Consider the following 59,735-nt stretch of genomic DNA (forward strand, 5'->3'; position numbering starts at 1 on the left):
TTAGTGTCATGTTGGAGCACCATATTACATTCATGATACTAGCACTTAGCACTTTGAGATTTTGTTTAATATAAAGTGCATTACTAATAAAATGTATTATTATTATTACTATCAGATTGTCTGCTTGCTGCTGCAATTTCAGTCAAATGAAGGCTATCTTCGCTGTGTATAAATTACATTACTTCAAATGATTATTCATATGTAAATATGCACTATACATTAATGACAAGACAAGACGATCAATTGTGGGGAAAAACCTAATAAGTCATACCTGACCCAGCAGTAGTTTTATGGCATGCCCATTGCCCATCTTAGGAATTTGGGTTTCAAAATTATTTCCGAACTTCCCAGTGGTAAGCACGATATCAGGGGGCATCCATTTGTCATTTTTAACAAGGAAACTTGTATTTACGATCATTTTGATACGCGTGAAAGCAGCATTAAACACCAGGTGTAAAAGGGTATGCGTTTGCCTTGTCTTCTTACTGATTGAGATCTTAATAGCTTAATAATTATACCTTAATACCAGGTATAAACAGGGCCTTACACGTGTAAAATCTACTGAAGATAAAGCATTTGAAAGTGAGAGGATGTTTCTTTTTTTGCTGAGTTTATATAATATACTACATTATACAATAAAATTTGTTGTTATCAAGAGTTATTAGAAATAACATTTTTTTTAATATTATTAACACAGTTTACTATTAGAGAATAACACAGAAGCTTGCCTAGCACTGAGATTTTAGAGAAACACAGGTGTCACAGAATCCATTGCAACTTGCAGTAGCAATTTGTTGGCAATGTTAAGGCAGGCCTGAGGTGAGAATATTCAGATTCAAATTTCCCACTTCTGATTTCAAAGTGTTCCAGGCAACTTGAAACTCTAATCTCCAATTGAAAATAATCAATGTAGCTTTAGTCACTGTCAGTCAAATAACAACGCAGCATAATTAAACTTTCAGGTTGGCCTACAAACTGACGTTGTGACTAAACAGAACATTAACATTGCATTTAATAACTGGCTAATCAAATGATTATATGGAATCTAAATTTGGTTGGCCACACCACACAGGAGGTTTAAATGGAATTAGAATATGAATTGGAATGACAGGAAGAAGAATTTACTGAAGGAACTTCTGAAGTTTAAAGGGGTGGTAAAACACGATTTTACTTTTCTAACGTTGTAATGTGTAATGTTGCTGTTTGAGCATAAACAACATCTGCAAAGTTACAATGCTCAAAGTTTAAAGCAAAGGGAGATATTTGCTTTTAAAGAAATCACTTTCAAAGGACTACAGCAAACGGCCAGTAGGGAACTACAGCCTTTTCCTCCAGACTCGCTGACATCAGCAGGTACTATATTTACATAAACTCCTCCTTCAAGAATATTAAATAAGGGGGGCGAGGCCATTTTTTATATCTGTGAAGAGTAGGCTGGTGTGTGCTAGACAGTTAGCCAATCACAGCACACATGGGCCAGCTAACCAATCAGAGCCCATTGCGTATTTTTGAGGGACTGACTTCATAGAACCAGGAAACCATCAGACCGTTTTTAAAAGGAGAGACAAAGCAGTGTAGAATAAAGGTAAAATGTATGAAAAATGATGAAAAAAAACAAAAAAACAAGCATGAACATGTTACAGTGCACCCCACAAACACAATCAGGGCTTAGAAAGAATGTGTTTTACCACCTCTTTAAAGAAATTCCAATCACAATTTAGGGTCCAGTTCTCACTATTAGCTATGACAATGACTTGTCTCAATGAACCCCTAATTACTCCTTATTAATAATTATTATGGTAGTTGTTTAGGTATGGGGTATTAGGGGTGTAGAATAGTCATACAGATGCAGAATAAGGCATTAATATGTGCTTTATAAGTACTGATAAACAGCCAATATCTTTTTAGTATGCGTGCTAATAAGCTACTAGTTCATATAGTGAGAATTTGACCCTAACCTAAATGTTAACTGAAATTTCAATACAAGTTCTGTAAATTATTCTACAAATATTGCATTAAAATTAGTATATAATGATAATCATAAAAAATACATTATCTGAATAAAAAAAAAAATTCTTTATTTGAAATAGAAAATAACTGATGTTATATATGCCAACATAGCTGTAAAAGGGGCCATGGAGGATGGTAGCAGGATTTATATTTTTTTACTCACTTCACTTGTCACGACTTTTTTGAGCAAAATATCTTATGATATATTTTAATAAACCTTTGAGAAATCGAGCTTCGAGTGTGAGGGTAAGATGCGGCACTCGGAGTTTGGAGAATTGCATTGGTAAATGAAAAACTCTCATCTTTGAAGGGAAGGCAAAATTATATTAAAAAAGGTACTTGTAATCTTTGAAATGCCACCCACTTGTACAGTAACCAGTTTCAAGGTAGTTTTAACATTTCCCTCCACGATGCAATGACAACACAACTGAGGCTAAATCAAAAGAAACACTCCGCTTCCAAAAAGTGGCTATCATAGAAAAAGACTCATTCACTGAACAGAACAGTGTGAAAATTGAATCACCAGTGGGATGTAAAAAAAAAAAAAAAAAAAAGCTTTTGTGAGTGTGGATATAAGCTGTAGACTGGCAAAACCCAATGCTGCAGTTTCACACTAGTATATATGTTATTATCTGCTTGGTATGGTAGTGGATTTAGCTTTACATATATACATAGAAGACCTATGCTTTACACTGGGTTTTCTCCTTCAATGTTTTCCACCCAAGTAGAGTAAAAGCAGCATGAATACTATCCTTGGATGATCTCTTAAAGTCAATGGACTGAAATATTATCCATTCTGCCATAAAGAACAAAGCCTTTGTCTTCGGCATCACTGTAATAACCACATTCTTTGTCATTTGTCTTTTGTTTACGCCTGGATAAGACTAATTGAAATTGGATGGTTGTGAAGATGTTCATATTCTGTAAACATATTTCATTAGTGTGTGTGTTTGTCTGAGTAATTTCATGTTACATACATTCAAGCCTCATGCGGTGATTCATCATTTGTGTTAGTTCTCCCTGAATGAGCTGTCCTCTGATTCATGCCTGGAAAAAAATAGTACAGATGTAACAAAGTTCACTAAACAGACAAAAAGATAAAAAAGGATTTGTCATTTTTAATAAGTTAAAAAAAAATACAGAAATGTCTTGTCTTTTTATATCTACCACTGACTGCACACTGACACCTGAATTCTTCAAGAGTTTTTGCAGACTATTTGTGGCAGTTTTTTTACGCACCTACCAGCAGATGGCAGTCTAACACATGCTTAGCCTGAAGACATGAAGAGCCTGAAACTAAACTCGAAATGAAACCCCTCAACTCAGAACAAGAAAGTTGTGATGTCCCTGACATTCAGCATACTCAGCACCTGTGCTGTCTGCCATTCTAATCAGCAAGCATGAATTTATCTCTCGTGGTCCTGAGGGATCGCCTGGTGTTTGTCTCTCATTAAAGCCTCCCTAGCGATTGGAAATGAGAGGCCATACTCTCTGCCAACCTCTTCTTCCTTGCGTAGAGAGGGGGTCCCAGGGGCGATTGCGTTTTTCAAATATCACTTCATCAGTATTCATCTGCCAGCCCGCCATACTGGTCAATCAACTCAGTGTATGTGGCTTCAATGACAACCTGAATCTCTTGACGCAGTCTATACGTATAGCCTAAGTGAATAATAATTTCTTTCATTAGTTTGGTACATGTTACCCTGACAACACCTCAACCTGAAAATGTAATTTGTCTTAAAATTTAATACATTTAAATATATTATTTATTATTACAAAGAAATATACCATTCAAAAAGTTTGCAAGGCCACATTTATTGGATCAAAAATACAGTAAGAAGAGTAATACTTTGAACATTATTACATTTTAAAAGAATGTAATTTTTGTTCTTTGACATTCCTTTGGCAATATTTTCTGACCGTAAATCAGAATTTTCAGCATCATTACCATTGTCTTCAGTGTCACATGATGCTTCAGAAATCATTCTAATATGCTGATTTTGTGCTGAAGAAACAAGAGCTCAAGTATTGAAATAATTTGAGCTTAATATTTTTGTGGAAATCATGATAATGTTAAGGATTCAAGGATAAACAAAAATTTCATTTGATTCGTTTTAAATACATTTTTTTGTAACAATGTTAAAGAGACAGTTCACCCAAAAATGAAAATTCAGTCATTAATAACACTTTGTTCATCTTTGGAACACAAAAAAAAAAATCTCTGAGAGCTTCCTGTTCTTCTTCGACAGCTACACAACTAACACTTTGATGCTTCAAATAGGTCATAAGGAGATCATAAAAGTTATATGAATTTAAATTTTCTGAAGCGACATGTTTATGTTGACATCTATCACATATCATTGAGTCCTTTTTGAATGGAAGGCTCGATGGCTTACATTATGCAGTCAAATTATTAATTTACACCATAACAAAAGATAATACATGCATTGCCTTCATCTTCAAAAATATTAATTTGTCTTACATTTCATAATGTATACGAACAAGCTTGTGCCAGCTCATTTTTCTCCAGTTCTTTTTTTTTTTTTTTGTGAACTGAAATGTGTGCAAAGGATTGTGGGTGATTTAAAGGTGAGAAGGATACACTTGATGATACATCCTTCAAAATGAGCTGAATGAAGGATGCAAAATGAAGGCAGCCTTTCAAGGATCCTTTAAGCAATTTTGAACAAGGACAGCCTTTAGTGGTGCTTGATGACGTGGCAGTCGAGACCTTTCTAGGATATGTGTTTGACAATCGTGTATTGAGTTGGCTCACATCATTTATGTTTCATGCTTTAGAACTTAAATTAAGGACAGTGAACATTAATTCTACCTGATTCTAATTTTTTTATTGTGCAGTGTGGGGAGTTTTTAGGGAGCAAATTAAGGATTTTGTGATTGAAACAGCCCTTAAAATGGCCAACTCCCTGATCAGTGCCCTGACTACTGAACTAGAGAGCTGATTGAGACATGTCTAGCAACGCAATGGATGCTGGTAGGTCACATGATAATAACATGTTGAATGCAGTATATCTGGATTACATTTAATCATTTAGCAGATGCTTTTATCCCAAGTGACTTACAAGTTAAGAGAACAATATAAGCAATCAAAACAACAATAGGGCAACAATATTTTGAAGTATATAAATACATAAACAAATCTAATTAGTTCATGTGGGAAGCTCAAACGTGCTGAGTAACACACAAGAGAGAACCTCATTGGTTCTCACACATCCGTTTATCATAACACTCATGCCACTTAAAGCCCAAATAAAATCTGTTCATCAAAGTGATCATGTCTCTTTAGAAAATCTGGAATAAACCACTCAATTCATTTAGATTAATTTTATGATCTTTTTATGAACTTTTTGTAGCATCAAATTGGTATTTCCATATTTTTCAATTGAGGGACAGAAATCGCTCAGATTTGAGTAAAATCTTTTAGTTTATCTTAATTTGTGTTCAACTTCTGAAGATGAATAAAAGTCTTAAAGATTTGGAACAGCATGAGGGTGAGTAAATGATGTTCATTTTTAGGTAAAATTTGCTTTCAAACCTTTGAAATTACAATCAACAGGAATATTTAAGCCTGCTTTTGTGCTGCCGTGGCGCTGACCCAGAGAGAGCGGCGATCATGTAAGCTTATCCACCTCCAGCCAGCTTGAACCGTTTTTTTTTTTTCAACTACACAGTATTGCTATTTCTGTGATGCGAACATCAAATAATAACGAACGTATTGGGATACGTTAGCCCAGTGGCTCTCACGTCTTTAGTCATGAAGGTCTTTGAGAGACTCATCAAAAACAACATCTGCTCCTCCATCCCTGACACCTTGGACCCTCTTCAGTTTGCCTATCGTCCCAATAGATCGACTGAAGATGCCATCTCTCATGTCCTCCACTCCTCCCTCACACACATCGACAGCAAGAATGGGAACTACGTAAGACTGCTATTTATTGACTATAGTTCAGCCTTTAACACCATAGTTCCCATTAAGCTAACTAACAAACTCCTGGATCTCGGACTGAACTCTTCTCTCTGTCACTGAATTGAAGATTTCCTCACTGGCAGACCTCAGGTGGTGAGAGTAGGACAGTTCACCTCCACCTCCATCACCGTGAGTGTGGGAGCTCCACAGGGCTGTGTCCTCAGTCCCCTGCTCTACTCTCTCTACACGCATGACTGTTTGTCCACACACAGCTCAACCTCTGTCATCAAGTTTGCAGATGATACTGTTGTCCTGGGCCTCATTTCCAACAACAATGAGGCCGCATACTTGGACGAGGTGGAGCAACTGACATCATGGTGCCAAGACAACTGTCTCCTTCTGAATGTTAACAAAACCAAAGAACTGATTGTGGACTTCAGGAAGAGACAGCAACGGTCATATAACGGTCATACAACCCTCTCATGATCAGCGGGACACCAGTAGAGAGAGTGAGCAGCTTCAAATACCTGGGTGTGAACATCTCTGAGGACCTGACCTGGACTGCACATATCCAGTCACAGATGAAAAAGGCCAGGCAAAGACTGTACCACCTGCACCAGCTGAGGAAATTCCGGATCTCACCAGCTATCCTGAAAACTTTCTATTCAGGGACGATAGAAAGTTTACTGACTCAGTGCATCACAGCGTGGTATGGTAACAGCACCAGTCACGACTGCAAAGCCCTGCAAAGAGTGGTGCGCTTGTCCGAGCGCATCTCATGGTCAGCTCTCCCGTTTCTGCAGGACATCTACATCAAACGATGCAGAGGCAGAGCTACAAAAATCATCAAGGACATTAATCACCCGGCCAACCCACACTTCACCCGGCTGCCTTCTGGTAAGCGCTTCCGTAGCCTGATGGCCAAAACAGAGACTCAGGAGGAGTTTCTTCCCACAGGCCATCAGACTCCTGAACGCTGTCACTTAACAACATGTGACTTCACCTCACTTCAGTACTAACAAACTCACATACTGATATTGCACTGCACTTTATTCTTGTGTTCCATGTAACTACTCATTATAATGCTGTTTGCACATTACACTCCTGCACTTGTTATCTACGTAATTATTTTTATAGTCTCCAGTTTACTTTATCTCACTTATTTTATTCCACATCTCTTATTTCTTTTACTTGATTTATTCATAATTCTACATATGTATATATAGCACCTTTATCCTATTCCTATTTTTAATTTATTGTGCTTTTTTTGTTAATTGTTATTTGCTGTCCATGGAGCGGACCTGTTTACATTTCACTGCCGGTTGTATTCTGTATAACTGGTTGTGACAAATAAAACTCTTGAACTCTTGAACTTGGATAAAAGTTTAGGCTATAGTCTGGATGATGTTGTGGACAACAAGTGATCATAGGCCTATTTGATTTATCATCGAATCATTCATTCAAGAGATTTGTTCAAAAACTCTGGACGAATTCATTCATTCATTCATTCATTCAAGAAATGTTTTTTTAACATTATGAATTATTTTAAATTGATATGTACAATGATCAGGCATAACATTATGACTATGCAGGTCAAATGAATAACTGCATTTTTTTTTCCCTCGAAGTTGATGTGTTAGAAGAAGGAAAAATGGGCAAGTGAAAGGATTTGAGCTAGCCTGGGAAAACCCAGACAAAAGTTTAGATTTGCTCTGCAAGTAGTCTGGCAAATAGCCCATTCAAACCCATTTCCAATCAGTCGAAATAACGGCACCAATCAGAAACGTTGGGGCGGGCTTTACACGATGACGACAGCAGCGCAGCGATGGTGAAGCAGATTTTGTACATTACTAAGATGGATGCCGCTGTGGAATATCACTCGTGGAACACATGGCACCAGGGTGCACTATAGGAAGAAGACAAGCCGGGTGGAGACAGTGTGATGCTTTGAGCAATGCTCTGCTGAGAAACATTGGGTCTTGCCAAGTTGCCATCCATATGGAGGTTACTTTCACACGTGTCACCTGCATTGTTGCAAACCATGTACACCCTTTCATATTCCCTGGTGGCTGTGACCTCTTTCAGCAGGATAATGCGCCCTGCCACAAATCAAAAATAGTGGGTGGTTTGAGGGGCACAACAATGTGTGAGGTGTTAACTTCCAAATTCCCCAAATCTCAATCCAATCGAGCATCTGTGGGATGCAAACAAACAAGTCCGATCCATGGAGGCCCCACCTTGCAACTTACAGGAATTAAAGGATCTACTGGTATCTTGGTGACAGATACCACTCCACACCTTCAAGGGGCTAGTGGAGAGTCCATGCCTCAGCAGGTCATGGCAGCAAAAGGAGGACCAACAAAATATTAGGAAGGTGGTCATAATGTTACACCTGATCAGTGTATATTTTAATAGACTAATTTATAACATTTTAGACATACATAAATGACACTCATAATATTAAATAGAACATTTTGTCAGAACCTCAAGATATTTTTTTGTTTAAAAAACCTTTGAGGCATCTTTACGCAATTGAGTTAACGCTACTCTGTGCCTGCTGCATAAAAGCCAGACTAAATTATTGACCTGACCCACATTAGCCCTTATAAATGTATACTATCAAAATTGCTGTTTAAATGTAAATCTGAGCAGCATTAAACAGTCGGTGTAAAGACAACTAATAGCCAATCAGAAGTGATTCTTTGCCATTTTTACAGTGTAAATTTGGCATAATGTTTTGTTTTCAGAATTGTGGGAGAAGCAGATCTCCAGAATTAACAACAATTTGAGACAATTATAATGCATTATAGGGCAGGATTCTAAAATGTTTTTTATTTATTGTAAAGACGTGGAGCATCTCATCCAGTGTGAGAAGTTCTGCAAATTTATGTACCACAAATGACATGATCAACAGGCAACAACCCATCTTCTCTATCTGTCATCGTGTAAAATCCGCAAATAGTAGTGTGCCAGGTGGATAAGCCAGTCTGTGATTGGTTCCCGCAAAAGTGTAACATACGCAGTAAAAAATGAATGTACGGATTTCCAGACCGAGTTGCCGGGCGAAATCAAATCTCTGGCAGATCAGGCTGGGTTTACCCAGTCTACTAGTCTGACAAGCCAGACCAACATCAAGATGTTTGGTCTGGAAACTCACCATTGACGGCTCAATCAGAGGGCCGGGATAAACGGTTGTCTTTTAAACTCCCTCTGCATGCAATAGGATAGCGCCACAACCAACCAGAGCAATGTGAAGCGGAGCTTGTTGATAGATTAAATATTCGCTGTATGTATCCAGTTGGCAAAACTCCTAACACATCATACCTTTTTAAGAATGACTTCAGTGCCGTTCTTTGTTCTTTTCTCAGAGAAAAGCTTAACCAAGTCTTCCAGAGTCGTGGTCAAAGCTGATTAGCAGCACGCAAGCGCAACTCACAAGCCTTCATTATGTTAAGCCCCGCCCACCGATTCTATACACGATGTGATTGGCCTGACCAGAGTTTGGCATTTACAGCTCAGAACTGTATTGAGAGTTGCTAGAAGATACTCACGGCAGATTAGATTTGCGTTTTCTAATCTGAATCTAATCTGCCGCTAGGATGCGTCTAGATTTCTAGGCTACCAGTCTACACCACTGATGCACAGACTGACACAAGTTATACACAGAAAAAAGGGCTTTTGGAACGCCGCTCACCTTAAAACTGAGGCTGGGATTTAACTTTTGTGTAATGCTTGACTACAATGCAATAATAGCCTACTCCAGAGGCTTTAATTCCAGCTGCCCAACATTTTAATTCTTTGTATACAGGAACTTGAACATTCCACACATTCCAGGAAGCCTTTCAAGCCTATAGTATTTACTCAACTTCCTAAATGATAGCTCTTTTTTACTAATGATTAACCATTTACTGATGCAAGGTGTTTGCCATTTTTAGAGAGAAATGGAGCATTAAGTAAATGATTTTTGCCTGATATTTGTTAATGTTTAATCCACAAGAACAGACTTATTTTACTCTCTGAACTGACCAATACATCTGCAATTTACCTGTAGATGACTCAGCATTCCCCCTCCCAAAAATCCTCCACAGCCCACAACCAATTAACATGGGCCGGCCAGTCCAAGAGTGACTAAACACTCAGCAGGCCATTTCATCTAAATATCCTGGATGTTTACGTAGGTTCCATAATGAACCAAATCAATTTAAGAACAGTGAGACAGGGGAGTCAGAGTGCACGCTATTCACATAATTGCTCCTGCTCGAAATAGCTTATGAATCTCCCTGCAGAGATATACATGTTGAACTTGGTTGATTTAATGGGTATTGCACACTGAGTCATTGAATTGTCTGCCGTCTGTATTTCAAAGCTTTGTCTTCCTGATCCTTGGATCGGGTTTAACAGCTTTGGCTCGTAGGCTTAAACAGCATTACAAAGTAAGGAAAAAGATTTAGTAGGTGCCACATAACCACCCAGCCATCAGACTGAGAGCAATAAAATATGAAAAGCAATGTATGAATATGATTGACCTTTTGAGAAGATTCATGACTCTAGTCTGCCCCTATTCACTGTCACAACATTAACCTTATCCATGATGCTGATAATAGACTCCTGACTACTGCATCAGTCACCGCTTCATGCTTTTCTATCACTCTGTTGTATACTGGACACAATTTTTCCCCCCTCATCAGCCTCATAGAAGGCGGCAAGCCAGGCTTACGTTTTCATTCTGTAAGGATTCAAGTACTTCAGCAGAGCTTTCTCGTTTTCCTCTGCATTTAAATATTTACCTTTAGGGAAGCAGGGAGGGCCCACCGAATATTCTTTTGTTTGTTCCCAAATCGTTCTGTGAACCTAAAAGAAAAACGAAAACCTAATAAGAATGCTCTTAGAATATTAGAAATTGGCTGCCAAAAGCAGTGAGCAGCCTAAATGGAGCATCTATATGCGCTCTGTTACATGTCTGCTATTTTGTTTTTTCATGCTTTCCTATGATGGAGAGAGCTGTAAGTGTTTCCCGTGGGTAATGAAGGAACTGATCATCCCATTGTTGCCCTGGGCACACCCTGCCTCATATACCAATGAGAGTGGCTTTAATTATTGCTACCAATTACTGGCAGCTGAATTAGAAGACAAGGTCATAAAAGCCACTTGAACTTGTGGTGTGAGGGGAGGGAATGCAGAATCAAGGCTGGTGAATTGAGTTGCTGGTGCAATTCCATGCTCTTTTATTATGTCCCATGAGTTACTTTTTTTTCATTCTGTCTACTTTTTTCCAAGCTCTGTAGCTTATGATATGTTTATTTTAACCACGCACAGACATTTAAACACAACACTCACAGAACAGATTCAGCATATTTAAATTTACAAAGAACATAATTTAGTATGATTTATAATTAATATGTTTTTCCTCATGGGGACCAAAAATGTCCCCACAATGTCAAAGATTTCTGGTATTGGCCTCCTTGGCATTTTGTTCAATGTAGACCAGCAGCATACACAGAGAGAGGCACACAAATATATAATTATTTAGTAGAGATGTAGGCTACTAACAGTTATTATAATCATTGATTTATATGTTATTTTTCACATTTATTATACATTAAAAAAATATTTTGAAACCATTATGGTCTGAACATAGGCCTATTACATTAATGGGCTATTTTATATATTGTGAATTTACTGATACTGTTCTCATAAATATGATGAATTGTGTTACATGTAGCATTTTAAACCTAAAATAAATTTCTAACAAAAAATATTTTAGCAAAATGTGTATTTTAGTCATGTGGTCCGTATGTTTGACGCGCATGCGCACAACTGCGCTCGCTCATCGAAGTCAGTCAAGTTTAACAAGACTCGCTTGTTGTCAGAATATGCCAAATAAAATTTCTCGCGGGACTTACTAACATAATTTACAGATAAGGATATAACCGTAAAGGTATGCGCTGAAGAAAACACATGCCCGAGGAATTAAACAGCACACACATCTGTCACACAACAGGGAAAGACGTGGTAAACGATTTTGTTTGAAGCGCTTATAAATATAAAGCATTTTAATGTTTCGGGACAAATGGAAAATGTACCTTTACCGGAGCAGCTCACTCGGTGTCCTCCGCTATATGTTTTGTCCGTAGAAATCGCTCAGTTATTCAACAACGTAAATACGTTGACGCATAGCGTTGACGTGACAGGCTCGTTTCCGAAAACAGCGCGCAGACGCGACTAATCGAGACTAATTTTCGATCATTAATATAGTTTTCGATTATTTTCATTATTGACATTAATCAATGTGTAGCTGTTGCAGCTCTAATAATTAGATTAAAATTATATATAATATTTATATCTTTTTTCTGAGACCACAGTAAAAAATAAATAAAAAAATGCTAGGCTACAACTAGCCTATTTTAATCTGGAAATTAGGTTAGGCTAACATTACATAAAAATAAATAGAGACATTATTATGTTCAACGAATAAATATATTTTAGATTATGTCTAGGTTACTAATCACAAAAGGTCAGATAGGCCTACTCGTTTCCAGTGTTATTTTGGAATGCTCTTTGGAACATCATAGTTTTCACTTGAATTATGCTGACATATAATTTCACTACTGGTCTATGATTTTTGGACCCCATACTTTTGCAAGGTGAAAGTTACTGTAATACAGTTTCATTATAGGCTACCTAAAAACTTGAAACTGTGAGGCCAAAAATATTTATTTTCACACATCTTTATGACCTTTTTCAAAACACTGCTTTATTCATTGATACAGAACATATCTGCCTGCAACAGCTTTAATGCCAAGCAATAAACAGAGGTCGATGCGAGTGATCTGAATCGGCACATCAAAGAGAAATGCATTGCTTATGCTCTCCCTGGAATGACAGAGGGAAACGGCTGAAGGTAAAGTTGGACAGATTTATAGTGTTTTATTGGCCTGTTAGAAATCACTCAGGTCTTATTGAGGCTGATAATGAAGGGAAATATAAAACCGGCCGGCACTGTTTGTTGGCACTGCTTCTAGCCTTACACATTACTGAGGTATTGTGATGGCATTTTGGAATCTCACAAACACACTTTCATACACTGATGTTTCCTTCCAAAACCTGCAGAAATAAAGGCATTAAGATCCAAAAACTAGAAGACACACATGTAAACCAACCGCCCAAACAAAACAAATAGTCCAAGAATACATATGCTAAACAATTGATGGGACTAGTGTTGCTTCTAGCAAAATACAGCAAACAATTCTCCCCTTCAGATATACACAGATTCCCTGATTCTATACTGGAAAGGAAAGTCAACAGATGGCAATAATAAGTGGTCACTTTCTTTAGTTTACTCTAGCAATAAAAAGACTCTTTTGTGCATTTGCAAAATTGCTATTCAAAACCATTTTCTTCTTCACTATACCAGAAAATTACAGTGAACATGCTGTGTGCTTCACTCCGCACGCTTTTGTATGCTGACAATATTAGCGTTAGTTAGTTAAAATGTCCCTCATAGCGCACAGCTGCGCTGTTTAATTAACATAATTTCCTCAGCCACACACTCACTAATTGCTATTAAAATCCTAACACCGCTCTGATGCTTAAAATGGACAATGTCTTGCAAGTAAACGTTTTTATTGCCAGGTTTCAGGCTGGAAATACTTACTGGAGTATCTGAAAAAAAGAAACAAACAGGTGTTGAAATTGCTTTAGCTTTGGTGTATATGCCAGAGCCTCATGGTGAACTGTAGTCTGAATACTGTACTTGTCCAGAGATGTACACCATTTCATAAAGGACAACTCCTATTCGTTGGTAGGAAACTAAGAATAAACGTCCACCATCTTTGCTGCAGGGAGCCCTCAGACTAAATGCTGATTAGAAATCACATGATGTCCTTTAGGTTTTATATTTGATTAATGTTTGGCAATTTGCTAATAAGAAATGATTCTGAACTGTCTGTGCCCTTTAAGGAATCTAAAACATACTCAACAGTTATCCTATATTATATTAAAGAAACAGGCATTTGGTTTAGCTCATCGACCTCTGTAAATAACAGAGCAACATTACAATAATTAATGGAAATATTCTCTAATGGCACATCATCTTGTCTGGACCATTAATATGTCTGAGCCACAAAAACACAGGCCTGTCTTCAAATATGACTGGTCCGTCTTTTCATATTGCTCATTATTGGAATCAGCAGAAAAAAACCTAACATTGCTACTGTATACTGTATATAATATATAGCACAAGGACTGAAACTAAATATCCCTTATGGAACAAAATATATGGAAATATACAGCACAATATAATGCGATATATCACATTATACATTTCCATATGGAAATGAGTGCTTGTAGTTATGCATTGACCATGTATGACTATATATTAATACACACACACACACACACACAGTGGGGCAAAAAACTATTTAGTCAGCCGTCAATGTGCAAGTTCTCCCACTTAAAAAGATGAGGCCTGTAATTTTTACTCCATACTTCAACTATGAGAGACATATTGTCTGATTTTTAATTTATTTGCAAATTATGGTGGAAAATAAGTATTTGGTCCCCTACAAAAAAGACAGATTTCTGGCTCTCACAGACCTGCAAATTCTTCTTTATGAGGCTCCTCTGTCCTCCACTCGTTACCTGTGTTAATGACACCTGTTTGAACTCATTATCAGTATAAAAGACACCTGTCCAAACCTCAAACAGTCAGGCTGCATCCCAATTCGCCTACTTATACTACGCCCTTAAAAGTATGTACTCTTTTTGTGAAGAAAAAGTATATACTTTTGAGTGTGTAGCAGAAAAGTATGCAAGCTTCGGGACATACTACTTCGCCATCTTTAGCGCGGAAGCTTAGTTACGTGCATCCCGTCACCGTTTAACTACCCTGTCAATCATCATCAGATTCGTCACAGTTCAAATAGCCGCAAGTTGATCTGCCATTTGTTGGTCTTTAATGCAAAGGCTCTCCTCATGTGTTTGATGTTTAAATATAATGATGCATTTAAAAGTTAATGGCCAAATGTGTCATTACAAAAGTTCAAAATGCTGCTGCAGGTGAAATATAATGTGGACAACACTGAATATTTTTGTCAGGTTAAATATTGATAGTTGGTCACTCAATCCAATTTATCTAAACATCTCTACCGTCGGACTTGCACATCCGCCATGTTTGTAGTTTTTTAACGCTTTTAGCCACATTTGTAGTTCGAATCGAAACCCGTCCACCTCGCAGTGGGTTGTGGGCAATATCAGCCGTTGGAGTGCCCATCGATCCATACTTCGAATTCTGACCGGAAATAGTAAACCATCCGGGTATCTTTGGAATACTCTTTTCAACATACTACGATTTGGGACATACTAATTCTATTTTCGAATACTATTTAGTATGCGAATTGGGACGCAGGGTCAGACTCCAAACTCCACTTTGGCCAAGACCAAAGAGCTGTCAAAGGACACCAAAATTGTAGTGTATTTTTTTTTTTTTTTTTTTGACAAAATAGTATAATATTCTGAGTTTTGTATAGGCTGACGATTAGGGGGCGGGGTTGCAAAAGATGCTGCATCTTCTGAAATCAGAAAGACAGTGATGCTGTCACAGAGTTTTCAACCAGCATCTTCAGCATTTAGGTCATAACAGAAGTGGATGCATGCATTTTCCAAAACAACAACAGACTATACAAAAGATTGCAATGCAAGCACATGCCTAATATTCAACGATTGCTCATAGTCAAAAGATTCATCACAAAAATAAAGACAGACAGATATATTTCTCATAACCTTTCTGTTTATGTAATCCATCAAATGGTCCTTAATCTCTTTCTGTGTGGATGAAATCTGTAGCTTAAGAACATCATGATGTATGTTTTTTTCTTTTCTTTATAAAGACAGAGAAAACATTTTTTTGGCTGCTTATAATGCAGCCAGCTTGATCCTTCCGCTCAAGATCACTTTACCCATTGAAAACTTCAATGCTTTTTTTCCTAATAAGGTGTAAGTAATAAGCCCCTGGAACCATTTCAGTACTCCAGTCAAGCATTTAAACACAATTTCGTATCAGGTTTGTGCACTTTACAGCCGGGCATGTTATATTTGTTAACAAATGATCTTGGGGAGCCAAGGTAATTAGGAAATGCACCCCAAGGGAAGTCGTGGCGCACCTTTCTGTTTAATGTGAAGAAATTGGTGCACATTGTAAATGTTCAGGAAAAATTTGATCACGTGATGCTCAGTATATGAAAAACATCCATGTCAGTGAAAGCTTGTGGGTGTCTTTGTGCCATATTACTGATGTTATAGGGTGGAGAGGAACCAAGTTAAGTACCAAATCCAAGAGGTTTGCAAAACTCATTGACCTAAAATGGATATGACCAGCTGTTTTTAACCTATTCTTTGTATAGCCTTGAGCTTTTACTGGCCTCTTTTTACCCTCCCTTCGTGTTTCACACCTCTCTCAGAAATCTGATAGGATTAGATGAAAACCGGTCTGGGTTACTTGTCACAACGGTCCCTATAGAGTCATTACTCTCCTGCTATGTGACGCTGTATATTTCGCCTCAGGGCCGAGCACAATATGTGTTTATGCAAATGGTAAAATGCATGGAAAAACACCATTGAAGAAATTACTAACTGTGATATATTTTGCATAAATATAAATATTTAACATCAAAATGTTAACAATACTAAACAAAAAAAAGTTTTTAAAGTGCCCCTATTATGCTATTTTAAAGGCTCCTGATTTTGTTTTGGATGTCTCCAGGTTTACTTGCATCACAGGTCAAAATAATTTTTCATAATATACATTGCACATCACCATATTTTTCAATGATTCTCAAATGACTTAATGGATTAATCAGTCTCTCTAAATCCCTCCTTTCTACAAGCTATACTCTGCTCTGATTGGTCAGATGGCCCAGTCTGTTGTGATTGGTCTACCACATACAGCATGCAGGAAGTTAACGGCCATTACCATATCTGTTCTTCAGCTCCCTGTCAGTAGGCTTCCTAAAACTCAGCGATTGTACACACTGTACGATGACAAAAAATTTACGCTATCAATCCGAGCCGAGTCTGATGATGATGAAATATTGGAAGAACTAGTTATTCAACCCAAACCTCCGTCGCAAGGACAACTTGAGCGATAAGCTATGGATTTTGAGGTACATTATGAGATGTTGCAACTGTAATTCCTCACCATCAGCATTAACTAGTGTACGTCCATCGCAGTGCACTTGCGGGGACTGTATCAATAACAGCTCATACGTTAGCCGAGCACTACGTGAATGACTGATGTAATATAAACGTTTGTAAAAGAAACTTTAGTCCATCCTTTATTTTTACTCAAAATTGTAAGATTGACAGACCATCAGCATTAATAGACACAGTTTTAGGTAACTATGGCACACGTACAGCTGATTAGTAAAAGTATTGCAGTAACATAGTTAGTCAGAAACTTAATACAAAACGATGTGTTTTGAACATCCAATAGAAAATAATACATCAATAATTATTCATACTTACAGGTTGTGATTCTGAGGAGCAAGCTGGTCCAAATATACTGGGTACTGACCAAGCGGCAACCTCCCGCGATCTCTCTTGAAGCCAATACAGAAGTAATGTAAACTGCAATTTCTCGACTGGCCACTAGAGGCAGGCTCCAGAAGGGAGCAGAATTTTATTGAATTTTATTAATATTTTATTTTAAGTTAAAATTCCCAACTTCACAGCAGTTTTTTTACAACTCATTCGTTTACATTATATAAAGCCTTAAAGTTCTGCATAATTAAGGGAGTGGTTACATGTGGATAGCCATTTATCTGCCATCTATAGTCATTGCGTCACCTAAGCTCCGCCCACATAACGCCTTTTGCCCATTTTCTGTTATACAGGAGGGACACGTGATGACTTGCTCGCAAGATGGTAACGCCCAGCTCGTCTCTACTTTAAGCTTTAGAACGGCTTATCGGAATCCTATGGGTGACGTCATGGACACTACGTCCATATTTTTCTACAGTCTGTGGTACTGACCCATCTTTCAAGAGCAAGTGTTTTACGAATTCTGCGTTGCATTCTGAGATTTGAGAAGCAGTCATTAGTAAAATGACCTTTGAGGGCTGGTCAACATACAGCATGTATTTTCTATGGATATATAACTGCCACAGTGGTATTCGAAATGCAAGTGACTCAGTATAGGCGTTTCAGAGTCCATTCTTTATTTTGGGAGACAATAACTCATTCACAAAGTATAACTTATTACAAACTGCATGAAAGGGAATATTTAAAAAAAAAAAACATTATAGGGGCAATTAGGCAATAACATGCAAAATTGAAATGGCTTATTTATAGAATTGATCAATTACAATATATCTTGGTCAATAATTTATATATATATATATATATATATATATATATATATATATATATATATATATATATATATATATATATATATATATATATATATATATAAATAAATTGTTTTACAATTAAAAATGTTAATTTATGTATGCTCTTTTCAGCTAAAATTAAATTCGAATTTAGTAAATTTTATTTCCAAATTTGTGCATTTCTCAAAATAGAATAAAAAGGTCAGTTTGTTTAATGACATTTTAGCCTAAATACAGTAAAAAAAAATAAAAAAAATAATAAATGTCTGAGAAACCCACTGGAGTAAAATGTGACAACTATAGCCCTGGTGTCCTCACAAAAAAAAAAAAAACACCTGTTTTTGCTTTAGCATGTAAAGGGCTCTCTATTCTTCTTGGAGCTTATCATTAAACATTCACACAGGTATTTTTATACCATATAGTATGTGGGTCCGTCTTAATATGCTACATGAAAATACCCGTTATCCAACACTTTCCTAACTTATACTAAAACAAAAGCCAGACACTATTTTGAAAAAGCCTCCATTAGTACAAGTCTTCGCTGGATATGGGGGGTCTGTGCAGATTCAGCCACATGAAAGCTTCCACTTCTGAGTGCATGTCTGCAGCTTTGCGCTCAGGGTGGTGAGAGAGAGAGCACAGTGGAACTCTGAGGAATAAGATAAGGAAGAACAAAGCTTGCTTTTCCACAGTGTCAAAACAAAGTCTTCCCACTTCACCCTCAGGCTCGGTCGCCTTGAATGCTACAAGGGAGACTATACAGTCTAAAGGAGGCTGAGGAATAAGATCGCACTCTAGTCATAACTATTCGTTGGATTGTTTAGTTTTGCTCTCGTGTTATGGATTTTTGGTGTGCACCAAACACATTTGGGATCAGTTTGGGCAGGGTGATGGCGATGGTAGTGCTAGCCAAGGAGTAAATTCAGGCAGTAAATTACTCTTGAAAACCTGGGGGAACCTCAATATAAAGTATTTACACAAAATTGCTGTAGTGTCTCAGTTAAAGCAGCTCGTGAGCGATCATCTCTTCCTTCTAGTTAATTCATAGAATCAAAAAACATGAATGAACTTTAGAAGAAATGTTGTTTCAACCACGGAAAGGCGCCAGTACATACCGTTTTTAAAGTTCTAATCCACCAAAGTTAATCTACGAACTCTCTTGAGTGCTTTATCGGACAAAAATGGCGAATTCGCTGGATGGCGGATTATGATTGATCAGATCGCCTGTCAATCAAACTCCCGGTGAAGGGAATATCCTGACCACTCTAGGCCTGCCAAGCTGTCAAATGTCCAAAAATCACTATTAGTTTTATAAAAGTACTATAGGCCATGAAACTGAATGGGGATTCAAAAGGCTTTAAGTTCCACATTCAAAGATATTCTATGACTTCAGAAGAAATGGACTATAAGAAAAGGTTGTATGCTTTTTATTCTTGTTATGGTGTTTTTGTTATAGTGGAGCTCTACAGCCTAGATTCATATTTACTTTCACATAAGTAGCCTGTACATTTATCAACATTTATCCTTTTGTGTTCCTAGAAAGAAATTCATGAAGGAAAAACATTATATTTTTTTGGAGGGCCGGACTATTTCTTTTAAGTCTAAGACTGATCACCCTGTGAGTATTTGGTTTTATAAAAATGCCCGGCCATAAAGTGCACAATGGAGGGTGTTGTCCTCATAAAATAAGGCTTTCACTCGCTGGGTCAAACCCTCTGATTAGAGGCAATCATTTTTTTTTTTTTTTAAATAGGCTAATTTTCCAAGTTCCTAGAGTTAAACAGTTGAGTTTTACCATTTTCGATTCCATTCTTCTCTGGATCTGGCGGTAAAACTTTTAGCATTGCTTTAGCATATCATTGAATCTGATAAGACCATTAGCATCTTGCTAAAAAATGACCAAAGATTGCAATTGAAAGTTTTTGAAAGTTGCGATTTTCTAGACCGACATAGAAACTGTACTTTCATCCTTAATAATCAAGGAACTTTGCTGCCATACCATGGGTGCAGTGGCGGAATGATATAAATTATATTTAACATTTTTTTAAAGTGAAGTTTTCCTTTAAAGGTGATGGAAGAGACATGAGGTACAAGGATGGTTCAGAAAGCAGAGGAAACACTGACACTTTGACAGTAAGCTGGAACCCATGCCGGTGTCACTCTGTTTCCGGGGTTGCACACGTGTGCACATGAACACACACAATGGTACTTGGATGCACTCACAGAAGGGATAGGTCTCAACCCTTTTCCCCTCTTGTGGCAGCATTGTGCGTAATTCAGCAGGTGTTCCCAATAACCCAGCTGACATCATCCTACAACACAAAGGCACATCAAACCTATCGCCTGCCAAAGAAAGCAAAACTAGAGGCAGCAAAGAAAGAAAGGTCAGAATACAAAAATACTTTTTACAGGACATACTATTCAACTAACACAATCCTCCTTGGGCAACCAATTTTACTAGGTGCACAAAGTCTGCTTTTACCATTCTCTAAGAGAATGGTATAGCTTAACATGCAGAGCTTAATACATAATACATGTGCGCTTATTCATGGAAGTAGGTTTGTTTTTTGTATTTAAATATAATCAAATGAAATATGTTTTGTTTTTAGAAATTATATATACATAAATAGTTTCTGTTTTGATTCAGCAAGTGTGCTTATACAATACACATTCCACTCCCAGTGATATCCTATCTTTACAGTCCCTCAGGGTTACATCAATTCACTTTTTTTACAGGGGGAATCTGGGCCACTGCTCCAGGGGCCGGCCTTGCTCTACTCTAGAGACAGTCAAACTCCTGTGACCTGCTCACAATAACCAAGGAAATGAATATTGTCATTAGACTTCCATGATAGTGGTCCAGTTGATTAAACGGAATTATGGATCATATCTTGTTTAGTCCTATAATGATCCGGTCGCCTCCAGGAACATTTCTATTCTGTGGCGTTTAGGGGTGGGTAAGTATGAATCTATGGTTACGAAATTGGATTACATTTTTAAACTGTATTGTCTTTAGAGCATTTTTCCACTTATCTACTTTGGTGTTTTGTAAAAAGTGAAAATTACTGTAATATCCGAAGATAAAATCACAGAGAGACAAATGATGATGTGTGTTGTTTTTTTTCTGCCTAGATGTCTTATTTCCTACATATTGAGTGCAATAGAATTATAGCAGCCATTCACTAGGACACCAATTTCATTACACATTAAATGTAATACATAGCCTATACTGTACAATATTCTTTTAGACTAGTGGTATAGCAACAAACAACACTGGTGGAAAAAAAAGTCTATAACTCTCAATCGCAAGTTTATCTGTCACAATTCTGAGAAAGTCAGAATTGCACAATATAAAGTCAGAATTGCGAGATGTAAATTTGCAATTGTGTGACATAAAAAGTCACAATTATCTTTTTTAAATGTTTTATTATGTGGCTGAAACAAGTATACTACAGTGACCTAGTAGTACACAACACAACGAAATTTAAAAAGCAAACATAAGTTCACAACACAAAGGGTGCATCTCAATCAGCTCCCTAGTTCAGTAGTCAGGGCACTGATCAGGGAGTCAGCCCATTGACTTGTGTCCTGATCAGTGCCCTGTCTACTGAACTAGGGAGCTGATTGAGACGCACCAAATCAAGCCACAACACAACGGAAAAGAGCAACAACACAACGGAAATGCTCCCGACCACTAGGGACTTTCGGAGTGCGGTAAAGTTAGTTTTCCTTGCCACACTGTAAAAAATTGTGTCGTAAAATAACGGTAATCTACTGGCAGCTGTGGTTCCAGCAATGTACTGTTAATTTACAGTCCTCTACTGTTTATATACAGCTCTCATTTTTTACAGTATTTTACCGTAATAATACCATGAAAGGTAACTTTTAATTTGGAAAACTGATCGCTTCAAACAGTTCTCATTTTAAAACTAATATTTATAGGTGTTTGTATCGTAAAACTTCATTTGAGTCCTTTCACATGTGTAAGGTGTAGTAGTAAAATGATTTAGAAACATTGGACTTTAACTTCAATCTTTGCGGTTCGTTGTGAGCAATAGCACACACGTATGTGATAAATTACTCAACAAACAGCTCATAACTGCATCAGCAAACACAGTCACTGCCGTTAAAGAAAGCATCGGGCAGCATATCATCAATGTTTCTCTGCTCATCCTGGACTGAAGCACAGGCTCTACTCTTCACAGCAATGGTAACCCACAAAACTAATGAATTCAACTAAAAGATCTCTTCATATATCATCTTGTGCAACAACACATAAACACAGGTCATTTTAATATTTACTCTCCTTATCAGTTACTGACTTTGCACAACTTTTTTCTATTAACTTTCACTAATATTTCAGTGAAAATATCTTGATTCATCTGGTAAATCTGACTGTTACGTTTTACAGTATATTACTGTTTTTCCTTGATTTAACGGTAATCTACTGGCAGCTCTGGTTCCAGTAAAGTGCCGTTTTTTTACAGTACTTTTCCGTAAATTAATTTACAGTTTCTTACTGTTAATTTATGGTTCCCACTGTGGGTTTTTTCATCTAACCCCTTTAACCCTTTTAACCCCACAGCAAAATCTTCAGTTTTAAATGAACACTGAAGAGTGTACACACTACAGAGTGTTAGAGTAATTGAAGCATTGAGGAAGTTCATGAGATAATTAAGAGATTAATTAAGTGATAACTGAGAACACCTGTTAACAAGAATCACTGAAGGACAGAGAAACACAAGAACTACAGCTGACTTCAGCCACAGCTTTAGATGAAATCAACTGAAGATAAAAGAAGACATTAAATCTCTGAAGATCTCAGCAGAGGATTGAACAACTCCACAAACAGCATGACCAGCTTCACACATTACTAACCAGACTGACTTTATTTCTGTCAGACGTCTACAGAAGCTCTTATTGAGAATTATCAGATCTTTAGGTGTTGATGTTTAATTGAAAATATTTGGTCACCATTATCGTGACCAGTGTTTGCTTCAGTGGGGCTCTTGGCCCTTGACTTTGTAATGATAGTTATTCTTTGTCTGCTATAACTATGTGTTTCTTAAACACATTTATTGTAGCAAAAAAGCCACAATAAAAAAAAGGTCAGAAATGATTGACTATGTTTTGCTATAATTGTAATAGGATGTTTAGTTTGTTAATCTTGTCCAGTGTTTTTCCCTAAACAAACCCATTCTTTTAAAAACACATATCAACTCTTATTTTACGTTATTAAACTGGGACCCTTCTGAAATTATCAACCACTGATTAGGAATTAGTTATGAATGATTTATAAAGTCATGATTTTAACAAATTGTTTGCTCTCTGCTGTCATTTAGACTCGCATAGACTTGAAGAATCAGCGTATGAATCTCAACAATGGTGACAATCAATAAAAAAAACGAACAGAGCAACTCTGAACATCACAAAACACTACTTAAAGTCAAAACAACAACAGCACCAAAAATAAAGGCAAATAGTAAGAATTAAAGAAAATTACCAGGCTATTCAGCAGCATAATTTATTCGTGCCGCAATGCATGCTGGGAGTTTTGAGTGTCACCACGGCTGAGATTCATAATCCGATTCTTGATGTCTGTGTGAGTCAGATTGATTCAGATGTTTTGACCACAAGCGTTCCCATGCTCTTCAAATTATCTGGTTGTTGCAATACTGATGTTATAAAATTATAGGGTCCAAGTTTTACAAAAAATTAAGCATCAGCTATATGTTTATAGATAAGACTAGTAAATTATTAGTGAATTAAACCATTATTAAATAGTCAACATAACCAACTCATGTTTTTGTCTCAGCTTTGCTTGCTATAACAAATGTATTGAAAACACAACGTTACAGCAGCGAGAGAAAAACTAATGTTATTGTGTCGATGTTCAAGAGCCCAACTAAAGCAAACACTGATCACCATAATGGTAACGTCAGAAGAAACAATAAAACATCCTCTGATAATTCTCAATAAGAGCTTCTGTAGACGTCTGACAGAAATAAAGTCAGTCTGGTTAGTAATGTGTGAAGCTGGTAATGCTGTTAGTGGAGTTGTTTAATCCTCTGATGAGATCTTCAGAGATTTAATGTCTTCTTTTATCTTCAGTTGATGAAATCATGTTTCTCTTTCCTTCAGTGATAACAGCAGGTGTTCATCAGTGTCTGAATTCACTCTCTTCTTTCCTCTCTCTCTGTCGAGTGGTCTATATCAGTGAACTAGTGTAGGGAATAGTGAATAAGGGGATAGGGAGTGATTTTGAACACAGCCTCTGAGTGTCGACTTTAAGCGTGTTAATTCACAGTATATTACTGTTGGCTATTTTCTCGAAAATGACAAATATTACCCAGAATGCATTGTTTTCTACAGTATATTACTGTTTTAATGGAAAACAGCATTTTACTGTCAAAATGTGGCCGTTTTTTTACAGCATTTTTTTACAGTGCATTGTTCTATAGATTCGCCAGTCTTATGAACATATAAACACTACGATCAGTTTTAAGTGTGTAACCATTGTATATTGACATAAAATATCAATTCAAAATCAATGTATTATAGCTGTATATTTATACTCGTGAACACTTTTATTATTTCTACCTCCGCACTTGATGCCCAAGGTAAGATCTGCCAATGTCCACCATGCAGTTGAAACATGTAATTTGTAGGAATTAAAATTACTCTTAACATTTAAAAACAGACATGTTAAAATTCAACAGCTTGGTTGTATTGGTAAAACTGACTAAGGCACTAAACAAAAAAAAGTAATTTTAATTCATACAAATTATACGTTTCAACAACTTGGTGGAATTGGCAGACATTCCCTTAGGCATCAAGCGCCGTGATAGCGAGTAAAAGTGTTTACGAGTATAAATATGCAGCTATAATGCATGTAGGTGATTTTTAATTGATATTTCATGTAGATATACAATAGTTACACACTTAAAATGGATCATAGTGTTTATATCTTTGTAAGACTGGTGAACCTATAGAAGAATGTCAAGGAAAACTAAATTTACCGCTAAAACTAAATTTTCGTTGTGTTGTGAACTTATGTATGCGCTTTAAATTTTGTTGTGTTGTGCACTACTGGGCCACCTTCTATATCCATAACATGCCTTTGGCCATGTGTATAAAACAAAGCAGAAAAGTTGGCACTGTATTTAAAAGAACAATCCACATATGTTGATGCATGAACACCATGACAATGACATACAGCACAAAAATAGTCATGCAAATTAAAAACAATTAGATTGCTTTCAGGCTAACATGGCAAAAGCAATCTTACGAAAATTCGATTTGACTAAGAATGTATTTGTTATAGCCCTATATATTGTAGAAGCTTTAGAGATAATCAAATTGTCAAGCTTAATATTGTCCCTCTTCAAAACTAGGCTACATGATTCATTTCTGTGAAGCTGACTGTTGAGATAAAGAGACTCCAGTGCTGCAAACCAACTAAAGTACTGCATTACTCCTCAAGAACTCACCAAGAACACTCATGCTGTTTTTTTGGTCTAAAATATGCGTATTTGGCGTATTTGCGTGCTGTCCAAGGAGATGCTCCGAGCTCGAAATTTGCCCTAAACCCAGAGCACCCCTCCGTCCCTGGCTGTGATAGGAATAATCGAGAGTGAGGAATTGGGGTGGAGAAGGAATGCTGGAAAAACTGTTGTGGAACAGAGGTAATTCGGATATAAGCCTCCCATTGTGCTGATTGGGTAGATTATCTAAACGGGCTCCTCCCAAATTATGTTATTCCTATATTCTTGCATTTCTGGACATTTCTGTTGAGACATTTATATTTAAGTCAAAGTTTGGAAATCATTTAGAATGATTTCTGAAGGATCATGCGACACTGAAAACTGGGGTAATGGCTGCCAAAAATTCTGCTTTGGCATCACAGGATTAAATTATATTTTTAATATATTAAAATAGAAAACAGTTTGTTAAAAACAATGTAAGGCAATAGGGTATCCATACCATTTTGGACCAACTGAACTGTAAGCAAGAAGAATCTTTCACTTCTTCATTTATCTCATGTTGTTTTGCCAAATTGGATTTTTATTTTACACCATATTGGTGAATTAGCAAGAAAGGTTAATAAAACCTTAACTGTATAGTTTTGTTTTTGGTGATAGCCAGGTTGGTTAAACTGTGAAATGTTTCTCTAAGCCCTCACTCTGGACTTCAACAGGAAATGTTGACCATTGACTCCAGAGGAAACCACTCCCATACAGTGTACAAAAGCAAGAGGAAAGAGACCCACAAACGTCAGTATATTATCAGTATATCGCAGAGATATGAAGGCCGGCACAGACCTGGTGGGACATTGATTTGTTGCCCACTGTCAAACCCTGTGCAATCTCTTCTTCGGGGTCAATAAGATTTTTAAGCAGAACTCAAACAAAATGAGTTTCAGCCGGTTTCTAGTTCTCAGTATGTTTTGCTTACAACTGTTAAAGGAGCAGAAATGTTCAGAAAAGTTTTATTTTACAACCTGTTCTCACTCCCAAGGCGTCAAAATCCGAAGCATGGTCAAGTGCCTTCCGCGTCACAATGAAGATGCTAAAGGTACCCCTAGGTGTCTTTTTTCGATGCGCTGAGTGCTCATTAATTTCCAATGAGAAACCTTTGCGGTCATACACAGACGCACTGGGTATGGCAATGTTATCGTCATGATGAAATTTTATTGGTTTATGATTTCACCATTATGACATGTTGGAGTGTGATTCTCAATTTAGTCAGCAAGCATAATTGTATTTATATTTATTTTAATTATGCTATTTAGACACGTTTTAACATTTTTTAATCCAACCCCATCCCACCCCTAAACCTACCCATTTGTGTGAACATGATATAAAACACAAGTATAACAGGCAGAGATATGACTGCATCCACAATTTATTCAAAAAGTACAAATAATCCAGGTTTTCCGAGGACAAATGATTGATTTGTGTGAAAAAAAATCCCCAAAAGCAATCAGCATCTCCATCCGCCGAAGATCATGCACACATAAAATTTCAAATATTGCCGCCCTTTACGTCAGATGTCATAGTGAGATTCCATTGGCTCTTTTATGTCTCGTGACCAATTGCATCATTACGTCAGCTTTCATTGTAAAATGTCACTGGCTCTCGTGTGTCTTGTGACCGATTGCGTCATGCTCAAGAGTCGTGTGTATCATTTGAATGGAATATGAATAAGTGCATTCACGGAGCAGCTGGATCATAATTTCAGCGATTAAAACATTAAGATTAACACTGTTTTTTTACACGAAGTCATTGTATGACTTCGGAAGACTTGGAATGCAACATGAGTTAGTTGTATACTGCTTTTGGTCAGATTTTGCAATAAATATCTGTGACTGTACTTTTATTTGCCTGTTATGTGTTTTATATTGTTTAGATGTGGGTAGGTTTAAGGTAAGAGTTAGTTGTTTCAAAATATAAAAGTAGCCTTTAAATATGAATAAAATCATGTCTGCTTTTACAAATGCAAAGAATTAAATGTGTCTCGATCTGACACATTGGGTAAACAACAGAATTGAATGGAGTACCCTGCACGTCAATATAGTGATGCCTAGGGGTACCTTTAGCATCTTCATTGTGACGCGGAGGGCACTTGATCATGCTTCGGATTTTGACTCCTTGGGAATGAGAATGGGTTGCATTTGATGTGTTTTTAATCAATGTTAATATTGGGGGTGATCTGGGTTCAATGTTCTCTTATGTGAGTATTGAAAAGGCTTAAACATTTAAATGGTTGAAGTTACCTTAATTTTCGGTGGTTTTCAACATTGATAATGTTTCTTGAGCACCAAAGAATGATTTCTGAGGGATCATAGAAGGATAATTAAAGTAAGGTTGCTGATTTTTTTAAATTTGAACTGTCAAAATACTGCTAAAAAATAATGTTACAATAAAAATAAAATACAAAAACAATGACATAAATAGGATGGTTATACACTGTAAAAAAATATATACAAAATAAGTTACCTGGTAGCCTTAAAATTTTGAGTTCATTGAAATTAAAAATTTGAGTTAATACAATGAACGTTTTTGAGAATCGACAAGCTTTATTCAAATATTATTCAAATATTTTGTAAGCATATTAGGTAATTGTGTGTTTTATTTGTGATTATGCAGTGAAACATGTCAAAATGTCCTATTTTCATGATTTATCACATTTTTTATGTGGTTCAGATACAATAATATTTCTATTTGTTTAATAAATGTTTCTATTTATTAAACCAATTTCCTTCATTGAATCAACACAATTTTCTAATTTCAATAAAATACATTTTAAGGCAACCAGGTTACTTACATTTTTAAGTTAAACCAACATTTTTTTATTTTATTTTTTACAGTGTATAGATTTATGGGTGAGGTCAAAGGTCCTGATCACCATGGGTAGGGTAGAACCAGCCATTCAAAAGTTCTTACTTAAAATGGAATGTAAAGTCCATGCTAGAGGCTTAGTAACTAGCTGTAACTAAGTTACACTTTATTCAGTTGCACCATTTGTTGCTGCATAAGCTCCCTGTAAAGTAATGTGTAGTTTAATAATATGACGTGTTAAAATGCTGTAAATTTCAGTTGATCCTTTATTCTAACTTCTTTTGCCTCAGGTAACTAACAGTAAAATAAGTTTCCATTGAAAATACGATACTATTTAATCATGAATAATTGAATCATGCCCATTTACTAAGCTAAGTTGTAACTTACGTACAGCTGGTGCAACAGGCCCCTGATGGTTTGGATGTAACATCACACCCTGAATGCTTAAAAAGCGGCTTTAAAAGATCTGTACATTGTAGTGGACACCATATATCAAAAGGTTAATGTAAGTAGAATGTTAGTTTTAGTATTCTGTCCATGGAACCAAGCCTGCAATGAAGTATACTATAAAGGCAAAGCACTTAGTTGCCATAGGGATTTGTTTTGGTTTATAGGATGAGAGCTAGACATGCTTTTAGGAAATTAACATCAACTTCTCTATATCTTCTAAACAAACTGGGAAGGAGAGAACAGAGGACAGAGGATGAAGTTTATCAAGACTAGTGTTAGCGTCAGCACAATCTAAAGGAAGCCAGGAGGCGCGCAAGAGAGCGAGACAGGGCATCCATGTGATCAAAGGCCTGTCGTACAAGATCTCAACCAGGCTAGGATGAGTTCTCTGTAATTGGTACTTCAAACCCTGCAAGTGGTGAGAGTGAAGGTCTCAGTTCAAAGTCTTCATCACAGACACTTCTGAATATACCTGCACCATCTGTGTTTGTGCGTTCACTCTGCGGCGTAGCCCTTCGTGTTTTGATCTCAGGTGAATCAAAAGATTAAAAGCAAATGAAGAAATACTCATCTTGAAGATACATTCATCAATGAGGATAATATGAATTTGCTATTGAGGTGGAATAAACTGCACAGCAAAAACTCCAGTGTTAAATTAACTCTCCTGAGAGTACATGTGAGACCACACTCAAGAGTGTTAAAGTGTTAAAATAAGAGTGTTAAAGTAACACTGAAGCAGTGTTAAAGTTAATAAGATAATTAACTGATTATTGGCAATTATTGAAGATACCTGATGATAACAAGCAGAATCACCAAATGAGAACATCACAATTCACAAGTGGACATATTTTCCATTTGTAATTGCAAAGCAACTCAGACAGTGTGTGTTTGTCCGAAAATCATAAAAACAAAAGAAATTTCACTCACACCTTTAGACACTTTAGAAAACTTATCATCTGTAATTCACACATTTTTGGATCATGAGAGAAACCAGACCTGAAGGAAAGACTCTCTGGCTCAGGATTCAATCCAGGATCTTCTTGTTGTGAGGAGCCAGTGTTTCCCACTGAGACACTGTGCTGCCCTTAATCACAGATATAAGACACACTTTGACTATTTCTGTCAGAGTCAGACGTCTACAGAAGCTCTTACTAAGAATTAACAGAGGTTTAGATGTTGAGGATTTATGGTTCATTTGAAGTCACCATTGTGGAGGGAAGCGTTTGCTTTAGTTGGGCTCTTGGTCCCCGTACGTGTGTTAGCGTTTCTTAGGCTGCTGTAACTGTGTGTGTGTGAAACACAAGAGTTGTGGCTGAGAAAGCAAAGCTAATGTGACATCAGATGTTGTCAGCTCCTTGTTGATGATAACTAAATCATCAGAAAGTGAGCATCTGATGTCGTTTTTTGTGTTCTTGTTTGGCACAATAGTTATTTGTTTATAGCCACTATAATCTTGTGAATCTGCATTATTGGCACCAATAGCAATAAAAGCACCACCTATCCTGACGGATGAGAAAAAAAAGTATGTGTACCCAATGTTTTGAGAAAATATTTCCCATGGTCACACACAGATATCAAGATTTGGCCTATGATTCACAACAATGGTGACAATCAAGCATCAGTTTTGTACTACGAAGCCACCCATCATGCATTGCAGCAGGAAGCGTTTTTGTGTCACCGTTGTTGTGAAACATAGGCCAAACCTTGATGTCTGTGTGTGATCATGCGAAATATTTTCTTAAAACATTGGGTGTATGTACTTTATTATCCTTCAGGATAAGTCTATTGGTGCCAATACTGCAGAGGCTATAAACAAATTACTATTGTACCAAATAAAAACATAATATCAGATGCACACTAGCTGATGATTTAGTTATCATCAAGAAGGAGCTGACAACACCTGATGTCACTTTAGCTTTGCTTTCTCAGCCACAACTCTTGTGTTTCACACACACACAGTTACAGCAGCCTCAGAAACGCTAACACACGTACGGGGACCAAGAGCCCAACTAAAGCAAACGCTTCCCTCCACAATGGTGACTTCAAATGAACCATAAATCCTCAACATCTAAATATCTGTTAATTTTGTTTTTATGATTTTCGGACAAACACACACTGTCTGAGTTGCTTTGCAATTACAAATGGAAAATATGTCCACTTGTGAATTGTGATGTTCTCATTTGGTGATTCTGCTTGTTATCATCAGGTATCTTCAATAATTGCCAATAATCAGTTAATTATCTTATTAACTTTAACACTGCTTCAGTGTTACTTTAACACTCTTATTTTAACACTTTAACACTCTTGAGTGTGGTCTCACATGTACTCTCAGGAGAGTTAATTTAACACTGGAGTTTTTGCTGTGTGCCTTGATGCCAATGGGACTTAAAACAAGCCAATATGAGAATATTAAGCGTTGGATGTAACTGTAATCTGAAGTAAAGTTAATATATTCACTCACACAAATAATATTCATGAGAAGTATTGATTTTTTTTAGTTCAGTTCATTATAATTTTCAATTGTAGATGAGCACCAATGTGTCCTCCGCCCATACGAATCAGCAGAAACAAGATGGGGTCATGGCTTTAAGCTGATTAGCTGTAATGGATAAACTCTCTGTGCTGTAGGCAATCAAGAGCGTATGCAGAGAGGGCCTCGGAGGATGAGATTGGTAGATGAGGACCAGGCTTTGAGGAAGACTCAAGCACAGAGGGTGAGGTGGCAAAGGAAATGTTTATATAAGCTGCTAATCAGTGAGACACACCAGAGTTATGAGGGCTGGTGGTGGAGAGGAGGAGGAAAGCGTCTCGCCTTCATGCAAACCCATGTAAAAACATTAAATCTTTCTTATGAACAAACACTGAAAGAATACGTCTTACTTGCCAAGTTGGCATTAAAAAACTCATGGCAACAATCCAAAAACTGCATTAATCTTTCTGGTTAGCAGCATATTTGAATAGTTACGTCTGCACACTTGTTCCGCCAAGAGACTAGCCGCCTGTTGAGGTAAATTCTCTCAGTGGCACTTCTAGTAAATATCCTAATCTATTTCCTTCCTCTTTTGCATCTCAACACACAACCCCCTTGCCTCTCTCTCTGTCTCTCTCTCTCTCTGGAGCTATAATAAGAGGTTTGCTGATGAGTCTTAGTGAACACCTGTGGCAAAGCAAATGCTCTGAGAAATAAGACTACATTAACGTCTGAGCCTGGCAAGATGGAGAAAAATATAGACATACAGTAAAAGTGCTTCAGACCCACCATTTCCTTCTGGGAATGATCTCTAGAGTGGGGACAAAAAAGACCACCCAAGATAGGTCTATGCATGCATGTTTGGCTTCTGCAGGCGTTTTCAGTGCCTTCATTCTAATTCATTTACAGCTCTGCAATAAAAATACTGTTGTGCCTCTATGTCTAGGTGAAGCAAGATTGATTGCCAATGTATGACAACCCTGAAGGCTTGGCTTTGTGATCAAGTAAAATCACTGCACATACATTCTCACCTTTCAACAGCTTGAACGTGATTTTTGTGGATTTTAGTCCATGTCTATTTGGTCTGAAGCCAATCAATATGCTCCTGAAAGCCCAACCCAATCTTACAGGAAAACAACTGTTTTATGTGGTGGATATTTCATATGAATTTGACGATGTGAATCATATGAGGAAAAAGAGCATGAAGGTCCTCTCCAAACCCCACCCCTTAACCTAACCGCCACTGGGGCGTGAGCAGATTGATCATACCAACCACTAAAACGTTACAAATTTCCATGAGACTGTGTTGGAAAGTTGATCAAATGAACTTCTGGGAACATGAACAAAAAAGGCAGATGACTGGTTGCATTGCAGCTGCTGTCTAGAATAAGAACATCTCTCCTCCAATACCACTTGTAAACAAGGAATATCTAGTAGGAAAACAACTATTCTATTTTCAAAGGGGGGGTGAAATGCTGTTTCATGCATACTGAGCTTTTTACACTGTTAAAGACTTGGATTCCCATCCTAAACATAGACAAAGTTTCAAAAACTAATGTTGGACGTTTGATGGAGTATTTCTGTGCTAAAAATATTCCTTCCGGTTTCTCACAAGTTTCGGAGAGTTTTTTTTCCGAGTATGGCTCGGGTTGACGTTAGTAAAAGCGGAAGGTCCTTCTATGGGCCGTACGGGCTCTTCTCCCGGTAGGGTGCGCCTGCGCGTGACTAGAGCGAGAGAGGAAATGCACGCCCATAAACACTCTTTCAAGGTGCAGAACCAGTCATCCGTGAACACTTCTGACGCGCCCTATGGTCGCGCCGCGCTCCACTTTATTCCTATGAGTGACGTCGAGCGACTTCAACGCTTCAGCACAGCATTCCGGGAAGGCAGCGCTGCATTTGAACCGATTTGAACGCAGAAATGACGGGGATCTCCACTGTTCACTGCTGTCAGGAGTTTACCAAATCATACCAAAGAAGTGTGTTTTTGACTGAGCGGTCCCAGCGATAAAGGTTCGGTCCTGCTTTGAAAGCAGCCGGTGAGTAAAACTGCTTCAAATGTCTATACTGTTGCCGCGTGAGTAAACATCAGTAAACGACACGATCGCGTGCTTCGTCATTCAAATGCGCTAACGGACTTCATTGTTGTTCTATATAACGTTACACTAGTCTGACGTGCAAAACCGCTTTGCTTGCTACTGCTAAGGTTTATTCGCATACAATAGTCCATAAACCGAATCATGTCCTCATAAACTGCGAGTAAACACACACAAATGTTGACAGGCCACTAAATACAGTACATACCACAGAGACGGACGTCCTGTGTTGCTGTTTCACCTGTTCAATTTATTTCAGCCTCCGGATCTGATTCTGGATCATATATCTATTAGCTGAGATCGATAGCGATGGGCTTCTCCACGCTTGAGGACGTCATCGCTTTGCGCGCTCTTCATTCTTTAGCTCCGCCCACACGATACGCCTCCAGGCGCTCGGTTTTTTCTGGAAAGACTCGGTACAGCACATATTTCGTTTATAAATATAATCAAACTTAAGACTTTTCGGAGATATGAACGATGCAATACTACTCTATAGGTACTAAAGATTGACATGAGATTGACTGAAACTGAGTGTTTCACCCCCCTTTAATATTATGTTTGCATCAACACAAGACAGAAAAATGATTTTAGCGTGTATTTTAAATGAATAAGTAAAATATTGTGAGATGATGCTAAAATTCACTACTCTTCATTCAACATGGCCTTACAAAAGTGAAGTAAGACAAAAAATGGTCTCATATTTGTCTTGGGTGATTATTTAACAAATTTTATTTTAATTCAAATTGTTCGGTCAGGTGGCATCAGCCTTTTGAACCTTTTACACTAATTACCTTCGACTGTGGGAGAGGTTCAGACATGCCGAGTGTATGTGAGGTAGACACACAGCAAGCTCTTTTCAGTTGCAGTTATTTTTATGAGATTCAAAAAAAGATGAACCTGTTCCCGACACGATTCTGCAAGTGCGCAGTTTCGCCCTGAATGCTTTGAACATACGGGCGCTCTTGACACAAGCCTGAAAAACTCTATAAAACATGTTTGCAGATAAGTTGCAAAGTTAACTTCAGCATGCCAAGTGAAATACCATGTGCATGTTTCTATTTGACATTTTAAGCATTTCAGTTGTTTTAACAGAGATATCAACTAAAATCAGCTAGCCATTTACATAAGGATGGTTTTTTGTACAACATGCTCTTATCCACTTGAAATGGTACCCTTTAACACTTTTTTATTATAGCTTTCAACATGTAATTATGAGATTACAAACAAAAGAACTGCGTTTTACTGTCAAGCTGGCAATTCTGCGGTTTCCATAATCCTGTTAACATACACGATCACCCACACAGTTTCTTCTGAACAATGGCAAAAAGATAGAGTGACTCAGACTAAAAGAGATCCTAAAATTAGTTTATTTGCTCTTTGGTACAAGTTCAGAACTCACTGGTTTGTATGAGAGAAACATTAACATACAAATCACTGACTTAAGTGGGGGGAAAAAAACCTCAGCCATTCGGGAAATGTCAAGGCAAACTGACAAGATAATGTGACTTGTTTTTGAAGATTGTAGCAAGCAGGCGGCAGGACTATTTTGTCTTAAGATGATCCAATCACTTGTTGGATCAGAAACAACATTATGTTTATGAAGTTGAGTAGAATGGGTTCCTTGATCTAGTCAAAGAAAATACAAGTGTCTTGTTACATGACGGCCTTGGTGGTTAAAATGACTTGCCAGCATGTAAAGTCCATCCCATGCAACTTCACGGATAAATGGCCTGCGAGATGCCACAGTCCACATAATTGAAAGTTCAACATGGGGGAGCTGCCCTGACACAATCGTAAAGGACTGTTTTCAACAATTGGCTGGTTTAATTGTTAGTGCTGGAAATACCACAGCAGTAGCAGGAGATAAAAGTCAGTAATTGCCATTTTCGCACAGGAAATTACTGCCGTGGCAGAGTACTGGCAGCTCTCGGGTTCCTCATGAATTGACAGTGGAGGTAAACAAGTCACGACGCTGGCAGTGAAGACATTAAAGAGCCCTCGGACTTTGTATTGGCAACACCCTACATGGGGTGCTGTGTGGGATCAGAGCCAATGAGGGGGAATTTGGTTATTATCTCAGTGCGAAGCCGACACTCAGAAGGATCCAATGAAGCAAGGCTTCATTAACACCCTCTGAATACCAAGGCCCGCTGCATAATGCAACTGTTTAAAACCCATTTGTTTTGCATTACAAAATGGAGCCTTCTTTAAAATCCCATTTGTTATGAGTCACGCTGAATGACAGCAGCGTAACACGTTGTTACCCTTCAGGAACTTGGCATTAAAGACCCTGCATTAATTCAATGAAGCAATGAGACGGCAGTCTAATAGTACTTCTAAGTCTCTACTGTTTGCAGGTTTTAAAGAAAGAGCGAAGCAATTACTTGAAGCAAAAGGGCTCAAATGTCTTTTTACTGGCAACGACTGAAAAAAAAATGTAGAACAGTTTTCCCATTAGAATTCAAATATTCCTTACTTGTGTTTGTATTAGTGTCAGAATGGATTCTTTCTCTGAGTGCCGTTTCAACCCACTTTAGCTGTGAAGGGAACATGAGTCGCAGTGTGCGACTCATGTTGATAACACATCTTACATTGCAAAAGCACCGAGGGAAATGTCATCACATCATTTTAGCTATTCTAAAAAGACTTAAAGATTCAAATGAATTTGAATACCGATCAATTTAGTTTGAAAGAGAAAAACAAATAAATTATGCATATGTGATAGCTTTTATCTCAGTATTTTTTAACTCAATATATAATATCTGTGCAGTCACCTGTTTATACTAAACATTAAAAAACAGGTTAAAAAGTAAAGCTTATATACAACGTCTATATAAAAGCTTGTTTTAATATAAAACAAGTGTACTTTTTTATAGTATCTTGTTCATATAGCTAAACATTTATTTTATATTGCTATTTACACAATTGTACAATGCATTTAATATTATATTTTTTTATAAACTGAACAAAAATAGTTAAAATTGTGGAAAATATAGGCTTCATAAATATCAGCAGGATTTTAAAAATAAACAGAATATGGGTTAATTTTTAAGATGAAACTCAACAATTATTTTTTTATCAGCTTATTGGGAATTTTTTGAAATTTTTTAACATTTTGATGATGTCAAACATAAGATGACTAAAAATTCATTCACATCTGAAACAGTATAACAGTATAACAAATGTTAAAAAGATAGTTCACCACAGTTATGTCATTATTTACTCATGTCTTTTAAAATTATATGTTTGGGAAAAAAATAAAACCCTTTATTTGTATGGTAACCAACATGCTTCAAAATATTTTTATTGATGATGACAGAATTGTCATTTTTGAGTGAAGTAGCCTTTTAAAGGGATAGTTCACCCAAAAATGAAAATCTTTAATTTACTCACCCTCATGTTGTTTTTAAACCTGCATGAATTTCTTTCTCCTGTTGAACACAAAAAATTCATATATATATTTTAAAGAATGCTGGTAATCAAACAGTTGACAGTAGCCATTGTCTTCTATCCACAACTTTCCCGAACTCTGACCTTTCCCATGATCGCTATGGCAACGTAGAACAAGCCGGTAACGAACTTCCGGTTTAAGTCTATACTATTCTCAGCTGAACGCTTGGTTGTATTATCAGGATTCAGGAGTAGACTTTTAAAACAACGCTTCAGGCAAAATGATCACATGTCCCAGATGGTAGCATGGATCTGACTATCTTACAAGAACTTACTAATATCTGTAGCACTAAGCGGTTCACCTGATTTATGCGGCGGAGACATTTTGCCACTGTGTGGTAGGCTTGGCTGTTCCTATGAACCACGCGAGAGTTGCCATCCATGCGCCTGCAAATCGATTTTATTTTATTATAAATAAAGGTTTATTTGTTTCTAGTTATTTATTTTGTTCACCCGCATCCGCATTCACCCATCAAATATTATCCCGCGCCGCACTCGGTTGTGCTGGGTCCCGCGGGAGTGCAGGTCTCTATTTGGACAGTAACGTTAGGCTGTTAGAGCGGTCTTGCTACACATTAAATCTTTAAATTATTGAAAACAATAAACATACCCCTTGCAAAATATTATACAGTTTTACTGCAGTATTTTAAATGGGTTAAACTAATATATAAACTCAATAATTACATTTACAGCAATGAAATGTTAATTTTTATTACAATGCATTTAAATTCATTGAAGTTCATGCATCTATTTTCATGCTGATGAAAAAAAAGTCTATTGACAATGTCTGACATGAACATTTCAACAATTACAAGTATTACTTCTACATCACAATTCTTGAGTTTATTTGAAGTTTGTTGGGCATTGAATGGAGTGCGTAGGGTGCTAGGCAACATGTCAAACGGGTCCGTTTATGTTGCATAGTTTATAGAAGCAAGGTTTCGGAGGTGTGAGACCCAGGCGCTCAGCGCTCATTAACCCCGGCGAGAGCAGCCTTAACTCAGGTCGTCCTTCTGATGACTGCCGCTGCCTGGCAGAAGCCCCTCCCATGACGCAAATTCACGTCTGTTGTTTAGTGAAAGAAGCGAATGGATTCAAAATGTTTACGCGTCCAACTTTGCGCGAATAGCACTATTTATTTGCGTCACTCGCGTCTGGTGTGAACGCAGCATAACTGTTATGTGTGCTAAACCGGAACTGAGATACCGTCAACCAGAAGTATCCAGTGTCATGGCCACGCCCACTAAGACTTGCAGGAAAGTTGTGGATAGTTGGAAAAAACTATGGAAGTAAATAGCTATTGTCAACTGTCTGGTTACCAACATTCTTTAAAATAGCTAGAAACTCATTTAGGTTTGGCGCAACATTAGGGTGAGTAGATCATGACAACATTTTTTTTTTAGGTGAACCATCCCTTTAAGCTCTTTTATTTCCTTTTTTTTAGTCAGTAAGCATGTATATATTTAAAACAATTAAAAGCTTCAAACATCCGTGTTCAGAGGAGGCGACCTGTCTACACAGGGCGACAGTGAGTCCTGACTGTGAGTAGAGCTTATTCCAGTGTCTGAGTCCGTGTCTATTGCATCTGTAGGGGAGCATGTCTGTCTGACCTTGCCTGCTGTCTGTTGAGAGACAGTGGCCCTGATCTGGCTCTGCAGAGATACAGGGCTAGGCTGGTCTGGACAGGCGCCCAGCTCAAGTGCACCGAGTTGGGCAACTAGATGCTGGTACTCCTGGTTCTGGGACTGCAGGGCTGTTTTGTTTCGCTGCAGTTCCTTCTCAATTTCCTGCATTTGGACATGGAGGGAAAGCCCAGCTCTCATGCTTGTCTCTAGTTCGTTGCGTAAGCTTTCCAACTCCATGAGATCTGAGGAGGACAATGAGAGGTTGGGTTCTAGCTCTGGTTCTGGACAAGCAGCTGCTGCACCTTTTAAATCCTCTAAATCTGAAGTCCAGTTCTTCAGCTCCAAGTCAATATCTCGAGAGAGCTGGTCAATAAGTTCTTGGTGCCTACATACATGTAGTTCCAGTTCCTCGATTCCATCACTGGTGTACAGGTACTCGTGAAGCTGGTTGTCAAATTGGGACATGGACAGCGATTGGCCGCCATCACTTTCGGTGATGCTGGAGCGAGGCGTGGGGCTGTTGCTCTGTTGTTCCTCTGCATGTTCAATCTCCAAGTCTAGCTCACGCATCTGGTGAAACTGCTGACGGATGGTCTGATCCTGGGAGATGATCAACCATACAAGCTTGTTGATCTCCTCTGAGCCCTCGGATGTCTCTCCTTTCTGGATTTTTTCCAATTTACGGAAGGCCTTCTTCACCATGCGCTTTTGCTTCTCAACAGATACAATCTTGGCATACTGTGCAGGTCCTTGGTCCCATCTCTTGGACCTCGCTCCCCGAGACTTTGAGGCCCTCTTTGCTCCCTTGGATGATGGCACAAAATCACTTGTCTTTATGAGGACAAACTGTATGTAAGGTCTCTCATCGCCCCAAGCATTCCATAGCCGGAGGATTCGAGTGAGAGGTGGCAGTGCTCTCTCAAAACCCTTCCACCGTTCTAGGATGCAGAAGTCTTTAGGTTCCCCATCTAAGAGCCTCTTACTCTCTGGTATAGTCTTGTGGTCCTCCAATAAAGCTGTAACTACATCTGCACAGGTTGTGTGCTTGGTCACACCACAGACTACTTTTTCTTCGTGACACACAAGCACCTGGATTTCCTTCCCTGGCGTCTCCTCTACAACCTTAGACCTGGTAAAGAGATATAACAAGTATGTATTATAATCAACCACAATCACAAGTGTCCTTCATGACTATATTATATAAAATGACCATAGTAAAGACAAATAATTAAATGGTATGAAATGGATAACAGTCATGAACGATATGAACTAGGTGGATAAATTGTTCATTATTATAATGTTAAAGGAACTGTATGTAAGAAATGTCTTTTAATTAATCATAAAATGGCCATGATGTGTCACTTGACATTAAGAAATCATGTTAATTTCAAATACTTATATCACTGACAACAGTAGTCCGGCCAGGATATTGCCATTTAAAAGTTGTTGTTGCAGCCCTCAACTGATGTTGACATGTGTTTTGGCCTGAAGCCCCGCCCTCCACCTATCTACCAATCACAAAGTCAGTTGGATGTTTGGCATCCGGGTTGCCAGCTCTGCTCTAGTTACCACAGCTGCAGCTACAAACATTCCTGCAGCCTATCTGGCAACCTTGAGTCAGGGGGGAGGGGGAGAGGGGATACACCGCTCTACAGTCATTTGAAAGTGATTGCAGTACCAGTTTTGGCCACAATCTTACATACACTCCCTTTAATATTAATAATGAATCTATTGGACTCTAGTATTTCTCTGTGGTACACCCTAACCTCTGGAACCATCTATCTCTGAACATTAGGGCCTCTCCATCATTGGATGTTATATAGTTTTTTTGTTTGTTTGTTTTTTTAATTTTTATATTCTCTTATATTTATCAACTAAAGTTGTGTAAAATTGGGCTCTGTAGATAAAGTTTGACTTGATTATAATACAGAAGCAGTTTTTTTCCCCTTCTTTTTTTACATAAAAGGAAATACTATGATGAAAAATGATGTGTGTTATACTGATTCCATCACAATTAAAGAGGATTTTAGTGGTAAATGTGTGGTAAACCACTGTAATGGACAGATTGAGTGGCTTGTTTCATTATTACAATCAAATCTGGAATGGGATGAAATACAAAGCTCACATACTGTACTTCCAACAGTCATAACTGTACTTGACACTGCTGATGATAGATTCACTTCCCTAGATGTTAATGACACACTAAATGGCTAACATTATTCAGATGAGCAAAAGGCTTCATGACAAATGTATCCTACTCTCAATTATCTACAATGGTTGTTTCATAATTTTTCATTCCTCTCAGTTCAAACGACCAGGTATGACTAATAACATTAAAAGCTATGAAAAGAACATTTCAAATACTGAGGTAATGTTTATTTAATAACTAAATAAATAGTCTTATTACTGAATTTTTTATTTGTAAAGAGTGAGCACCAATGTCCTCCAGAAGTTTCCGAAAAAATGCCCATTGGTGCTTCAGTGTGCACTTTGCTCAGAGAAGCTGTCAATCATATCATCACACCCCCGTTTTTACAGTATTAAATACCTGTAATAACCCCAAATTTTTTAAAGAACGAACACTTGAACTAACATCAGCATGATGCAAGTGGTGTATTAATAATTGTTTTTTAATAAATGACCTCAGAAGAAGGCAATATATACGCAAGAATGCAGGTAGTAAGTTAATATTTAGAAGACCCTGCTGCTACTCCACGCAAAAGTAAATAGTTGAACTATTCACATAGTAGACCACCTAATACACTGCTTGTATACGGAAAGACAAACTGACGTAATGCTTTAATATATTGTGTATGGTTGGTTAAAGGCCTTTATCTTAGTCCAAAACTAAATAAAAGCTTGCCATTTGTTCAATTGGGTATGATATAATTTAAATGTACTGTATACAATGTTATTTTCACACCTGTGCTAGTAATTCCATATGACATCATCCCTATGACACCATAATAGAAGTGTGCAACCCTAGCATTTACAATACATAAGCAAATAAAAGTGCCATGGCTTGTTCACACATGTCAAATGTATTACACTGAAATTGACAATATGCTACAATACAATACAAGCATTTACACTCAACCGGTTAACAATGTGCTTCCTTGGCTTTCTATACAATTCTGATCCATTTAAAGAGCTTGTTGACTGAGTCTGCAACATGACATGTCAGAATAGTCTACAATGGGAATTCAACATTGTTTCATGAAATGGTCTATTTTATTTAGTCTTTTCCAAAATTGTCATGAGTACAGGAAACAAATGAGGGGGAATGGAAGCACCTGTGTTTGCCTTGTGGGAAAATCAATGATGACCAGCAGCATCCTGTTACATACATCCTGCCAACAAGTTCATGTATTGTGAGATAATGGAACATTATAAATGTCTGTTTCATGAATATTGCAAAGAACTGGTTAATTCTGTACCACAAATGTATAAACTGTCATACCACTAACATAGTGGTATCTTTGTGATGGTTAAGTTAGTCCAAACTGCATAAAACAAAAGCTTGCTCTGAAATGTAGATTTGATTTATCTGTTGTACCCTAATAATCACAACACCAGAGACATTGTCAGAGAAGCACTGAAGGTGAAAAGAACAGAACAATCTGCTTCTCAACCCATGGAGCAAAAACAAACCATGCCACCAGACATGATCACCGGACTACAGAGAACATGCTGTATCATTCTACACACTCTGGACAAGGAACATAATCTCCTTAAGAGTCAGTCTATCAAGGTTTATTAGGCTGTACAAAATTGAGCTTGGGGAAATTAAACATTTATTTAGTAAGGATGTGTGGGTTCAATGATATATCTAATTAACAAAATTCATTGTCTTTTATATTAATACATTTAGATAAAGTTGTAAATAATAAATCCTCATGTGACATTTATGACCATGTAAGTTAGAGCAGCTGTAAGATCATGTGTACTGTCTGAGTGAAATGATTCATTAACAGGTATCTGACAGGACAGAGCGATTTTAGTGGGCACATGTGAACATGACAGAGGCAAATTCTCACTGTATAATGTTAAAGGGGGAGGGGGATTTCTAATGCTAACATTTTTTACACTGTTAAAGGTCTGGATTCTCATGCTAAACACGGCCAAAGTTTAGAAAAACTTTTCTGTAAAAGTTCTGTAAGAGTATTTCTGTGGCAAATACACACTTTATTTCGAGTATGGCCCTTTGTGACATCATAAAGTGTGAAATTCCTTGTATGGACTTCACCCGGCTGAGCGCGTGCGCACATCAACCAGAGTAAAGGCAAGAGCATGTGCGTCAATAAGCTTCGTTTGTGTTATGGAAGCCTGTCGTCGGCAGCGCTGTCATTTTGTTTTTAGACCACGAAATCAACAATATCACTAAAGAAGTGTTTTTTGGTTGTGAGGTGTTAAGGAAACTTAGTGTTAAGGAAACAGCGTTTTTTCCCGGTTATGAGTCAAAACCGGCGGTGAGTGAAACTGCATTAAATGTGTTTTGTTGGCAATCGGCGCGTAAGTGCATATAACGTAAACAACACAAACGAATAGAATCAAAAGTTATCCATTCACACAATGATGTAGTGTGACTCCGCCCACAGCGCGTCTTCACGAGTTGGACAGTTTTTGGGAAGAATCGGTAAAGCGTATCTGTCTTTTATTAATATGATAAAACTAAAAACTCTTCAGAAATATGAAGGATGCAATACTACTCCATAGATACTCAAGACTAACACGAGATTGGCAGAAATGGTAGTTATGTATCCACAGTCAAATAGAGACCTGTCTTAAAAGCATGAGATATTTTATGGAACAAGCCTGATTTTCCGAAAGATCTCTTATCTGTTAAGCCACCATGTCATTTTCATTACATTTTAGGTAGAGAAGTTTGGCTCAACAGTTCTCGTAAAGCAAAGTAAAGGTTAAAAATCGCAATGCTGCTAGAAGGTTATCAGGCCTTAACAGAGTGATATGATGCACTAAAATACCTACACAATTATGGCAAGCTGAGGTAATTTAGTTAAGTGTAATAACCACCTCTGTCGCTGTTAGCATACGTTCACAAAATAAAGCATGTATATTAATTAAACCATGTATAAATCAACCGTTAGAATGTCATTCTGTATGGACCACATAAAGCAGACAAAGTGTTAGATTACCTTTGATTAGATTTCCCTCTGAACATTTGAGATAATTACAGTTGGCTTACGCTTTAAAGGTGATTTTACAGCATAATGCCCCCTAAGAAGCTTAAACTTAGACTGGTAAGGACAACTAAATGTCTTGCTGAGAGAAAAAAAAAAAAAAAAAAATACACTGCACAGACCATACATAAATAAAAAGAGGAAAAATCTGGCAAAACATAACACAAACCCTGATGTATCTAAGAGAAAGCCCTCTTTAATCAGCACCACAACAAACAGACACACTATTAAATAATTAACAATTTAGACTACATGGAAACACTGACACATAAACATCAAAAGTAAATTAGGACACTTAAAATAAATTGCAAGATGACAGACACTTCAAAGTGTGAAAAAAAAAATCTGTCAGTAATTTATGGGCTTAAATTAAGTTCATCATGCAAATTAAAATACATTTTTATTCTTCACGCCAAGAGTCTTGCTACCCCTCAACCTATAGCCTACTGAAGATCTTTTAATCTAGAACTAATGATTTTGCCATAATAATTAATTTTTTTTTTTTTAGGTCTCTAAAGACATTACAAACAATGGCAAAACTCAATTTTGTTTACCATATTCGATACCGACAGCGATGTGTATGGTGGATGCTATGGTTACCCAAGCAAATTTCTGCGTGTAAACATTTAGCACACTCTAACTTTTGTTTACTGAAATATTGTTTATAATGCATATATACTTGTAATTAAAAAATATATATATACTTTTAAAAACTCCCAAAATCTGTTCTTGGACCTCCTTAATTTTTTACACCCAGAATGATTCACTTGTAAAAACCCAAATTACAAGCTTTTCTCTAAACTAGCACGTTAAAACAAAAATAATGCTACATGATATAGATATTAGCCTACATAGATCTAATAATAGATTAAACAAAATAAATAAGTTAAACATACTTGCAACACCACACCACATTACAACATTAAGCCTGTCCAGTTCATTTCATCAAACACTCACGCACATCCGTCGTCATACAGGATTTAATATTTAGACCAAAAAAAGACACTCATTTGGCATTACTTAACGCCAGCTACCTGCATCCTAGAAAGGCACCAGAGCAAGCAGAACAACAGCATTAGTGTAACTCGACTCTTTGCGACCATGCAGCGAAACACTTGAGTGTTGTTACAGTGACGAGAGTTTACAGTCTATAGCAATAAATACTACAAGCGGTTCTGAGGGGAAAAAACACATATTAAATTGCTTCTTGCTTTCTACCTGATAACTACATTTATATATATTCCATTACAGGTCTGTGGTGCAACATCAAATGAAATGGATGCTTTGAATCATACCTGTTCTTCAAACGCGCCTTCAGAAAGTTTTTTCCAAATGGAGCCATCGCGCGTCAATATCCACAGGTCAGATCCAAGGCATTGTGCAACAGGACGAAGCGCATAAACCTAATCAAGAAAGTACCACTTGAAGTGCTGGTCGTGGAAAAAGTTGTACAACTTGCGAGCTTCAAAGTAAGAGGAGTTTCAAACAGGGCCGGCCCACTTCACACGGAGGGAGGCGACAACACTCGCCTTTCGGAGAACTGTGTGGAACTGATGATTGTGTGATAGCATCTTTGTTGTCCTGTAGCACTGTGAACCGGGAGTGTTGTTTTTTGTTTTGTCTATATTTCTACGTTACAGCACATGCACTTATGTGTAGCCTACTATTCTAAGAAAGTACTGGGTAAGGAATGGGTTAAGGTTAGGTTTAGGGTTCAGGGTTCTGTGTTAGTGCCTAGTACATAGGGAATGTAGAATAAAGTGTTACCAAAATGGTTCTTCAACAAGATCACTAGAAAAATATTTAGGGACCTTTATTTTTAAAAGAATATTTGTCTTAACCTAATTTATTATTCACATCTGCTACTATTTAGACATATAAACTAAGCTTAAATATTTAAATGAATTACAAACTGCTCAAATTAAATACAAAAGAGTGTTGATGTTAAAACCTACCCACTAGATTGATTTAGCAAACAGATATTTTATATCCTAATTTTGCATTGTATCTCTGCTGATATCATACGTATGTATCTGCTACAATCTGAATTACTGGTCCTTGTACAGGTACAGGTCCTTCTCAAAAAATTAGCATATTGTGATAAAAGTTCATTACTTTCCATAATGTAATGATAAAAATTAAACTTTCATATATTTTAGAATCATTGCACACCATCTGAAATATTTCAGGTCTTTTATTGTTTTAAACTGATGATTTTGGCATACAGCTCATGAAAACACAAAATTCCTATCTCAAAAAATTAGCATAGTTCATCCGACCAATAAAAGAAATGTGTTTTTAATACAAAAAAAGTCAACCTTCGAATAATTATGTTCAGTTATGCACTCAATACTTGGTCGGGAATCCTTTTGCAGAAATGATTGCTTCAGTGCGGCGTGGCATGGAGGCGATCAGCCTGTGGCACTGCTGAGGTGTTCTGGAGGCCCAGGATGCTTCGATAGCGGCCTTAAGCTCATCCAGAGTGTTGGGTCTTGCGTCTCTCAACTTTGTCTTCACAATATCCCACAGATTCTCTATAGGGTTCAGGTCACGAGAGTTGGCAGGCCAATTGAGCACAGTAATACCACGGTCAGTAAACCATTTACCAGTGGTTTTGGCACTGTGAGCAGGTGCCAGGTCGTGCTGAAAAACCAAATCTTCATCTCCATAAAGCTTTTCAGCAGATGGATGCATGAAGTGCTCCAAAATCTCCTGATAGCTAGCTGCATTGACCCTGCCCTTGATAAAATACAGTGGACCAACACCAGCAGCTGACATGGCACCCCAGACCATCACTGACTGTGGGTACTTGACACTGGACTTCAGGCATTTTGGCATTTCCTTCTCCCCAGTCTTCCTCCAGACTCTGGCACCTTGATTTTCGAATGACATGCAAAATTTGCTTTCATCCGAAAAAAGTATTTCGGACCACTGAGCAACAGTCCAGTGCTGCTTCTCTATAGCCCAGGTCAGACACTTCTGCCGCCGTTTCTGGTTCAAAAGTGGCTTGACCTTGGGAATGCGGCACCTGTAGCCCATTTCCTGCACATGCCTGTGCACAGTTGCCCTAAATGTTTCTACTCCACACTCAGTCCACTGCTTCCGCAGGTCCCCCAAGGTCTCGAATCGGTCCTTCTCCACAATCTTCATCAGGGTCCGGTCACCTCTTCTCGTTGTGCAGCGGTTTTTGCCACACTTTTTCCTTCCCACAGACATCTCACTGAGGTGCCTTGATACAGCACTCTGGGAACAGCTTTTTCGTTCAGAAATTTCTTTCTGTGTCTCGCTTGAGGGTGTCAATGATGGCCTTCTGGAAAGCAGTCAGGTCGGCAGTCTTACCCATGATTGCGGTTTTGAGTAATGAACCAGGCTGGGAGTTTTTAAAAGCCTCAGGAATCTTTTGCAGGTGTTTAGAGTTAATTAGTTGATTCAGATGATTAGGTTAATAGCTCGTTTAGAGAACCTTTTCATGATATGCTAATTTTTCGAGACAGGAATTTTGGGTGCAATAGTCAACAGTTTGTGTTAGAGCATGGTTTCTCCCAAGGTTTGTTCTTCATTCTGGCCCTGAAGGAATTTTGGTTTCTTGCCACCATTGCCTTTGGCTTTTGGCTCGCTCAGTTGGGGACACCTACATTTCAACTTACCAATCTGCCCACATTGACACTATATGATAATTGAAATTAGCTGGATAACATCACCGTTTTCACCAGAGTGGCTGCACACCCGAATCAAAAACTGTTGCATTATCTTCCTGTTAAAACTGTGAAGCTGCTTTGAAACAATTAGCATTTTAAAAAGTGCTATACAAATAAATGTGATTTGGTTTGATTTGATTTGTTAAATGGGCCATAAAATAATATGAAATGTTCCACACTACTGGAATGGGCTGTAACACCAATAGCAAACATGGATATTTAATAACATTTTAGTCAAGAAAATATGATTTTATTTTCTATTTGTCCTGTAAAGAGTCTTACAAACTTCTACTGTAACCACAGCAGGTCGGTGGCCATGTGTTATAGTGATTTCACTCCTGTAGCTCTTTTTGATTGCTTAAACTGATACCGTTCGCTTTGCTGCGTCCTCTGCGCTTTTGTTTCGTCAATACGAAATGCGCCAGGTCAGGGGTTACTTGTTCGCTGCAAATCAATGTGCATGACAGTCTTTCGGAAGCTATTTTAGTTTTACACTGCAAACAGTTACAATCCTCACTGGTCTCTACCATACTGACGAACAATAATGCCTCATAATATACTAATATAACCCTGTTATTGGCCATCATGTAACCTATCTGCGTGGAATATTTGTTTTTGGAAGCAATCAAAAGTAAATACATTACAGAATGTACTAAAAGAATCTTTCAAGGTTGAAAATCACACTTTGGACTGTTTACATTTTATCTCAACACAGTATGAGCAACATATAACAATGGAAAGTATGCCGGACAATAAGGCAAAGGTTGGTACAGTTTGAGGACTTAATATCCATGAGTTCAGGCATCCACCATCATCTCTTATCTTACATCACCATACTTCTAAAAACGAATCATAAATTCTACTCTCCACTTTTCCTCCTTTAGAATGAAGGGAGGAACATCAAATTAGCATTTGTAGACATTTTGACGTCAACAATGAAAGTGGTTTCTGAGGCGTTTGCTGATGTCATCGTGACACAGGACAAGGGGGCATGAATTGAGGGATGGAGAGAAAGAGAGAGAGAGAGAGAGAGAGAGAGAGAGAGAGAGAGAGAGAGAGAGAGAGAGAGAGAGAGAGAGAGAGAGAGAGAGAGAGAGAGAGAGATATGGAGATGGATACGGGAGGGGTAGCAACGATAGTGCGGCTCCTCTGACATCATAGAGGCTCTTATATACCGGGTGGAATGGAGCCCGCCATTCCACACTTCACCTCAGAGAAAGCCAAGAGAAGACACAGCAAACAGGTTGGATAAGAAACCAAGAAGAGAGCATCGTGAGATTTGTGACTTCGAATGCAGGAGATGCTGTAATTTTCTCTGCTTGTCTCTGTAACTCTTTTACAACTTATCTCTCTTATTCTTCCATCCATTTTCATACCATTTTATGACCTTTAACCCTATGGACTTGGGCCCAGCTTGAATGTGCAGAAACTGTGGGACTACCAACAAAATGCAGATGCAGCTGACCTCCGTTATGCTCCTTTTTTTATTGTGTAATGGACTATGTTCAGGTAGGTGCACTTTTATCACTTTATACTGACTGATATTCTGCTTTGTAAGCAAAATGTAATTACTATTCAAAAGGACCAATATATTGGAAGATAAATCTTTTATGATGACGGTCTTTGATACTGTAGCTAATATTCACACTAAAAATATGATGTCTTTTATGATCCGACTTTGTTTTACTATACAGCATCTTTATCTTACGGATATCAAGAATTATCAGCATTTTAAATTATCAGCATTTTCAATTGATAATGTTTGGATAACTGTATTAGAAACTGAATACAGATAAAGTACTGAATAAGGAATAAAGATGAAACTGCTTTGATATTTGCCATAATCACAACTTCCCTTTGAAATAAAAAAGAAAGTCACTTACTTAAAGCTCTAAAATTCTTTTATGTTAAACCTTATAGATATTGCTGGGCAAGTGTTGTATCTTATCTTGAAAACATTTATTTACCTTTTCTTTAGACCTAATTTAATTCAAACACTTACTACTGCAGACAAGAAATTTGCCTAGTTTATCTGTACTTTTGATGTGTATATTCACAGTCCTGCGTTTAAAACATGTCAACACTGTGTGTTTTCTTCCTCTTCAGATATAGACGAGGGGAAAAGGGCAATAGAGGAAGAGGTACTGAGAAGTCTCCTCACTTCAAAGGTACAGTATTGCTTTTAAAACACCTGTTGAGTGCGAGCCAACAGAGGCAACACTGGCCTTATACGGGCCCTCAATATAGATATGCCCTTTGACTTTATGGCAGCTGAATTTTAAATGAAAGTCATGGTTATTTTATGGTTTTGGGTTTTATGAATACAGCATGGTACCAGTACAGAAAAATAGAACAAAAAAAAACTATATTAATGTATTTCTGTGATAAATTTATATTTATGCATTTTTATTTTCAAATTTGAAGTTGAACAATTCACAGAAAACAATTACAGCTGATTATATTGTACAAAAGAATATTCCTTACCAGCTAACTTTAACATCACTAGCTGGAGAGGCCATTTCATAGAATAGCACATGGCTTTGGGATTTATAGTACATTTATTTGTTTGCTTCATTCACTTAATAATTCTAAAAATGGTTATTGTCTTGATGAATACCATGCTGTACAGAGGTCCATAAATTTAGATGCAACGTGATGTTAAATGTAACAAAATATTGATTCAGGCAGCAAGTCAGGAGCAGTGTACTCAAAAAGCAAAATGGATTAATCTTTTACGCTCTATTGGTGGACCAAATGATGTGCCATTGTCCAAAATGATGCTCAGCTGCCTTCGTTCATTGAGCAATATTCTGCAACGCATCAACACACATTATCTATCATCAGCACATCTGACTATTATCCATAGCATCATGGTGTTTTTAACCCTGACCACAATTTCTGGCAAGATAGCTTTTGTAACTTCCAGAACAGAAATCCTCTCCACTGCAGAGTTAATGAATAATTATGATTTAAATAGGTACATTAAATATTATGTCTTTAAGGCTAGTGCTTTTAAAATGTCAGCTGGTCAAGTCTAATTAAATGTAGTGAAATAGAGTTACTTTAATGGCAGCTCGACAGCCTGAGGGTCTTATACAGGTGCCATTTTCCTCTGTTATTTAACAAGGAAAAGTCTTTCAGTTTGATATTTTTGAATTACTGAAAAGTTTTACATTTCTTTTTAATATCAGATTTACGAACTGAAAGGGTATTGTGTTATTGAAGAACAATGTAATATAAGACTTACCCAAACGTACAGCCCACAGGTTGAAAACAGATTTCTAGATATCATGGCAGGCCTTGATTTTGTTAGACATATCCTGCTGTGAAGGCCAATAAAGAGAAAAGAGAAAACTCAAAATGTACTTATCCAGTATTGGCACCCTGCAAGTGAACTGAGAAAATAGTAATTGTTGGAGACATTATGATTTTTATATAAGGTGAAATAAAGCACTGAGAGAGAGTTATTGTAAACATTTTTGCTCTCTCACGGTGTGTGTGCAGGTAAAGCAGGGCAAGCACATCGCCCCCTTGTGGCAGCTGCCTCTGCAGGATGTGTGCAGGTTGATGAGCAGTCTCGGGGAGTCGAGGCAGGAGGCCTGGGCCACCGAGGAGGAGCAGGAGGACGCAGAGGTTCAGGCTGATTATGAGCAGAGGGTTTCGGGTACCCTCGCACATATACTTGACAAAATGCATGAGCTTCAGAATCTCTGCAGGGTTCTGCAGCCTAGAGAGGTGAGAATTGACACACATAGACATTAAGACAATAAATAATTGGCATGCTCTAACTTAAAAAAAAGTTAAGTTGATGCAGATTTACGCAAAAAGCAGCATTAAAAGAAATATTTAAAATCACTTAATAAGTCACTTAATAAAATCACAATAAGATCTCATTTGTTAACATTAACACTAGAAGTCCCAGAGATTTGTAGCCCTCCTTTAGCCAACTGGATGCTAACTGGCTAGTCTTTTGGCTATCATTAGCATCAATTCATGTGTAAATATGGTCATTACCTGAGCAATCTGCAGGGGGGTTTGGGGTGTGTGTGTGAATGGTTGCTAGTGGCTTGTTTGTATGTGTGGGGGAGGGAGGGCTGCTAAAAGCAGAGAACTTGATTGACCATGTCTCACATGGACATGGGTAGAAATGTTACCACGGGCAATTCACTTGCACATAAACTTATTAGCCGGAAAACCACCATCCTCGGCACAGTCAACAAGATTTCCCGGGAAACCCCTCTATCCGCTAGACACACAGATCGCAATGAATTCACCACTCAGGTATGTTGCAGGTCTTTTGTGGTTCTATGTTTGTGTTTCTAAATTTTAGAATCAACACCGCCAAGTGTTTCATTGTGTGTAAAAGTGCTATGAAAATAACAATATCTTATTTATTAGGTGTTCCCTATATCGAGGGAACGAGCACTGCGTCGAAACGAAGAAATTGGGGATACTCCCTAAGCATGAACGCGTCTGAAGTATGAATGAAACTAGTCCAATCTTTATTGGTCCTACGTCATGACGTAGATGTGACGGCATACCCGGAAGCTATAAAGGGGAGCCCGGCGCATTGTAGCGTCAGTTATCGCTCTACAGCAATAACGCTCTGTGTGTGTATTTGAAGCACTGTCTGTCTATTTATTGTTGTCTGTCCCATATATCAAAAAGAAAAGAAAAGAGACCTAGAAACATATATATAAAATAAATATGTTGAACACTGAGTTTAAGAGGTGCGTGCATCCGTGTCCCCGCTACATCTCGGGAGTGGACACGCACTCTCTATGTGTTCAGTGCCTGGGCGTTCAGCATGCTCAGGTGGCTCTCGAGGGAGCCGCCTGCAGTCATTGCGAGCTGCTGACGCTCAGGGTACTAAGGTCTCGGTTGGCGGTCTTTGATGAGGCCGGCCAACCACGTGAGCCCCGCCCCTCTCGCAAGCTATCTGTCACCCGAATTGGCATCGTCCCTAAAAGCTCTACTGCCCACCAAGCCATGCAGGGACACATCGGCGTTGGTGGGCAGGGCATATATGGTGGCGGGTCGGGCTGGTAGCTCTCTGCACACGTTGTCTAACTTGCAGGCGTACCAGGCCGACCTTCTCAAAGAGCTAGACGAGGGAGAAGGTCCCTCTCCTGAGGACATTTTAGAACTTAGGAAGGCTGCTGATCTGTCTCTCCGCGTCACCAAGGAGACAGCCCGTACCATCGGCTTCAAGGCTTCTGGTGGGTGTGTAGACTCGTAGGAGTGAGTAAAAGTATGCGGGTGCTGAGCTTGTGGAAGATCCAGCAAGAGTCAGGGCTTTGAATTGGATCCAGGCAGCGAGTGGTAGAAAATGCAGAGAGATGAAGAGAGGTGTGACATGAGCCATTTTGGGCTCATTGAATACAAGGCGTGCCGCAGCATTCTGGATCATTTGCAGCGGTTTGATTGCACAAGATGGAAGTCCAGCCAGAAGCGCATTGCAATAGTCAAGTCTAGAAATGACCAGGGCTTGGACAAGAAGCTGTGTTGCATGCTCCGCAAGGAACGGTCTGATTTTCCTGATGTTGTGCAATGCAAACCTGCATGACTGGGCTGAGATGTGGTCTTTGAAGGACAGCTGGTCATCAAAGATTACTCCAAGATTTCTGACCGACTTTGAAGGGGTAATCAATGATGAACCTAGCTGGATGGTAAAATTATGTTGTATGAAATGGTTGGTTTCTTTATTGGTTTCTTTGGTTGGTTTCTTTATTTTATTTTGTACTATTTTTATCAATAAATCTCAGCAACAAAGGAAAAAAAAAACATGTGTGTTGATTTCTCCCTAAGATGGCTCCCTAAGATTCAAGTTTCCTGGAAGTGGCTCAGCATGGCCCCACATTGTTTACATAACAAAAGCAACTGTTCACAGGTGATTAAGGATATTAGCCTAAAGCCTTCCAGCCCATCGGCTGTCCTGCGGGTTTTATAGGTAGAAAAGCCAAATGGCTGCTCTCTGGGACTTCTAGTGTTAATTCATTAGCTCACATGGACTAACAATGAGCACATTTTTATTTACTATTCTTTGTTAACATTAGAAAAAAATGTATAATCAATAACTGATCATTGTTTGTTCATGTTCACAGTGCATTAGGATACATTTTTAAATGATAAAGGTGCAGTGTGTAATGTTTATGAAGATCTATTGACAGAAATGCAATATGGTCTATAAAGATAAAAACCGTTATGTTTTCATTACCTTAGAATGAGCCATTTCTATCTACACACACCACTGGTCCCCTTAGAGTGAAGCCACCATTTTGTGCCGCCATGTTTCTACAGTAGCCCTAAACAGACAAACTGCTCTACAGAGTGCTAGCTACTCTCTGCTGTCTCAGATGGCATCTTTATCCTGTGTCTGCCACCGTAGCATGTGCTTCAAAAGGGAGCGGTGAGCGGTGGGCATTTGCTATTCGCAACCTCACCACTAGATGCCGCTAAAATGTACAAAGTGCACCTTTAAAGTTGCAATAGGTGATTCTCAACAGAAACATTTTTTTGTTATGCTGGTTGAAGATTTCCTTATATTATGATAGCAATCACTATCTTAAGTAATCTAAATGTATTTTTATAAATATATATAGTCTGTAGAAGGCATATGACCGTAAAATGTTTGTTTAATCATAGCATTCGGTCCGAATGAAATGATGTGTTCCCTATCAGTCAGCGTGTTTGCATACCACTGCACAGCCTGTTCATGCAGACATCATATGCCATCAACACGTTCATGTACACTGTGCAGACAGAGCGAGAATGGCAGGCAAACAGTTGGTTACGTTTGTTATTGTAGTACTATTACTCACTGTACTGTAAGCACTTTACTCACCGGGGAATGACATAATGTAATCCAATAACCTTGTCTCTGGTTGTCTGGCTTCTGGTCTGTGCGCGTTGATGTGTTTTGGAGGAGGCTTTAGATGGTGATATGCAGGGAGGGTGGGATCATATGCTTTCAATGCTAGCAGGCTAAAGTTAGCATTCACCAGATCACCTATTGCAGGGCTGTTTAAATCGTGCCCTGAAAGGCCAATGCGCTGCAGAGTTTAGCTCCAACCCTGATCAAACACACACCCACCTGTGATTTAGCATTTAATATTGATCAGCATACAATATTGTAAAAATATTGTATGCTGCCAAAATGATTACAAAACATAAGGAGGCTACATTTAAATTCTTGTCAAGCTGATCATTTTTATTCTACAGCACTACAGCACCGATTGCAAACCATTTTCTTGACACATCTGGAGTATATTGCCTTGCTTAAAAGTGACACAAGATTTTGGTAAATCTCCAGTTCATGGGTCAATTCACAAGTCATTAAAGATTACAAAAATTACCCTGGCTTTAAAGTGTGGCCTCTATCATTATGAGAAGTAGACTCCATCTGTTATACATCTCATTCAAGCACACTTCAGTGGAGCTCTGAGGAGAAATGATTAGTAACAGCCTGGACGTGTCAGTTGATTGACAGCATTGTCCACCCAATTGCTGTGATTTTCAACCCTGTAATAATCAGAGTGGCACTGGGGGAAACAGCTTAAACATTATGTCTTTCATTTCAGCTTCAAGACGACCAAGAATATCTAGAGCTGGACAAAAACAGCGACAGTCCACTGAAGAGGAAATCTCCCTATATACTAAAAAGGCAACTGCGCACCAATAAATCAAGACGGCCGTACATTCTGAAAAGAAGTGTATATTACTGATGCTCAAGACCCACAGATGGAAAGACATTTTTACATTTTGTGAATATGTGTCTGTTTTCACTGTCATAGTATTACATATGGTAATTGTTTTAGCTACACCTTTAGTTATTTATGTCATTCAGAAGTCAATCCCTTCTTCTTCATTATGGGATGGACCATGTAAATAAAACAGCAGTCTATTCAAGAGTTTATTATATTTATTTATTGAATGTATTTTTCTTCCAATGTAATTAAATCATACTTATTAAAACTATTTATGATACATCTATTATTATTTCACAGAAGGATGTATTCTTCAGATTTACATGATATAACATGAAGGATTTTAAATTGCTACAGTATAATAATTAAAATACTAAAATATGTAAGTTTATACACAGTAAATGTAATATTTGGTTCATTCTTGTCACAGAACAAGTAATTACAACATACAAATATTTTAACCTATATCACATGATAGAAGAGGAGAAGTCTGAAAAAAACGGATCACATGACTTTTAAAGGTTGTTTTTAAAACTGTAACAAGCAGAATAGGAACCAAATAAAGCTACTTATTGTGCTTGGACTTCCAGTTTAAGGTAATTACGTGGCACCTTTTTGAAATTGATTGATATGACAAGTAGCTGAACAATAACTAATCATTTGCACTTTGCTATAGTGTAACATCCTTACAACAATAGGCCTACTTTTTAAATACATAATCAGTTTCAAATGTGGTCTGTAATAGAATGTCATATAAAACACTCTGGACTCCAGCTGACATGCCAAAGCAATTAGGAAAATAACAGGGAAATGTATTCCATTAAACCCCATTAAGAACATTTGACTTATTTCATGAGTAACAAAAAAAAGTATCTCCCTGATGAATGTTCCATGATTTGTCAAACCCAGAGCTATATGCTCATCACTTTCATTAATGAAATGGAAAAGAGAAAGCTTGTTGGTTTTCATTTCTCTAATTGCCCACTGCTAATTAAAAATACTAATGCAGCTAAGTAATTGCCTTCAAAATTTGCTGAACAACTCAGACCAAATCTATTTATCTTTGGCCTTTTGACACAGTATAGGCTGCTGCACTGGCAATGATCCTGATACAATTCATTTTATTAATAAGTTCACCGTATAGTAGATATATATCAACAAAATTACAAATATAAACAAAAGCAAAAATGGTTGTGTACAAGGTGTTTCCGGATAATCCAGTAAGTAATCAGAGTCTGTTCACCAGTAGATGGCAGTACAGTCTAATGCAATAGGGGAGACAGACCGGGGATGGTTGTGACACTTTCTGTTTGAGTATCAGTAACTCAGTGGTTGTTTGTGGTAGCCGTCTCAGATTTTGATACATTGTAACCACATTTGTCTGCTACAGATAATACTCATTTGGATGTGTAGCATACAATGACAAATACAAAGAGTTCAATTGTTACAATCTACCTATTACTGGGGTGAGTTGCAACAGTAGCTGGGGATAGATGTAACACAGAGGTAATTTGAAAAAAAAAAAAAAACCTTTGTTTAAGTGTAAGTGTGCTGTATTCCTGTCACATAAGGGTTCAGTCACTAGCTATGTTTCCAAGATCCACCTCTTTTTATGAGAATTTTGAGATATTGCATAAAAAAACACTGGATGGAAACATCAAGATGTGCATAATTTTAATGTGCACAAAAAACTTGTGTGTTCACTTGAAGCAGATATTTTTAGCTGGTAAGAAGATGCATCTGATTCATCATAGGAGCATGTAACACGTTACAACTATCCCCACCCCTATGGTCATAACTTATCTAACTGTGTTACAACACTCTTACAAGGTCCTCATAGAAAGCAAGTTAAGCTACCTTACAAGTGATAATGCGATTTTTTAATTTTATATGCCAGTGCATTAGGACATGTTATACAAGAAACATGTCAAATAAAGAATTAGAGACTAAGAATTATTAATATAAATTCTATGCTTCAGTAATGCCAAAATAAATATTTTGGTTATGTTAATCTTATAAGCATTAAAGCAATCAGAGGAATGTGCCATTTATATAGAGAGGAATAATACATTGTCATTCTGTAGAAAGTAAAGAAAATTGGCTCTAGGGAAAGGGTGTTTTTTGTTTTTTACAGTTATCTCTTAATATCTGTGGATGTTTTCAGTTAGTGGACATCACAAGCATTACTATCAGGCTTTGTAGAACTTGAAAAAAAAATGTATTGGTGCACATGTGTGCAGTCCCTTTTTTTTTTTTTTTTTTTTTTACCAGTTCTGCAGGCATTGATATCGCATATGGCTGCTTGTCTTGTTTGTCACTCACTTTATTGCCTGCTGCTGAAGTCTAGGGAAAAACAGCGCGTCCTTCGACAAGGTCCCACACAATACAGACAGGAAGACAGCCACATATCTCTGTATTTACAGAACACTGAGTATTTGATGGTTGCTGGTGTGCTGCAATGTGTTTGATATTTGAGCAAACTGACATCTGTCTTTCCAACATTACGATATACTAAATGTTATAATAAATCCTCTCTCTCTCTCTCTCTCTCTCTCTCTCTCCTCTCTCTCTCTCTCTCTCTCTCTCTCTCTCTCTCTCTCTCTCTCTCTCTCTCTCTCTCTCTCTCTCTCTCTCTCTCTCTCTCTCTATAATAAGTTTTAGTCAATAGTAGATTTTTGCCTAATAGCAACAACACTGTAAATTCAATGTAAACTGTAATGTATACTGAATGTTTATAAAAATACATTATTTTAAATATGTCACACAGTGAATTCTGTTGCTGTCTACTTCAGTTAACTGTCTGTGCATTCTTTACTCATGCAAAAAATGTCACAATTCTTTATTTCTTTGAAAAAGGTCATGGAATGTGAATGGACACTGGGGAAATGCAGTCCTTCTAAGCATCATCTGTTGTGTCCATGCTAGTGCTCCTTAATTGTTTTGGCCACAATCCAGTGCTGGAGCTCGCTTTAATTTAGCTCAAATTTTCCAATAGAAGCACAGATTGACAGTTTAACTTAGCCACGGATCTTTGCCGCATCCTGGGCCTGATGCAAAATGAAAGTCATTGCCTTCATCTGGGCTGGGCGGTGCATCTCCTACCAGCCGGTTACATCAAGATAATTGCTTGTGAAAGAACGAGATTAGTTCTCTTTGTGAGATCTCTGATTGTGTGGATTGAATCTGATTGTGTGAATTGGATGATGGTATAACAAGCATGACCTTGTTCTCTGCCTGCACAGTAAATAATTAGGGCCTGCATATGGGCAGTATTACCCAGCTTAGAAGTGACAGCCTCTAACAGGAGAAACTAAACTAATCGAAATTATTGTCTTCTTGAAATGAACCAAATTGAAATGACCTCCTCCAACGTAAAAACAGATCCGAATCAAGAGTTCTCATGAAAAGAAGAAGCACTTATTACTCAACAAACCGCAGGACACAATTGTCCATCAAACATTTAAAATATAATCTTTATATTTTTATAAAATATTAAAATAGAGTTTTGTTTGGGTACTTAGTACATTCTTAAAAATGAAGGTTACAAAAATGTTTTTTAAAAAAAAACTTATTGTAGCAAGTTCGATATAGTGAGGAAGGAAGAGGACACGGGGGTCGGCAGGACTGTTGATGCTCTTTATTTTCTCAATAACTCAAATCACAACGTGCACGCTTCAGCGTGTGTCTGTCTCTGTATATGCTCAGTTTCGCTTCCGGGTCACGCACTTCCGGGTTCCGGATATCTCAGTGGGTCGCATCAACAGCCCGACTCTCTCTCTCCCTGGTCTCCGGTTCCGCTGGTGTTTTATCCCGTCTCCGCGCTCATTACTAGAACAAGAGACAGGTGTTATTAATCTGCGTCCAACCCACTCACTTACCGCTCGTCCCGCGGCCCTCTCTCCCGCTGCAGACCTCGCTGAACCACGCCCCCCTTGCCACATACCCCCACCGCCCGACTCAGGCCGGGGAGCCGTCCGGCCTGCAGCCCCCCCCCCCCCCCCCCCCATTTCTGGAGAGGAAATCGGCCACAGCCATCTGAGCACCCGGCCTGTGGACCACCTTGAACTTAAACGGCTGGAGAGCCAGATACCAACGGGTGATCCGCGCGTTGGTATCCTTCATGCGGTGGAGCCATTGGAGAGGAGCGTGGTCCGAACAGTGAACTCCCGCCCCAGGAGGTAATAGCGGAGAGTGAGAAAGGCCCATCTGATGGCCAAACACTCCTTTTCTATGGTGCTGTACTTAGCTTCCCTCTTGGAGAGCTTACGGCTAATGTACAGCACCGGCCGCTCTCCCCCCTCCACCTCCTGGGCCAGGACTGCGCCCAGCCCCCTGTCCGACGCGTCAGTCTGCAACAAGAAAGGGAGAGAAAAGT

General features: G+C 38.0%; 2 protein-coding genes and 1 long non-coding RNA gene across 8 annotated transcripts in view; 1 reads left to right on the forward strand and 2 right to left on the reverse strand.

The window, feature by feature from the left end:
- Positions 1 to 12,241, reverse strand: part of LOC137043867 (uncharacterized) — a 20,809-nt gene extending 8,568 nt beyond the window's left edge. Inside the window, exons 1-3 of the long non-coding RNA XR_010898574.1 lie at positions 12,022 to 12,241; positions 10,726 to 10,789; positions 2,988 to 3,057 (exon numbers count right to left, since the gene is read on the reverse strand). This is a non-coding gene — a long non-coding RNA (uncharacterized lncRNA). The remainder of the gene's footprint in view (positions 1 to 2,987; positions 3,058 to 10,725; positions 10,790 to 12,021) is intronic.
- Positions 12,242 to 35,068: 22,827 nt separating this feature from the next.
- On the reverse strand, positions 35,069 to 50,912 carry rassf9 (Ras association domain family member 9). 2 transcript variants are annotated; one of them, XM_067420355.1, is made up of 3 exons: positions 50,902 to 50,912; positions 45,252 to 45,359; positions 35,069 to 39,884 (listed from the first exon to the last, which is right to left on the reverse strand). In XM_067420355.1, exons 2-3 carry the CDS (start codon positions 45,296 to 45,298, stop codon positions 38,612 to 38,614), a joined length of 1,320 nt encoding a protein of 439 aa, XP_067276456.1. In that variant the 5' UTR covers positions 45,299 to 45,359; positions 50,902 to 50,912; the 3' UTR covers positions 35,069 to 38,611. The 2 variants fall into 2 exon arrangements, with proteins under 2 accessions (XP_067276456.1, XP_067276455.1); XM_067420354.1 differs by lacking the exon at positions 50,902 to 50,912 and having other exon boundaries at positions 45,252 to 45,387.
- Positions 48,827 to 55,631, forward strand: nts (neurotensin). 5 transcript variants are annotated; one of them, XM_067420357.1, is made up of 5 exons: positions 48,827 to 48,959; positions 49,068 to 49,163; positions 49,761 to 49,822; positions 51,159 to 51,389; positions 55,235 to 55,631. In XM_067420357.1, the coding sequence occupies exons 2-5, from the start codon at positions 49,073 to 49,075 to the stop codon at positions 55,376 to 55,378; spliced, it is 528 nt and encodes a 175-aa protein (XP_067276458.1). In that variant the 5' UTR covers positions 48,827 to 48,959; positions 49,068 to 49,072; the 3' UTR covers positions 55,379 to 55,631. The 5 variants fall into 5 exon arrangements, with proteins under 5 accessions (XP_067276458.1, XP_067276459.1, XP_067276457.1 ...); XM_067420358.1 differs by having other exon boundaries at positions 48,842 to 48,981; XM_067420356.1 differs by having other exon boundaries at positions 48,848 to 48,897.
- Positions 55,632 to 59,735: the final 4,104 nt, after the last annotated feature.

The sequence above is a fragment of the Pseudorasbora parva genome, chromosome 16, assembly GCF_024679245.1.
Source record: "Pseudorasbora parva isolate DD20220531a chromosome 16, ASM2467924v1, whole genome shotgun sequence".
NCBI classification, from domain to species: Eukaryota; Metazoa; Chordata; class Actinopteri; order Cypriniformes; family Gobionidae; genus Pseudorasbora; species Pseudorasbora parva.

What these genes read in the sequence shown, in the direction of transcription:
- rassf9 (XM_067420355.1), bottom strand. Translation starts at nt 45,298, where the DNA reads ATGGCTCCATTTGGAAAAAACTTTCTGAAGGCGCGTTTGAAGAACAG. An exon ending in AAGGCGCGTTTGAAGAACAG is followed by an intron (nt 39,885 to 45,251) that starts GTATGATTCAAA and finishes TCTCTTTACCAG; the next exon opens with GTCTAAGGTTGTAGAGGAGA.
- nts (XM_067420357.1), top strand. Translation starts at nt 49,073, where the DNA reads ATGTGCAGAAACTGTGGGACTACCAACAAAATGCAGATGCAGCTGACC. An exon ending in GTGTAATGGACTATGTTCAG is followed by an intron (nt 49,164 to 49,760) that starts GTAGGTGCACTT and finishes CTTCCTCTTCAG; the next exon opens with ATATAGACGAGGGGAAAAGG. An exon ending in GAAGTCTCCTCACTTCAAAG is followed by an intron (nt 49,823 to 51,158) that starts GTACAGTATTGC and finishes GTGTGTGTGCAG; the next exon opens with GTAAAGCAGGGCAAGCACAT.